The 69,316-nt window shown below is 58.3% G+C and overlaps 1 protein-coding gene across 2 annotated transcripts; it reads right to left on the reverse strand.

Annotated features, from left to right (window-relative positions):
- Positions 1–42,683: 42,683 nt before the first annotated feature.
- LOC142040877 (dynactin subunit 2-like) lies at positions 42,684–56,513 on the reverse strand. 2 transcript variants are annotated; one of them, XM_075049218.1, is made up of 14 exons: positions 56,430–56,513; positions 55,237–55,305; positions 52,294–52,390; positions 52,120–52,181; positions 49,478–49,576; positions 49,236–49,393; positions 48,977–49,124; positions 48,834–48,899; positions 48,716–48,754; positions 48,500–48,577; positions 48,285–48,356; positions 48,066–48,168; positions 47,600–47,773; positions 42,684–46,310 (listed from the first exon to the last, which is right to left on the reverse strand). In XM_075049218.1, exons 1-14 carry the CDS (start codon positions 56,463–56,465, stop codon positions 46,306–46,308), a joined length of 1,206 nt encoding a protein of 401 aa, XP_074905319.1. In that variant the 5' UTR covers positions 56,466–56,513; the 3' UTR covers positions 42,684–46,305. The 2 variants fall into 2 exon arrangements, with proteins under 2 accessions (XP_074905319.1, XP_074905318.1); XM_075049217.1 differs by lacking the exon at positions 42,684–46,310 and adding an exon at positions 47,860–47,951 and having other exon boundaries at positions 47,477–47,773.
- Positions 56,514–69,316: the final 12,803 nt, after the last annotated feature.

Raw genomic sequence — 69,316 nt, forward strand, 5'->3', positions numbered from 1 at the left:
CCTCCAGCTCTGCGGTGGGGCCGGTTCGCCCTCACGGCGCGCTCTGCCTCACAACGAACCCTGCCTGGCAACGAACCGCGGGCAGGGGAGGCGGCGGTCGGGCAGCAACGGGCTCGGAGCGCGGGCCGGAGGGCACGCGGTTCCCTGCTCTGATAGGCTGAGCGGGGCAGCTCGCCATATATGGCCCGAGGGCAAAGACCGGTCCCACCTGCAGGGAGGGAGAAGCGACTCCCCGAGCCGACCCCCAAGCCCGACGGCCCATCTCCAGGAGGTTCTGGAAGCGCGAACCGCGCGTGACGTCTGATTGGCTGGGGGGCCCGCCGGGGGCGGGGCGAGGGGATCATAAAAGGACACGAAGGGCAGGGCCGCGTTGCGCTCGCCCCGCGGAGTTGGCGCCTTAGGCTGACGGACTGACGGACTGACGGACTGACGGACTGACGGACTGACTGATGGCCTCGGCTGGCGGGACCCATCGGCTGAGCGGCTGGCGCCCTCGGCGGATTGGCCCAGCGCTGCAGCGAGGACAGGTGAAATGCCTGCTTTCTTTCTTGTCTCTTGGTGCCACTTTCTCTTTCCATGATCCCGCATGATCCCTCTACCTCATCCCCTTAGACATGAACCGTTGCCCAAGTCTGGGACTAGGAGTGGATCTAGCCGCCCCTAGGCTCCTCTGTGAGGAGGAGTTTGGAAAGCAAGGGGGTCCACTCTGAACCTCGTGACTCAACGGGAGGGCTCTCCTCACTGTCTTCCTGATGTGATCCCCAAATCGGCAAGGCTGGTATGTTTAATGACACGGTTAGCACATTTTATGTAGTCTGCTGACCTAGTTTCATGCCACTACTCTCTGTGACCACGCCAGTTCTCAGGAGGATACCAATTCTGGTAAGTGGGAATTCCTGTTGGCCAAACAAAAGTTGAATTTTGTGACTTACAGGAACCCTGGGGTCGTTTTGCCGTAATGCTGACCTGGGAATCGGCAAACTTGAGTTGTCATCTTGAGCAATTGGGAGATGGCAGTGGTTACCAGTTGTAGAGAATGTGGTCTTGTTTGCTTTTGCTGTGTTCTTTAGGCAGAAGTTGTTCTGCAGGGATTGTGTTCAGTTACTAATGGAGTAGAAGGGGTGTTGTCTGGTTATCGAAGTGTTTGGCAGTACATTTCCTTTAAAATCTATGCCCAATTCAGGGGTGAATATCCTGAGAGGCTTGCCATCTTGTGTAAAAGAAATTCTCTGTGTTCCACCCGTTTATAGTTTCTTCCATTGGTTTGCTAATTTTGCATCTGTTTCTGGAGCAACTGGGGATGGTCCAGGCCCAGTTTATTTCAAATAAAGAGAAGCTGTTTGGTTTTGTCACTTCAAATACTCATATGAATATATCCGATTAAAACACCGTAAGTGTGGTTGGTTTTTCTCTTACTCATGTGCAGTTTCCTTGATTTTTTGCTGATGATGTGAGCCTGATTGTTAGTGCAGTAAGTAGCTTGGTTGCCAGTAGAGATCATAAAGGCAACAAAACATCTTTTCTGTGCAGTTTTGAATATGGGGAAGTTGAAATACTTCTGAAGCTTGGCTTTGTCTGTAATGAAACTGGAACAGAGTTGTCAGACTGGTCAGTTGCCCTTAACTTGATGCACATTCTTCGAGCTCTGACTTCTGTAGCTCTGTTCAGTGTTGGTGAAATGGCTGGTGTGAATTCACCTGGCTGTAACTGTCTTCATGACACTGCCTGTAGGTCATGGAGCGTAAGTTCAAGGTCTTCTGTGGTCAGATGATGTCTGTCACCCATACACAACATGAGAGAGAAATTTGGGAAGCAATTGGGAAGAATGAGATAACTGGTGGATTAACCTTGTGTTTCTGATGCTTTGTTAGGGTCATGCTGGTTCTTCTGAAAGGTTCTTCTGAAAGGGTCTCAGCGTGGGTAGGCGTTTTGTCCACCATATTGCGACTTCCACCAAGTGTCTTTCAAGATGTCTTCCAGAAATCCCTGAAACTCATACAAGTGGTACAGGTAAACTTTGTTGTTGAGTAGAATTGCTGGGGGGACGGGAGACCAACACCAACATGAGACCACTCTAGTTTCAAAGTTAGAAGAAGACATTTTGAAGTTCAGCAAGCTCATTGTTGTTATGCAGATAGGGAACTGTTGACGACAGGTTTTTTCCAAGATTGGAGGGGTTCTGCTATTCTTCTGGCTGTTGGAGCCCTGGACTTAATAATCTTGGCATTAATCATATTGTCCTGGTTCAGCTGGGATAGAGTTAACTGTCTTCCTAGTAGCTGGTACAGTGCTGTGTTTTGAGTTCAGTATGCGAAGAATGCTGATAGCACTGATGTTTTCAGTTGTTGCTCAGTAGTGTTTAGACTATAGTCAAGGATTTTTCAGCTTCTCATGCCCAGCCAGGGCACCTGACCCAAACGGGCCAACAGTGTATTCCATACCATAGGACGTCCCATCCAGTTTAGGAACTGGGAAGTGGGGGCAGGGAATGGCCGCTCGGGGACTGGCTGGGTGTCGGTCGGTGGGTGGTGAGCAATTGCCCTGCGCATCATTTGTACATTCCAATCCTTTTATTACTACTGTTGTCATTTTATTAGTGTTATCATTATCATTATTAGTTTCTTCTTTTCTGTTCTATTAAACCATTCTTATCTCAACCCACGAGTTTTACTTCTTTTTCCCGATTTTCTCCCCCATCCCACTGGATGGGAGGGAGTGAGTGAGCGGCTCTGTGGTGCTTAGTTGCTGGCTGGGGTTAAACCACGACACATATATAGGAAGAAATAATTCGTATGTATGTATGTATAGGCAGGTGTTGGATCTGTTTCTGCATGGGACAGCTTCTCAAATTAGCCTGTCCTGCAGTGTAAGGTCCTTGGTCCAGGTGCAGTAGAATGTGCTGGCATGGGCTCTGCATCATGGTTATGCAGTGCCAAGGCTTCAGAAGGGCTTAGAGTCTGGAAAAGACTGTCACATCTTCTGAAGAAGACTCTCCTGCCCCCCCTCCCCCCCCCCCCCCCCCGCCCCACTAATGCAGTTTCCTTCCCCACAGAACCTGCTGTTGGTGGGGCTGAAGGACATCAGCCTCATGGTGAGTCAGGCAGGGGCTAGCGGCGTGCAGGGTTCCTTTCCCCCACCCTGTACCCATAGCACTTGGGGGGCAGCCCCTGGGTGCTGCTGTGTCCCCCCTCACTCTGCTTTCCGTCCCCAGGAGACTGTGCAGGTCCTGCAGGCCAAGGTGAACATCCTGGACGTGGCCGTGCTGGACCGAGTGGAAGAGCCCGGCTGCAGGTGAGGGGGGGTCGGAAGGAGGTAACTGTATGGTGGGTGTCAGGAGACCATGGGAGAGCCATGGGATGGCAGTGGCCAAGGCCATGAAATTGGGAGTGGGCAGTGCTGGATTTGGGGTCTCACCTCTGCTGCCCCCTCCCCAGAGTGTCCTGGGAAAAGTGCATGAAATTGCCAAGCACAAGGCAACTGTGCGAGATGCCGACACCCAGACCAAGGTAAGAGCTGGAGGGGAGGCCCCCCGCAAAGGCAAGCCTGGCATGGTGGGGGACATATGGAGCCCCCCCTCCAGACTGTGCTCACCCCCCCTTCTTGCCCTGGCCCATCCCCCAGATCCACCAGATCTATGAGGTGATGCAGCGCTGGGATGGCGTGGCCAGCACCTTGCCCCATGTTGCGCAGAGGCTGGTGACCGTCAGGGACCTGCATAAGCAAGGTGAGGGGCTGAGGGGATGTTGGGGACAGTGGCATGGTGCCACTAGGAGCATCTCGGGGGGGGGGGGGGGGGGGGGCAGGGGTTATGCTGCTCCCCCCCACCAGCACTGAGCTTTCTCCTCCCTCCCAGCCACACAGTTCGGTCAGGTCCTCATGCACTTGGACAGCACGCAGCAGGAGATAGCAGGTGCTCTCAAAGACAACACCGTGCTGCTGGCGGAGGTGGGTCCCACCAACACCCACTGGGGTGGAGTGGGATCCCATTCTTGACCCTGCCGCCACCCCTCCATTCCCACCTCGGGGCGGGGCGTGGTGGTATCTCTGTAGCCCCCTGATTAACCCTAACAAACAGCTCAGCTCAAAGTGTATCGGTGTCAGCATCTCCTCTAAGCTGTGGGGCATGAGCGCGTGCCAGCTTGCTGGGTTTTAAATGTGTCTTTTCATGGTGCATAACCCCCACACCCTCCCGCAGCCTCCTCGGTGCACCAAATCCAATTGCTCTGTCAGAAAGCTGTGACCCATGGGGAGAATGTCTCCTCGTTGCCAGCCATGGGGCAGGAGGTAGTGTGTCTGTGTGTGTGGGTGGGGGTGGCCTGGGGCAGGGGTGCATGGCTCCCCCCCACAGGCTGGTGGAGATGATTATTGCTGGGACTGGGGGATGGCAGTGGGGGGGAACCTTGTTTTTGGTGAGGGACAACCTGGTGCAAAACTAATCCTGAGCAGACCCGGGCTGCCACCTCCCGAATGCGATGCCGCTGCACACAGCTGCTCGAGGGGCCACAGCCGAAGCATGGGGATCACTGCCTGCCTGTCGCATGCCCCGACTCCGTCGTCCTGGTGTCCCTTCGCTTGCCACCAGCTGCTGCTCTCTGAGCCGGTGAGAGACCCCATTCCTCTTGGGAGCCTGCAAGCATGCTGTCTGCCTGGGCTAGAGCAGAGGGCTAGTCTTCATTCTTCCCCTTCCTGGGCTCTTGTGGCCCCCTGGGGCTGGATGCTGGATCCTGGATCCTGGTGGGCGCTGGACACTGGAGCCCATGTGGTGTGGCCGTCCGTGCGCATGTGCACACTCGTGGCGCATGCACGTCTGTCTGAGCGTCTGCTGGGACCACGTGCGCAGCCTGGCTCCTGCTCGGTCCTGCGGTGGGGAGCTGTGGCAGCCGGCTGGTGAAGGAACCAGCAAACCCGCCAGGGAGACATTGACAGGCGGTGCCTGCGGTCACTCCCACCGGTGGGCTAAGAGCCATGCTGAGCGTGATGCCCTGTTCCCCAGTGGAAGCGGCTGGGCCCCAGGTCAGCTCTTGGCGCTATCCCAGGGAGTCGTCGGCCATGTCACAGTGGACAGTGATGGCTGTGTCTCTGTGATGTCACCTTGGGCCTGTGACATTGGCACCCCGGTGGGTATAAAAGGGGCTGCTCCCAGAGGCGGGGGAGCACTTGGGGGACAACCTAGGTGCTGCTAGGCAGGAGTTTGGAGACGACTCGCCACGACCTGTCCCGTGGCCACTGTGCAGCGGAAGGCCCCGACGGGGGAGAGGACAGCGAGGGCGGAGCAGCTTCATGGACCCTACACGGGCGCCCGGCACAGCAGGGATGGGAGAGCTCCTTCTCTCCCCGTCAGTCCCTCGTGCCCCCAACACCTCCTGCTGCGGTGACCGTAGCAGGGGGAAGAGGGTGCCTGGGTGCTGCTCGTCTTCCTGGAATTGTGTCATGGCACGCTCTTTGGAAAAAAACATCCAGAAGCTCCAGCAGCTGGAGAGGCAGATGGCCCAGACAAAGGCAAGTTCACAGAACCATAGTCTGGCTGAGGTTGGAAGGGACCTGTGGAGATGATCTGGTCTCGTCCAGTGCCCCTGCTCAGGTGGGGTCACCCAGAGCCAGTTGCTCAGGCCCGTGTCCAGAGTTGGGCCTGGGGGTCCCCCTGTCTGCCTGCAGGGCTGGGAAGGAGAGGGGACGCGAGGGCAAAGGCAGTGCCCGAGCGGAGCCGGAGGGGAGTGCGCTTGGGGAGTGTCCCGGTGCCCTGACGGCTTCTCCTCCTCCTCCCCTCCTCTCTCACAGAAGCACTTGGAAATGGCAAAGAGGGACGCAGCTGCAAGCCTGGAAGTGCTGCAGAAAGTGCCCTTTCCCGCGCATGGCTCCCTGCGACGTCCCCCGCTGGCTTGGCAGAGGGAGCAGTGGTCGGAGGCGGTAAAAGCTCTCCAGGAGGAGGCCCAGATCAATGAGGTACTGGGGACAGGAGGCACGGGGGCTCAACATGTTTGTGGGGGAACCCCCCTCAGAGGAGGCATGGCATGGATTCTTAACCAGGCCCTTTGCTTCTCCAGCTGCTGAGGAACAAGCTCCAGCACCTGCTGGAGAGGCAGCAAGGCCTCCAGGAGCCAACAGCTTTGTGAGTGGCAACGGGGCCCTGACTGAAATCTGGGGCGGGGGTTTGGGGGGGTTGCTGAGCAGCACTGGGCAGGCCTCTGCTGCTCACAGACATCTTCCTGGCTCCTCCAGCCTGCTCTGGAGAGCCCTTTGAATTGTCTAAGCAGCTCAAAACAGCACTGAGCAACTCGGGACTCCTGGAAGCAGCTCTGCACAACTCTGAGCAGCTCCCAGGCTCTCCTCCGTGCCCTCCGGGCCTGGGGTGGGTCTGTGCGGTGCTGGGATGCCGGGGGTGCCTGGTGCCAGCCCCAGCAGAGGCTGGGCAGCACCCTGGCTCCCTGTTGGCCACCCAGGGCTTCACCATGCTGGCCAAGGTCTCTTCTCACAGCCCAAACCCCGTGGTGTCTGTAGCAGGGGGAAGACGGCGGCGCAGGCAGACGTGACAGGCAAGAGCCTGCTGCAGGAGGTGGTGGATGTGCGGCTGGTAGGACAGACAACCCCGCTGTGGGCCTTGGGGAGGGAAGGGTCTGCACTGTGCCCAGGGGACACGGGGGCCCTCACTGATCTCAGCAGGGACGAGGGAGGGGGTCTGAGCCCCCAGACCTCAGCTGCCTCACGCACCCCAACGCATGTCCCTGTGTGCCTTGGCTTGTAGGAGGAGCAGCTGGCATCGAGGAGGCATAAGATCGCTTCTTGGCTGAGGTGAGTTGCTCTGGGGACTCGGGGTGCCGGGGCTCTTCCCTACGCAGTGGGATGCCCGTGCCACTGGTCCAAGGGCACTGGGCAGGTTTGGACTTGTCAGGGATGAAGTAGTTCAGGATTTCTTTTCTTCCTTGCTTGGGCAGCACATAGTGGGGGATTTTGGGGGCCCACTGGGGAGAGGTACAGCAGAGCCTCAACCAGTCCCGAGCAGGGTCTGTTGTGCCCAGCGCGGAGCGAGGTCCCACGGTGGCATTCAAAGAGGGCGGCTGTCAAGAGCCGAGACAAATTTACTCCCTGCTCTGCCTGACCCCTCTCCTGTCCCGCAGGAGATTTTTGCTGTTCCTCGCCTTCCTGCAGATCATCGTCCTCCTCTTGGTCCTCCTGAAGAGGGACATACTCGATGGAGTCCTGCCCCCAAAGCTGACGGACGCCTTTGGGAGCTGCCCAGGGAGGTCCCAGTTCTCTTGAAATCAAGCTAGAAAGAGAATAAAGAAACCTGTGATTGTAGGACAAGCGCGTCACCTTGTCTATGTTACCTAAGAAAAACCACCACGTAAAGGTGGCTTTGAAGCCATGCGCAAGGGACCTTGACTGACAAGAAGGGGAGAGGCCTCACTGTTAGAAGGGGAGGCCGTTGTCGTCGGTGCCCTTAGGAGCCTCCTGGGCTGGTTATGTCCTGCTGTGTTGTCCCTCCAGCAGGTCTCTCCGAAATCCCCCATGAGGACCAGGGCCCACGAACATGAGGCTGCTCCTACTTGGCCGTTGAGGGCCTCACCCACTGCTTCTCCCCGGTCAGGCAGCCTGTAGCAGGCACCCACTGCAACGTCACCCTTCCCTGCCTGCTCTTTAGTCCTTACCCAGGAGCCCTCAGTCACCCTTACTCTGCTCTTCAGCCAGGCAGAGCTCCACGCTCTCCAGCTGCTCCCTCACCTAAAGGGCAACTGCCATCCTCCTTGTGCTGGCCTTTCCCTCCAGAAGAGCCCGTGTCCCTCCAGTGCTCACCCGAGTCCTGGCGGCCATCCCACCGCGCCTCCGCCATCCCCACAAGATGATGGCCCAGCAACTGCCCCCAGGGCTCAAACCCACCAGGGCCAGAGGTGGCCCCCACCCCAGGGAAGCCCCCGCGCTGGGGTGACAGGACTGGCGTGAGGGGATGCAGCCAGGGCTCCGTCCCCAGTGCCCACTCTGCATGCTGGGGGTCCCTCTGCCCCCCATCACCTCTGGTTTGAGGGGGCCGCAGCCCCATGGCTGGATCTACTCAGGATTAGTTTTGCACCAGGTTGTCCCTCACCAAAAACAAGGTTCCCCCCCGCTGCCATCCCCCAGTCCCAGCAATAATCATCTCCACCAGCCTGGGGGGGGGGGGCCATGCGCCCCTGCCCCAGGCCACCCCCACCCACTCGGGGTTGTCCCCGTCCCACACACATACACACACACTACCTCCCTCCCCTGGCTGCTCCCTGCCAGCTTCTCCAGCCGCTCGCAGGTTTCGCTGCCGAGGGGAAAGGCCCTGTCGGATGGTGGCCGGAGCGACCCGGGCTGCCACCTCCCAAATGCGATGCCGCTGCACACAGCTGCTCGAGGAGCCACAGCCGAAGCATGCGGGTCACTGCCTGCCTGCCGCGTGCCCCGACTCCGTCAGTGGGATCGAGCGCACCCTCAGCAAGTTTGCCGACAACGCCAAGCTGTGTGGTGCGGTCAACACGCTGGAGGGAAGGGATGCCGTCTAGAGCGACCTTGACAGGCTTGAGAGGTGGGCCCGTGTGAACCTCATGGCGCTCACGAGGCCAGGCGCAAGGTCCTGCACATGGCTCCGGGCAATCCCAAGCACATATTCAGGCTGGGCGACGAGTGGATTGAGAGCAGCCCTGCGGAGAAGGACCCGCTCAGAAAAGGGTGTTGGTTGACGAGAAGCCCAACGTGACCCGGCAATGTGCGTTTGCAGCCCAGAAAGCCAGCTGTATCCCGGGCTGCATCCGAAGCAGCATGACCAGCAGGTTGAGGGAGGTGATTCTCCCCCCGTACTCCGCTCTGGCGAGACCCCACCTGCAGTACTGTGTCCAGCTCTGGGCCCCCCCACCACCATAAGAAGGACATGGACTTGTTGGAGTGAGTCCAGAGGAGGGCCCCAAAGATGATCAGGGAGCTGGAGCACCTCTCCTATGAGGACAGGCTGAGAGAGTTGGGGTTCTTCAGCCTGGAGAAGAGAAGGCTCCGGGGAGACCTTCTAGCAGCCTTTCAATATATAAAGGGGGCTTATAAGAAAGAGAGAAAGACTTTTTACCAGGGCCTGTAGTGACAGGACAACAGGCAACAGTTTTAAACCGAAGGAGGGTAGGTTTAGACTGGACAAAGGAAGAATTTTTTTACAATGGGGGTGGTGAGACACTGGAACAGGTCGCCCAGAGAGGCCGTGGCTGCCCCATCCCTGGCAGTGTTCAAGGCCAGGCTGGATGGGGATCTGAGCAACCTGGTCTGGCGGAAGGTGTCCCTGCCCATGGAGATGGTCTTTAAGGTCCCTTCCAACCCAACCCATTCTAGGATTCTATGAATTCCAAATTCCTTCTTTGCCTAGGCCCAGGTTTTAACTGGCCTGTAAAGGAGCAATGCTGCATGGATTTTTGGGTGTGGCAAAAGCGCAGAAATGTCACTTGATAATTTCTTTAATGAAAAGAAACTGGGGAAAAGTGAGGACGCCTGGTAACTTTGCACTGTAGGTCAGAGTGACGTTTAAAATTCCAACCCCCTCACGAACTTGAAGATCAAAGCCGTCAATATCAGATTTTCGAAAAGGGCCAGCTGAAGTCGGTGTGACTAAGAAGTGGGTTCCAACCGATGCCCTGTAACTTTGGAATCTGCTTCGCTGTGGCTTCCAGACCGGTGGGGCAGACGGAGCTGGAGCTTTACTGTCCAGAGCGGCTGTCAGAGACTGAAGGGGTTAACGCCTCCAGCTCTGCGGTGGGGCCGGTTCGCCCTCACGGCGCGCTCTGCCTCACAACGAACCCTGCCTGGCAACGAACCGCGGGCAGGGGAGGCGGCGGTCGGGCAGCAACGGGCTCGGAGCGCGGGCCGGAGGGCACGCGGTTCCCTGCTCTGATAGGCTGAGCGGGGCAGCTCGCCATATATGGCCCGAGGGCAAAGACCGGTCCCACCTGCAGGGAGGGAGAAGCGACTCCCCGAGCCGACCCCCAAGCCCGACGGCCCATCTCCAGGAGGTTCTGGAAGCGCGAACCGCGCGTGACGTCTGATTGGCTGGGGGGCCCGCCGGGGGCGGGGCGAGGGGATCATAAAAGGACACGAAGGGCAGGGCCGCGTTGCGCTCGCCCCGCGGAGTTGGCGCCTTAGGCTGACGGACTGACGGACTGACGGACTGACGGACTGACGGACTGACGGACTGACGGACTGACGGACTGACGGACTGACGGACTGACGGACTGACGGACTGACTGATGGCCTCGGCTGGCGGGACCCATCGGCTGAGCGGCTGGCGCCCTCGGCGGATTGGCCCAGCGCTGCAGCGAGGACAGGTGAAATGCCTGCTTTCTTTCTTGTCTCTTGGTGCCACTTTCTCTTTCCATGATCCCGCATGATCCCTCTACCTCATCCCCTTAGACATGAACCGTTGCCCAAGTCTGGGACTAGGAGTGGATCTAGCCGCCCCTAGGCTCCTCTGTGAGGAGGAGTTTGGAAAGCAAGGGGGTCCACTCTGAACCTCGTGACTCAACGGGAGGGCTCTCCTCACTGTCTTCCTGATGTGATCCCCAAATCGGCAAGGCTGGTATGTTTAATGACACGGTTAGCACATTTTATGTAGTCTGCTGACCTAGTTTCATGCCACTACTCTCTGTGACCACGCCAGTTCTCAGGAGGATACCAATTCTGGTAAGTGGGAATTCCTGTTGGCCAAACAAAAGTTGAATTTTGTGACTTACAGGAACCCTGGGGTCGTTTTGCCGTAATGCTGACCTGGGAATCGGCAAACTTGAGTTGTCATCTTGAGCAATTGGGAGATGGCAGTGGTTACCAGTTGTAGAGAATGTGGTCTTGTTTGCTTTTGCTGTGTTCTTTAGGCAGAAGTTGTTCTGCAGGGATTGTGTTCAGTTACTAATGGAGTAGAAGGGGTGTTGTCTGGTTATCGAAGTGTTTGGCAGTACATTTCCTTTAAAATCTATGCCCAATTCAGGGGTGAATATCCTGAGAGGCTTGCCATCTTGTGTAAAAGAAATTCTCTGTGTTCCACCCGTTTATAGTTTCTTCCATTGGTTTGCTAATTTTGCATCTGTTTCTGGAGCAACTGGGGATGGTCCAGGCCCAGTTTATTTCAAATAAAGAGAAGCTGTTTGGTTTTGTCACTTCAAATACTCATATGAATATATCCGATTAAAACACCGTAAGTGTGGTTGGTTTTTCTCTTACTCATGTGCAGTTTCCTTGATTTTTTGCTGATGATGTGAGCCTGATTGTTAGTGCAGTAAGTAGCTTGGTTGCCAGTAGAGATCATAAAGGCAACAAAACATCTTTTCTGTGCAGTTTTGAATATGGGGAAGTTGAAATACTTCTGAAGCTTGGCTTTGTCTGTAATGAAACTGGAACAGAGTTGTCAGACTGGTCAGTTGCCCTTAACTTGATGCACATTCTTCGAGCTCTGACTTCTGTAGCTCTGTTCAGTGTTGGTGAAATGGCTGGTGTGAATTCACCTGGCTGTAACTGTCTTCATGACACTGCCTGTAGGTCATGGAGCGTAAGTTCAAGGTCTTCTGTGGTCAGATGATGTCTGTCACCCATACACAACATGAGAGAGAAATTTGGGAAGCAATTGGGAAGAATGAGATAACTGGTGGATTAACCTTGTGTTTCTGATGCTTTGTTAGGGTCATGCTGGTTCTTCTGAAAGGTTCTTCTGAAAGGGTCTCAGCGTGGGTAGGCGTTTTGTCCACCATATTGCGACTTCCACCAAGTGTCTTTCAAGATGTCTTCCAGAAATCCCTGAAACTCATACAAGTGGTACAGGTAAACTTTGTTGTTGAGTAGAATTGCTGGGGGGACGGGAGACCAACACCAACATGAGACCACTCTAGTTTCAAAGTTAGAAGAAGACATTTTGAAGTTCAGCAAGCTCATTGTTGTTATGCAGATAGGGAACTGTTGACGACAGGTTTTTTCCAAGATTGGAGGGGTTCTGCTATTCTTCTGGCTGTTGGAGCCCTGGACTTAATAATCTTGGCATTAATCATATTGTCCTGGTTCAGCTGGGATAGAGTTAACTGTCTTCCTAGTAGCTGGTACAGTGCTGTGTTTTGAGTTCAGTATGCGAAGAATGCTGATAGCACTGATGTTTTCAGTTGTTGCTCAGTAGTGTTTAGACTATAGTCAAGGATTTTTCAGCTTCTCATGCCCAGCCAGGGCACCTGACCCAAACGGGCCAACAGTGTATTCCATACCATAGGACGTCCCATCCAGTTTAGGAACTGGGAAGTGGGGGCAGGGAATGGCCGCTCGGGGACTGGCTGGGTGTCGGTCGGTGGGTGGTGAGCAATTGCCCTGCGCATCATTTGTACATTCCAATCCTTTTATTACTACTGTTGTCATTTTATTAGTGTTATCATTATCATTATTAGTTTCTTCTTTTCTGTTCTATTAAACCATTCTTATCTCAACCCACGAGTTTTACTTCTTTTTCCCGATTTTCTCCCCCATCCCACTGGATGGGAGGGAGTGAGTGAGCGGCTCTGTGGTGCTTAGTTGCTGGCTGGGGTTAAACCACGACACATATATAGGAAGAAATAATTCGTATGTATGTATGTATAGGCAGGTGTTGGATCTGTTTCTGCATGGGACAGCTTCTCAAATTAGCCTGTCCTGCAGTGTAAGGTCCTTGGTCCAGGTGCAGTAGAATGTGCTGGCATGGGCTCTGCATCATGGTTATGCAGTGCCAAGGCTTCAGAAGGGCTTAGAGTCTGGAAAAGACTGTCACATCTTCTGAAGAAGACTCTCCTGCCCCCCCTCCCCCCCCCCCCCGCCCCACTAATGCAGTTTCCTTCCCCACAGAACCTGCTGTTGGTGGGGCTGAAGGACATCAGCCTCATGGTGAGTCAGGCAGGGGCTAGCGGCGTGCAGGGTTCCTTTCCCCCACCCTGTACCCATAGCACTTGGGGGGCAGCCCCTGGGTGCTGCTGTGTCCCCCCTCACTCTGCTTTCCGTCCCCAGGAGACTGTGCAGGTCCTGCAGGCCAAGGTGAACATCCTGGACGTGGCCGTGCTGGACCGAGTGGAAGAGCCCGGCTGCAGGTGAGGGGGGGTCGGAAGGAGGTAACTGTATGGTGGGTGTCAGGAGACCATGGGAGAGCCATGGGATGGCAGTGGCCAAGGCCATGAAATTGGGAGTGGGCAGTGCTGGATTTGGGGTCTCACCTCTGCTGCCCCCTCCCCAGAGTGTCCTGGGAAAAGTGCATGAAATTGCCAAGCACAAGGCAACTGTGCGAGATGCCGACACCCAGACCAAGGTAAGAGCTGGAGGGGAGGCCCCCCGCAAAGGCAAGCCTGGCATGGTGGGGGACATATGGAGCCCCCCCTCCAGACTGTGCTCACCCCCCCTTCTTGCCCTGGCCCATCCCCCAGATCCACCAGATCTATGAGGTGATGCAGCGCTGGGATGGCGTGGCCAGCACCTTGCCCCATGTTGCGCAGAGGCTGGTGACCGTCAGGGACCTGCATAAGCAAGGTGAGGGGCTGAGGGGATGTTGGGGACAGTGGCATGGTGCCACTAGGAGCATCTCGGGGGGGGGGGGGGGGGGGGCAGGGGTTATGCTGCTCCCCCCCACCAGCACTGAGCTTTCTCCTCCCTCCCAGCCACACAGTTCGGTCAGGTCCTCATGCACTTGGACAGCACGCAGCAGGAGATAGCAGGTGCTCTCAAAGACAACACCGTGCTGCTGGCGGAGGTGGGTCCCACCAACACCCACTGGGGTGGAGTGGGATCCCATTCTTGACCCTGCCGCCACCCCTCCATTCCCACCTCGGGGCGGGGCGTGGTGGTATCTCTGTAGCCCCCTGATTAACCCTAACAAACAGCTCAGCTCAAAGTGTATCGGTGTCAGCATCTCCTCTAAGCTGTGGGGCATGAGCGCGTGCCAGCTTGCTGGGTTTTAAATGTGTCTTTTCATGGTGCATAACCCCCACACCCTCCCGCAGCCTCCTCGGTGCACCAAATCCAATTGCTCTGTCAGAAAGCTGTGACCCATGGGGAGAATGTCTCCTCGTTGCCAGCCATGGGGCAGGAGGTAGTGTGTCTGTGTGTGTGGGTGGGGGTGGCCTGGGGCAGGGGTGCATGGCTCCCCCCCACAGGCTGGTGGAGATGATTATTGCTGGGACTGGGGGATGGCAGTGGGGGGGAACCTTGTTTTTGGTGAGGGACAACCTGGTGCAAAACTAATCCTGAGCAGACCCGGGCTGCCACCTCCCGAATGCGATGCCGCTGCACACAGCTGCTCGAGGGGCCACAGCCGAAGCATGGGGATCACTGCCTGCCTGTCGCATGCCCCGACTCCGTCGTCCTGGTGTCCCTTCGCTTGCCACCAGCTGCTGCTCTCTGAGCCGGTGAGAGACCCCATTCCTCTTGGGAGCCTGCAAGCATGCTGTCTGCCTGGGCTAGAGCAGAGGGCTAGTCTTCATTCTTCCCCTTCCTGGGCTCTTGTGGCCCCCTGGGGCTGGATGCTGGATCCTGGATCCTGGTGGGCGCTGGACACTGGAGCCCATGTGGTGTGGCCGTCCGTGCGCATGTGCACACTCGTGGCGCATGCACGTCTGTCTGAGCGTCTGCTGGGACCACGTGCGCAGCCTGGCTCCTGCTCGGTCCTGCGGTGGGGAGCTGTGGCAGCCGGCTGGTGAAGGAACCAGCAAACCCGCCAGGGAGACATTGACAGGCGGTGCCTGCGGTCACTCCCACCGGTGGGCTAAGAGCCATGCTGAGCGTGATGCCCCGTTCCCCAGTGGAAGCGGCTGGGCCCCAGGTCAGCTCTTGGCGCTATCCCAGGGAGTCGTCGGCCATGTCACAGTGGACAGTGATGGCTGTGTCTCTGTGATGTCACCTTGGGCCTGTGACATTGGCACCCCGGTGGGTATAAAAGGGGCTGCTCCCAGAGGCGGGGGAGCACTTGGGGGACAACCTAGGTGCTGCTAGGCAGGAGTTTGGAGACGACTCGCCACGACCTGTCCCGTGGCCACTGTGCAGCGGAAGGCCCCGACGGGGGAGAGGACAGCGAGGGCGGAGCAGCTTCATGGACCCCACACGGGCGCCCGGCACAGCAGGGATGGGAGAGCTCCTTCTCTCCCCGTCAGTCCCTCGTGCCCCCAACACCTCCTGCTGCGGTGACCGTAGCAGGGGGAAGAGGGTGCCTGGGTGCTGCTCGTCTTCCTGGAATTGTGTCATGGCACGCTCTTTGGAAAAAAACATCCAGAAGCTCCAGCAGCTGGAGAGGCAGATGGCCCAGACAAAGGCAAGTTCACAGAACCATAGTCTGGCTGAGGTTGGAAGGGACCTGTGGAGATGATCTGGTCTCGTCCAGTGCCCCTGCTCAGGTGGGGTCACCCAGAGCCAGTTGCTCAGGCCCGTGTCCAGAGTTGGGCCTGGGGGTCCCCCTGTCTGCCTGCAGGGCTGGGAAGGAGAGGGGACGCGAGGGCAAAGGCAGTGCCCGAGCGGAGCCGGAGGGGAGTGCGCTTGGGGAGTGTCCCGGTGCCCTGACGGCTTCTCCTCCTCCTCCCCTCCTCTCTCACAGAAGCACTTGGAAATGGCAAAGAGGGACGCAGCTGCAAGCCTGGAAGTGCTGCAGAAAGTGCCCTTTCCCGCGCATGGCTCCCTGCGACGTCCCCCGCTGGCTTGGCAGAGGGAGCAGTGGTCGGAGGCGGTAAAAGCTCTCCAGGAGGAGGCCCAGATCAATGAGGTACTGGGGACAGGAGGCACGGGGGCTCAACATGTTTGTGGGGGAACCCCCCTCAGAGGAGGCATGGCATGGATTCTTAACCAGGCCCTTTGCTTCTCCAGCTGCTGAGGAACAAGCTCCAGCACCTGCTGGAGAGGCAGCAAGGCCTCCAGGAGCCAACAGCTTTGTGAGTGGCAACGGGGCCCTGACTGAAATCTGGGGCGGGGGTTTGGGGGGGTTGCTGAGCAGCACTGGGCAGGCCTCTGCTGCTCACAGACATCTTCCTGGCTCCTCCAGCCTGCTCTGGAGAGCCCTTTGAATTGTCTAAGCAGCTCAAAACAGCACTGAGCAACTCGGGACTCCTGGAAGCAGCTCTGCACAACTCTGAGCAGCTCCCAGGCTCTCCTCCGTGCCCTCCGGGCCCGGGGTGGGTCTGTGCGGTGCTGGGATGCCGGGGGTGCCTGGTGCCAGCCCCAGCAGAGGCTGGGCAGCACCCTGGCTCCCTGTTGGCCACCCAGGGCTTCACCATGCTGGCCAAGGTCTCTTCTCACAGCCCAAACCCCGTGGTGTCTGTAGCAGGGGGAAGACGGCGGCGCAGGCAGACGTGACAGGCAAGAGCCTGCTGCAGGAGGTGGTGGATGTGCGGCTGGTAGGACAGACAACCCCGCTGTGGGCCTTGGGGAGGGAAGGGTCTGCACTGTGCCCAGGGGACACGGGGGCCCTCACTGATCTCAGCAGGGACGAGGGAGGGGGTCTGAGCCCCCAGACCTCAGCTGCCTCACGCACCCCAACGCATGTCCCTGTGTGCCTTGGCTTGTAGGAGGAGCAGCTGGCATCGAGGAGGCATAAGATCGCTTCTTGGCTGAGGTGAGTTGCTCTGGGGACTCGGGGTGCCGGGGCTCTTCCCTACGCAGTGGGATGCCCGTGCCACTGGTCCAAGGGCACTGGGCAGGTTTGGACTTGTCAGGGATGAAGTAGTTCAGGATTTCTTTTCTTCCTTGCTTGGGCAGCACATAGTGGGGGATTTTGGGGGCCCACTGGGGAGAGGTACAGCAGAGCCTCAACCAGTCCCGAGCAGGGTCTGTTGTGCCCAGCGCGGAGCGAGGTCCCACGGTGGCATTCAAAGAGGGCGGCTGTCAAGAGCCGAGACAAATTTACTCCCTGCTCTGCCTGACCCCTCTCCTGTCCCGCAGGAGATTTTTGCTGTTCCTCGCCTTCCTGCAGATCATCGTCCTCCTCTTGGTCCTCCTGAAGAGGGACATACTCGATGGAGTCCTGCCCCCAAAGCTGACGGACGCCTTTGGGAGCTGCCCAGGGAGGTCCCAGTTCTCTTGAAATCAAGCTAGAAAGAGAATAAAGAAACCTGTGATTGTAGGACAAGCGCGTCACCTTGTCTATGTTACCTAAGAAAAACCACCACGTAAAGGTGGCTTTGAAGCCATGCGCAAGGGACCTTGACTGACAAGAAGGGGAGAGGCCTCACTGTTAGAAGGGGAGGCCGTTGTCGTCGGTGCCCTTAGGAGCCTCCTGGGCTGGTTATGTCCTGCTGTGTTGTCCCTCCAGCAGGTCTCTCCGAAATCCCCCATGAGGACCAGGGCCCACGAACATGAGGCTGCTCCTACTTGGCCGTTGAGGGCCTCACCCACTGCTTCTCCCCGGTCAGGCAGCCTGTAGCAGGCACCCACTGCAACGTCACCCTTCCCTGCCTGCTCTTTAGTCCTTACCCAGGAGCCCTCAGTCACCCTTACTCTGCTCTTCAGCCAGGCAGAGCTCCACGCTCTCCAGCTGCTCCCTCACCTAAAGGGCAACTGCCATCCTCCTTGTGCTGGCCTTTCCCTCCAGAAGAGCCCGTGTCCCTCCAGTGCTCACCCGAGTCCTGGCGGCCATCCCACCGCGCCTCCGCCATCCCCACAAGATGATGGCCCAGCAACTGCCCCCAGGGCTCAAACCCACCAGGGCCAGAGGTGGCCCCCACCCCAGGGAAGCCCCCGCGCTGGGGTGACAGGACTGGCGTGAGGGGATGCAGCCAGGGCTCCGTCCCCAGTGCCCACTCTGCATGCTGGGGGTCCCTCTGCCCCCCATCACCTCTGGTTTGAGGGGGCCGCAGCCCCATGGCTGGATCTACTCAGGATTAGTTTTGCACCAGGTTGTCCCTCACCAAAAACAAGGTTCCCCCCCGCTGCCATCCCCCAGTCCCAGCAATAATCATCTCCACCAGCCTGGGGGGGGGGGGCCATGCGCCCCTGCCCCAGGCCACCCCCACCCACTCGGGGTTGTCCCCGTCCCACACACATACACACACACTACCTCCCTCCCCTGGCTGCTCCCTGCCAGCTTCTCCAGCCGCTCGCAGGTTTCGCTGCCGAGGGGAAAGGCCCTGTCGGATGGTGGCCGGAGCGACCCGGGCTGCCACCTCCCAAATGCGATGCCGCTGCACACAGCTGCTCGAGGAGCCACAGCCGAAGCATGCGGGTCACTGCCTGCCTGCCGCGTGCCCCGACTCCGTCAGTGGGATCGAGCGCACCCTCAGCAAGTTTGCCGACAACGCCAAGCTGTGTGGTGCGGTCAACACGCTGGAGGGAAGGGATGCCGTCTAGAGCGACCTTGACAGGCTTGAGAGGTGGGCCCGTGTGAACCTCATGGCGCTCACGAGGCCAGGCGCAAGGTCCTGCACATGGCTCCGGGCAATCCCAAGCACATATTCAGGCTGGGCGACGAGTGGATTGAGAGCAGCCCTGCGGAGAAGGACCCGCTCAGAAAAGGGTGTTGGTTGACGAGAAGCCCAACGTGACCCGGCAATGTGCGTTTGCAGCCCAGAAAGCCAGCTGTATCCCGGGCTGCATCCGAAGCAGCATGACCAGCAGGTTGAGGGAGGTGATTCTCCCCCCGTACTCCGCTCTGGCGAGACCCCACCTGCAGTACTGTGTCCAGCTCTGGGCCCCCCCACCACCATAAGAAGGACATGGACTTGTTGGAGTGAGTCCAGAGGAGGGCCCCAAAGATGATCAGGGAGCTGGAGCACCTCTCCTATGAGGACAGGCTGAGAGAGTTGGGGTTCTTCAGCCTGGAGAAGAGAAGGCTCCGGGGAGACCTTCTAGCAGCCTTTCAATATATAAAGGGGGCTTATAAGAAAGAGAGAAAGACTTTTTACCAGGGCCTGTAGTGACAGGACAACAGGCAACAGTTTTAAACCGAAGGAGGGTAGGTTTAGACTGGACAAAGGAAGAATTTTTTTACAATGGGGGTGGTGAGACACTGGAACAGGTCGCCCAGAGAGGCCGTGGCTGCCCCATCCCTGGCAGTGTTCAAGGCCAGGCTGGATGGGGATCTGAGCAACCTGGTCTGGCGGAAGGTGTCCCTGCCCATGGAGATGGTCTTTAAGGTCCCTTCCAACCCAACCCATTCTAGGATTCTATGAATTCCAAATTCCTTCTTTGCCTAGGCCCAGGTTTTAACTGGCCTGTAAAGGAGCAATGCTGCATGGATTTTTGGGTGTGGCAAAAGCGCAGAAATGTCACTTGATAATTTCTTTAATGAAAAGAAACTGGGGAAAAGTGAGGACGCCTGGTAACTTTGCACTGTAGGTCAGAGTGACGTTTAAAATTCCAACCCCCTCACGAACTTGAAGATCAAAGCCGTCAATATCAGATTTTCGAAAAGGGCCAGCTGAAGTCGGTGTGACTAAGAAGTGGGTTCCAACCGATGCCCTGTAACTTTGGAATCTGCTTCGCTGTGGCTTCCAGACCGGTGGGGCAGACGGAGCTGGAGCTTTACTGTCCAGAGCGGCTGTCAGAGACTGAAGGGGTTAACGCCTCCAGCTCTGCGGTGGGGCCGGTTCGCCCTCACGGCGCGCTCTGCCTCACAACGAACCCTGCCTGGCAACGAACCGCGGGCAGGGGAGGCGGCGGTCGGGCAGCAACGGGCTCGGAGCGCGGGCCGGAGGGCACGCGGTTCCCTGCTCTGATAGGCTGAGCGGGGCAGCTCGCCATATATGGCCCGAGGGCAAAGACCGGTCCCACCTGCAGGGAGGGAGAAGCGACTCCCCGAGCCGACCCCCAAGCCCGACGGCCCATCTCCAGGAGGTTCTGGAAGCGCGAACCGCGCGTGACGTCTGATTGGCTGGGGGGCCCGCCGGGGGCGGGGCGAGGGGATCATAAAAGGACACGAAGGGCAGGGCCGCGTTGCGCTCGCCCCGCGGAGTTGGCGCCTTAGGCTGACGGACTGACGGACTGACGGACTGACGGACTGACGGACTGACGGACTGACGGACTGACTGATGGCCTCGGCTGGCGGGACCCATCGGCTGAGCGGCTGGCGCCCTCGGCGGATTGGCCCAGCGCTGCAGCGAGGACAGGTGAAATGCCTGCTTTCTTTCTTGTCTCTTGGTGCCACTTTCTCTTTCCATGATCCCGCATGATCCCTCTACCTCATCCCCTTAGACATGAACCGTTGCCCAAGTCTGGGACTAGGAGTGGATCTAGCCGCCCCTAGGCTCCTCTGTGAGGAGGAGTTTGGAAAGCAAGGGGGTCCACTCTGAACCTCGTGACTCAACGGGAGGGCTCTCCTCACTGTCTTCCTGATGTGATCCCCAAATCGGCAAGGCTGGTATGTTTAATGACACGGTTAGCACATTTTATGTAGTCTGCTGACCTAGTTTCATGCCACTACTCTCTGTGACCACGCCAGTTCTCAGGAGGATACCAATTCTGGTAAGTGGGAATTCCTGTTGGCCAAACAAAAGTTGAATTTTGTGACTTACAGGAACCCTGGGGTCGTTTTGCCGTAATGCTGACCTGGGAATCGGCAAACTTGAGTTGTCATCTTGAGCAATTGGGAGATGGCAGTGGTTACCAGTTGTAGAGAATGTGGTCTTGTTTGCTTTTGCTGTGTTCTTTAGGCAGAAGTTGTTCTGCAGGGATTGTGTTCAGTTACTAATGGAGTAGAAGGGGTGTTGTCTGGTTATCGAAGTGTTTGGCAGTACATTTCCTTTAAAATCTATGCCCAATTCAGGGGTGAATATCCTGAGAGGCTTGCCATCTTGTGTAAAAGAAATTCTCTGTGTTCCACCCGTTTATAGTTTCTTCCATTGGTTTGCTAATTTTGCATCTGTTTCTGGAGCAACTGGGGATGGTCCAGGCCCAGTTTATTTCAAATAAAGAGAAGCTGTTTGGTTTTGTCACTTCAAATACTCATATGAATATATCCGATTAAAACACCGTAAGTGTGGTTGGTTTTTCTCTTACTCATGTGCAGTTTCCTTGATTTTTTGCTGATGATGTGAGCCTGATTGTTAGTGCAGTAAGTAGCTTGGTTGCCAGTAGAGATCATAAAGGCAACAAAACATCTTTTCTGTGCAGTTTTGAATATGGGGAAGTTGAAATACTTCTGAAGCTTGGCTTTGTCTGTAATGAAACTGGAACAGAGTTGTCAGACTGGTCAGTTGCCCTTAACTTGATGCACATTCTTCGAGCTCTGACTTCTGTAGCTCTGTTCAGTGTTGGTGAAATGGCTGGTGTGAATTCACCTGGCTGTAACTGTCTTCATGACACTGCCTGTAGGTCATGGAGCGTAAGTTCAAGGTCTTCTGTGGTCAGATGATGTCTGTCACCCATACACAACATGAGAGAGAAATTTGGGAAGCAATTGGGAAGAATGAGATAACTGGTGGATTAACCTTGTGTTTCTGATGCTTTGTTAGGGTCATGCTGGTTCTTCTGAAAGGTTCTTCTGAAAGGGTCTCAGCGTGGGTAGGCGTTTTGTCCACCATATTGCGACTTCCACCAAGTGTCTTTCAAGATGTCTTCCAGAAATCCCTGAAACTCATACAAGTGGTACAGGTAAACTTTGTTGTTGAGTAGAATTGCTGGGGGGACGGGAGACCAACACCAACATGAGACCACTCTAGTTTCAAAGTTAGAAGAAGACATTTTGAAGTTCAGCAAGCTCATTGTTGTTATGCAGATAGGGAACTGTTGACGACAGGTTTTTTCCAAGATTGGAGGGGTTCTGCTATTCTTCTGGCTGTTGGAGCCCTGGACTTAATAATCTTGGCATTAATCATATTGTCCTGGTTCAGCTGGGATAGAGTTAACTGTCTTCCTAGTAGCTGGTACAGTGCTGTGTTTTGAGTTCAGTATGCGAAGAATGCTGATAGCACTGATGTTTTCAGTTGTTGCTCAGTAGTGTTTAGACTATAGTCAAGGATTTTTCAGCTTCTCATGCCCAGCCAGGGCACCTGACCCAAACGGGCCAACAGTGTATTCCATACCATAGGACGTCCCATCCAGTTTAGGAACTGGGAAGTGGGGGCAGGGAATGGCCGCTCGGGGACTGGCTGGGTGTCGGTCGGTGGGTGGTGAGCAATTGCCCTGCGCATCATTTGTACATTCCAATCCTTTTATTACTACTGTTGTCATTTTATTAGTGTTATCATTATCATTATTAGTTTCTTCTTTTCTGTTCTATTAAACCATTCTTATCTCAACCCACGAGTTTTACTTCTTTTTCCCGATTTTCTCCCCCATCCCACTGGATGGGAGGGAGTGAGTGAGCGGCTCTGTGGTGCTTAGTTGCTGGCTGGGGTTAAACCACGACACATATATAGGAAGAAATAATTCGTATGTATGTATGTATAGGCAGGTGTTGGATCTGTTTCTGCATGGGACAGCTTCTCAAATTAGCCTGTCCTGCAGTGTAAGGTCCTTGGTCCAGGTGCAGTAGAATGTGCTGGCATGGGCTCTGCATCATGGTTATGCAGTGCCAAGGCTTCAGAAGGGCTTAGAGTCTGGAAAAGACTGTCACATCTTCTGAAGAAGACTCTCCTGCCCCCCCTCCCCCCCCCCCCCGCCCCACTAATGCAGTTTCCTTCCCCACAGAACCTGCTGTTGGTGGGGCTGAAGGACATCAGCCTCATGGTGAGTCAGGCAGGGGCTAGCGGCGTGCAGGGTTCCTTTCCCCCACCCTGTACCCATAGCACTTGGGGGGCAGCCCCTGGGTGCTGCTGTGTCCCCCCTCACTCTGCTTTCCGTCCCCAGGAGACTGTGCAGGTCCTGCAGGCCAAGGTGAACATCCTGGACGTGGCCGTGCTGGACCGAGTGGAAGAGCCCGGCTGCAGGTGAGGGGGGGTCGGAAGGAGGTAACTGTATGGTGGGTGTCAGGAGACCATGGGAGAGCCATGGGATGGCAGTGGCCAAGGCCATGAAATTGGGAGTGGGCAGTGCTGGATTTGGGGTCTCACCTCTGCTGCCCCCTCCCCAGAGTGTCCTGGGAAAAGTGCATGAAATTGCCAAGCACAAGGCAACTGTGCGAGATGCCGACACCCAGACCAAGGTAAGAGCTGGAGGGGAGGCCCCCCGCAAAGGCAAGCCTGGCATGGTGGGGGACATATGGAGCCCCCCCTCCAGACTGTGCTCACCCCCCCTTCTTGCCCTGGCCCATCCCCCAGATCCACCAGATCTATGAGGTGATGCAGCGCTGGGATGGCGTGGCCAGCACCTTGCCCCATGTTGCGCAGAGGCTGGTGACCGTCAGGGACCTGCATAAGCAAGGTGAGGGGCTGAGGGGATGTTGGGGACAGTGGCATGGTGCCACTAGGAGCATCTCGGGGGGGGGGGGGGGGGGGGCAGGGGTTATGCTGCTCCCCCCCACCAGCACTGAGCTTTCTCCTCCCTCCCAGCCACACAGTTCGGTCAGGTCCTCATGCACTTGGACAGCACGCAGCAGGAGATAGCAGGTGCTCTCAAAGACAACACCGTGCTGCTGGCGGAGGTGGGTCCCACCAACACCCACTGGGGTGGAGTGGGATCCCATTCTTGACCCTGCCGCCACCCCTCCATTCCCACCTCGGGGCGGGGCGTGGTGGTATCTCTGTAGCCCCCTGATTAACCCTAACAAACAGCTCAGCTCAAAGTGTATCGGTGTCAGCATCTCCTCTAAGCTGTGGGGCATGAGCGCGTGCCAGCTTGCTGGGTTTTAAATGTGTCTTTTCATGGTGCATAACCCCCACACCCTCCCGCAGCCTCCTCGGTGCACCAAATCCAATTGCTCTGTCAGAAAGCTGTGACCCATGGGGAGAATGTCTCCTCGTTGCCAGCCATGGGGCAGGAGGTAGTGTGTCTGTGTGTGTGGGTGGGGGTGGCCTGGGGCAGGGGTGCATGGCTCCCCCCCACAGGCTGGTGGAGATGATTATTGCTGGGACTGGGGGATGGCAGTGGGGGGGAACCTTGTTTTTGGTGAGGGACAACCTGGTGCAAAACTAATCCTGAGCAGACCCGGGCTGCCACCTCCCGAATGCGATGCCGCTGCACACAGCTGCTCGAGGGGCCACAGCCGAAGCATGGGGATCACTGCCTGCCTGTCGCATGCCCCGACTCCGTCGTCCTGGTGTCCCTTCGCTTGCCACCAGCTGCTGCTCTCTGAGCCGGTGAGAGACCCCATTCCTCTTGGGAGCCTGCAAGCATGCTGTCTGCCTGGGCTAGAGCAGAGGGCTAGTCTTCATTCTTCCCCTTCCTGGGCTCTTGTGGCCCCCTGGGGCTGGATGCTGGATCCTGGATCCTGGTGGGCGCTGGACACTGGAGCCCATGTGGTGTGGCCGTCCGTGCGCATGTGCACACTCGTGGCGCATGCACGTCTGTCTGAGCGTCTGCTGGGACCACGTGCGCAGCCTGGCTCCTGCTCGGTCCTGCGGTGGGGAGCTGTGGCAGCCGGCTGGTGAAGGAACCAGCAAACCCGCCAGGGAGACATTGACAGGCGGTGCCTGCGGTCACTCCCACCGGTGGGCTAAGAGCCATGCTGAGCGTGATGCCCCGTTCCCCAGTGGAAGCGGCTGGGCCCCAGGTCAGCTCTTGGCGCTATCCCAGGGAGTCGTCGGCCATGTCACAGTGGACAGTGATGGCTGTGTCTCTGTGATGTCACCTTGGGCCTGTGACATTGGCACCCCGGTGGGTATAAAAGGGGCTGCTCCCAGAGGCGGGGGAGCACTTGGGGGACAACCTAGGTGCTGCTAGGCAGGAGTTTGGAGACGACTCGCCACGACCTGTCCCGTGGCCACTGTGCAGCGGAAGGCCCCGACGGGGGAGAGGACAGCGAGGGCGGAGCAGCTTCATGGACCCCACACGGGCGCCCGGCACAGCAGGGATGGGAGAGCTCCTTCTCTCCCCGTCAGTCCCTCGTGCCCCCAACACCTCCTGCTGCGGTGACCGTAGCAGGGGGAAGAGGGTGCCTGGGTGCTGCTCGTCTTCCTGGAATTGTGTCATGGCACGCTCTTTGGAAAAAAACATCCAGAAGCTCCAGCAGCTGGAGAGGCAGATGGCCCAGACAAAGGCAAGTTCACAGAACCATAGTCTGGCTGAGGTTGGAAGGGACCTGTGGAGATGATCTGGTCTCGTCCAGTGCCCCTGCTCAGGTGGGGTCACCCAGAGCCAGTTGCTCAGGCCCGTGTCCAGAGTTGGGCCTGGGGGTCCCCCTGTCTGCCTGCAGGGCTGGGAAGGAGAGGGGACGCGAGGGCAAAGGCAGTGCCCGAGCGGAGCCGGAGGGGAGTGCGCTTGGGGAGTGTCCCGGTGCCCTGACGGCTTCTCCTCCTCCTCCCCTCCTCTCTCACAGAAGCACTTGGAAATGGCAAAGAGGGACGCAGCTGCAAGCCTGGAAGTGCTGCAGAAAGTGCCCTTTCCCGCGCATGGCTCCCTGCGACGTCCCCCGCTGGCTTGGCAGAGGGAGCAGTGGTCGGAGGCGGTAAAAGCTCTCCAGGAGGAGGCCCAGATCAATGAGGTACTGGGGACAGGAGGCACGGGGGCTCAACATGTTTGTGGGGGAACCCCCCTCAGAGGAGGCATGGCATGGATTCTTAACCAGGCCCTTTGCTTCTCCAGCTGCTGAGGAACAAGCTCCAGCACCTGCTGGAGAGGCAGCAAGGCCTCCAGGAGCCAACAGCTTTGTGAGTGGCAACGGGGCCCTGACTGAAATCTGGGGCGGGGGTTTGGGGGGGTTGCTGAGCAGCACTGGGCAGGCCTCTGCTGCTCACAGACATCTTCCTGGCTCCTCCAGCCTGCTCTGGAGAGCCCTTTGAATTGTCTAAGCAGCTCAAAACAGCACTGAGCAACTCGGGACTCCTGGAAGCAGCTCTGCACAACTCTGAGCAGCTCCCAGGCTCTCCTCCGTGCCCTCCGGGCCTGGGGTGGGTCTGTGCGGTGCTGGGATGCCGGGGGTGCCTGGTGCCAGCCCCAGCAGAGGCTGGGCAGCACCCTGGCTCCCTGTTGGCCACCCAGGGCTTCACCATGCTGGCCAAGGTCTCTTCTCACAGCCCAAACCCCGTGGTGTCTGTAGCAGGGGGAAGACGGCGGCGCAGGCAGACGTGACAGGCAAGAGCCTGCTGCAGGAGGTGGTGGATGTGCGGCTGGTAGGACAGACAACCCCGCTGTGGGCCTTGGGGAGGGAAGGGTCTGCACTGTGCCCAGGGGACACGGGGGCCCTCACTGATCTCAGCAGGGACGAGGGAGGGGGTCTGAGCCCCCAGACCTCAGCTGCCTCACGCACCCCAACGCATGTCCCTGTGTGCCTTGGCTTGTAGGAGGAGCAGCTGGCATCGAGGAGGCATAAGATCGCTTCTTGGCTGAGGTGAGTTGCTCTGGGGACTCGGGGTGCCGGGGCTCTTCCCTACGCAGTGGGATGCCCGTGCCACTGGTCCAAGGGCACTGGGCAGGTTTGGACTTGTCAGGGATGAAGTAGTTCAGGATTTCTTTTCTTCCTTGCTTGGGCAGCACATAGTGGGGGATTTTGGGGGCCCACTGGGGAGAGGTACAGCAGAGCCTCAACCAGTCCCGAGCAGGGTCTGTTGTGCCCAGCGCGGAGCGAGGTCCCACGGTGGCATTCAAAGAGGGCGGCTGTCAAGAGCCGAGACAAATTTACTCCCTGCTCTGCCTGACCCCTCTCCTGTCCCGCAGGAGATTTTTGCTGTTCCTCGCCTTCCTGCAGATCATCGTCCTCCTCTTGGTCCTCCTGAAGAGGGACATACTCGATGGAGTCCTGCCCCCAAAGCTGACGGACGCCTTTGGGAGCTGCCCAGGGAGGTCCCAGTTCTCTTGAAATCAAGCTAGAAAGAGAATAAAGAAACCTGTGATTGTAGGACAAGCGCGTCACCTTGTCTATGTTACCTAAGAAAAACCACCACGTAAAGGTGGCTTTGAAGCCATGCGCAAGGGACCTTGACTGACAAGAAGGGGAGAGGCCTCACTGTTAGAAGGGGAGGCCGTTGTCGTCGGTGCCCTTAGGAGCCTCCTGGGCTGGTTATGTCCTGCTGTGTTGTCCCTCCAGCAGGTCTCTCCGAAATCCCCCATGAGGACCAGGGCCCACGAACATGAGGCTGCTCCTACTTGGCCGTTGAGGGCCTCACCCACTGCTTCTCCCCGGTCAGGCAGCCTGTAGCAGGCACCCACTGCAACGTCACCCTTCCCTGCCTGCTCTTTAGTCCTTACCCAGGAGCCCTCAGTCACCCTTACTCTGCTCTTCAGCCAGGCAGAGCTCCACGCTCTCCAGCTGCTCCCTCACCTAAAGGGCAACTGCCATCCTCCTTGTGCTGGCCTTTCCCTCCAGAAGAGCCCGTGTCCCTCCAGTGCTCACCCGAGTCCTGGCGGCCATCCCACCGCGCCTCCGCCATCCCCACAAGATGATGGCCCAGCAACTGCCCCCAGGGCTCAAACCCACCAGGGCCAGAGGTGGCCCCCACCCCAGGGAAGCCCCCGCGCTGGGGTGACAGGACTGGCGTGAGGGGATGCAGCCAGGGCTCCGTCCCCAGTGCCCACTCTGCATGCTGGGGGTCCCTCTGCCCCCCATCACCTCTGGTTTGAGGGGGCCGCAGCCCCATGGCTGGATCTACTCAGGATTAGTTTTGCACCAGGTTGTCCCTCACCAAAAACAAGGTTCCCCCCCGCTGCCATCCCCCAGTCCCAGCAATAATCATCTCCACCAGCCTGGGGGGGGGGGGCCATGCGCCCCTGCCCCAGGCCACCCCCACCCACTCGGGGTTGTCCCCGTCCCACACACATACACACACACTACCTCCCTCCCCTGGCTGCTCCCTGCCAGCTTCTCCAGCCGCTCGCAGGTTTCGCTGCCGAGGGGAAAGGCCCTGTCGGATGGTGGCCGGAGCGACCCGGGCTGCCACCTCCCAAATGCGATGCCGCTGCACACAGCTGCTCGAGGAGCCACAGCCGAAGCATGCGGGTCACTGCCTGCCTGCCGCGTGCCCCGACTCCGTCAGTGGGATCGAGCGCACCCTCAGCAAGTTTGCCGACAACGCCAAGCTGTGTGGTGCGGTCAACACGCTGGAGGGAAGGGATGCCGTCTAGAGCGACCTTGACAGGCTTGAGAGGTGGGCCCGTGTGAACCTCATGGCGCTCACGAGGCCAGGCGCAAGGTCCTGCACATGGCTCCGGGCAATCCCAAGCACATATTCAGGCTGGGCGACGAGTGGATTGAGAGCAGCCCTGCGGAGAAGGACCCGCTCAGAAAAGGGTGTTGGTTGACGAGAAGCCCAACGTGACCCGGCAATGTGCGTTTGCAGCCCAGAAAGCCAGCTGTATCCCGGGCTGCATCCGAAGCAGCATGACCAGCAGGTTGAGGGAGGTGATTCTCCCCCCGTACTCCGCTCTGGCGAGACCCCACCTGCAGTACTGTGTCCAGCTCTGGGCCCCCCCACCACCATAAGAAGGACATGGACTTGTTGGAGTGAGTCCAGAGGAGGGCCCCAAAGATGATCAGGGAGCTGGAGCACCTCTCCTATGAGGACAGGCTGAGAGAGTTGGGGTTCTTCAGCCTGGAGAAAAGAAGGCTCCGGGGAGACCTTCTAGCAGCCTTTCAATATATAAAGGGGGCTTATAAGAAAGAGAGAAAGACTTTTTACCAGGGCCTGTAGTGACAGGACAACAGGCAACAGTTTTAAACCGAAGGAGGGTAGGTTTAGACTGGACAAAGGAAGAATTTTTTTACAATGGGGGTGGTGAGACACTGGAACAGGTCGCCCAGAGAGGCCGTGGCTGCCCCATCCCTGGCAGTGTTCAAGGCCAGGCTGGATGGGGATCTGAGCAACCTGGTCTGGCGGAAGGTGTCCCTGCCCATGGAGATGGTCTTTAAGGTCCCTTCCAACCCAACCCATTCTAGGATTCTATGAATTCCAAATTCCTTCTTTGCCTAGGCCCAGGTTTTAACTGGCCTGTAAAGGAGCAATGCTGCATGGATTTTTGGGTGTGGCAAAAGCGCAGAAATGTCACTTGATAATTTCTTTAATGAAAAGAAACTGGGGAAAAGTGAGGACGCCTGGTAACTTTGCACTGTAGGTCAGAGTGACGTTTAAAATTCCAACCCCCTCACGAACTTGAAGATCAAAGCCGTCAATATCAGATTTTCGAAAAGGGCCAGCTGAAGTCGGTGTGACTAAGAAGTGGGTTCCAACCGATGCCCTGTAACTTTGGAATCTGCTTCGCTGTGGCTTCCAGACCGGTGGGGCAGACGGAGCTGGAGCTTTACTGTCCAGAGCGGCTGTCAGAGACTGAAGGGGTTAACGCCTCCAGCTCTGCGGTGGGGCCGGTTCGCCCTCACGGCGCGCTCTGCCTCACAACGAACCCTGCCTGGCAACGAACCGCGGGCAGGGGAGGCGGCGGTCGGGCAGCAACGGGCTCGGAGCGCGGGCCGGAGGGCACGCGGTTCCCTGCTCTGATAGGCTGAGCGGGGCAGCTCGCCATATATGGCCCGAGGGCAAAGACCGGTCCCACCTGCAGGGAGGGAGAAGCGACTCCCCGAGCCGACCCCCAAGCCCGACGGCCCATCTCCAGGAGGTTCTGGAAGCGCGAACCGCGCGTGACGTCTGATTGGCTGGGGGGCCCGCCGGGGGCGGGGCGAGGGGATCATAAAAGGACACGAAGGGCAGGGCCGCGTTGCGCTCGCCCCGCGGAGTTGGCGCCTTAGGCTGACTGACTGACGGACTGACGGACTGACGGACTGACGGACTGACTGACTGACTGACTGACTGACTGATGGCCTCGGCTGGCGGGACCCATCGGCTGAGCGGCTGGCGCCCTCGGCGGATTGGCCCAGCGCTGCAGCGAGGACAGGTGAAATGCCTGCTTTCTTTCTTGTCTCTTGGTGCCACTTTCTCTTTCCATGATCCCTCATGATCCCTCTACCTCATCCCCTTAGACATGAACCGTTGCCCAAGTCTGGGACTAGGAGTGGATCTAGCCGCCCCTAGGCTCCTCTGTGAGGAGGAGTTTGGAAAGCAAGGGGGTCCACTCTGAACCTCGTGACTCAACGGGAGGGCTCTCCTCACTGTCTTCCTGATGTGATCCCCAAATCGGCAAGGCTGGTATGTTTAATGACACGGTTAGCACATTTTATGTAGTCTGCTGACCTAGTTTCATGCCACTACTCTCTGTGACCACGCCAGTTCTCAGGAGGATACCAATTCTGGTAAGTGGGGATTCCTGTTGGCCAAACAAAAGTTGAATTTTGTGACTTACAGGAACCCTGGGGTCGTTTTGCCGTAATGCTGACCTGGGAATCGGCAAACTTGAGTTGTCATCTTGAGCAATTGGGAGATGGCAGTGGTTACCAGTTGTAGAGAATGTGGTCTTGTTTGCTTTTGCTGTGTTCTTTAGGCAGAAGTTGTTCTGCAGGGATTGTGTTCAGTTACTAATGGAGTAGAAGGGGTGTTGTCTGGTTATCGAAGTGTTTGGCAGTACATTTCCCTTAAAATCTATGCCCAATTCAGGGGTGAATATCCTGAGAGGCTTGCCATCTTGTGTAAAAGAAATTCTCTGTGTTCCACCCGTTTATAGTTTCTTCCATTGGTTTGCTAATTTTGCATCTGTTTCTGGAGCAACTGGGGATGGTCCAGGCCCAGTTTATTTCAAATAAAGAGAAGCTGTTTGGTTTTGTCACTTCAAATACTCATATGAATATATCCGATTAAAACACCGTAAGTGTGGTTGGTTTTTCTCTTACTCATGTGCAGTTTCCTTGATTTTTTGCTGATGATGTGAGCCTGATTGTTAGTGCAGTAAGTAGCTTGGTTGCCAGTAGAGATCATAAAGGCAACAAAACATCTTTTCTGTGCAGTTTTGAATATGGGGAAGTTGAAATACTTCTGAAGCTTGGCTTTGTCTGTAATGAAACTGGAACAGAGTTGTCAGACTGGTCAGTTGCCCTTAACTTGATGCACATGCTTCGAGCTCTGACTTCTGTAGCTCTGTTCAGTGTTGGTGAAATGGCTGGTGTGAATTCACCTGGCTGTAACTGTCTTCATGACACTGCCTGTAGGTCATGGAGCGTAAGTTCAAGGTCTTCTGTGGTCAGATGATGTCTGTCACCCATACACAACATGAGAGAGAAATTTGGGAAGCAATTGGGAAGAATGAGATAACTGGTGGATTAACCTTGTGTTTCTGATGCTTTGTTAGGGTCATGCTGGTTCTTCTGAAAGGTTCTTCTGAAAGGGTCTCAGCGTGGGTAGGCGTTTTGTCCACCATATTGCGACTTCCACCAAGTGTCTTTCAAGATGTCTTCCAGAAATCCCTGAAACTCATACAAGTGGTACAGGTAAACTTTGTTGTTGAGTAGAATTGCTGGGGGGACGGGAGACCAACACCAACATGAGACCACTCTAGTTTCAAAGTTAGAAGAAGACATTTTGAAGTTCAGCAAGCTCATTGTTGTTATGCAGATAGGGAACTGTTGACGACAGGTTTTTTCCAAGATTGGAGGGGTTCTGCTATTCTTCTGGCTGTTGGAGCCCTGGACTTAATAATCTTGGCATTAATCATATTGTCCTGGTTCAGCTGGGATAGAGTTAACTGTCTTCCTAGTAGCTGGTACAGTGCTGTGTTTTGAGTTCAGTATGCGAAGAATGCTGATAGCACTGATGTTTTCAGTTGTTGCTCAGTAGTGTTTAGACTATAGTCAAGGATTTTTCAGCTTCTCATGCCCAGCCAGGGCACCTGACCCAAACGGGCCAACAGTGTATTCCATACCATAGGACGTCCCATCCAGTTTAGGAACTGGGAAGTGGGGGCAGGGAATGGCCGCTCGGGGACTGGCTGGGTGTCGGTCGGTGGGTGGTGAGCAATTGCCCTGCGCATCATTTGTACATTCCAATCCTTTTATTACTACTGTTGTCATTTTATTAGTGTTATCATTATCATTATTAGTTTCTTCTTTTCTGTTCTATTAAACCATTCTTATCTCAACCCACGAGTTTTACTTCTTTTTCCCGATTTTCTCCCCCATCCCACTGGATGGGAGGGAGTGAGTGAGCGGCTCTGTGGTGCTTAGTTGCTGGCTGGGGTTAAACCACGACACATATATAGGAAGAAATAATTCGTATGTATGTATGTATAGGCAGGTGTTGGATCTGTTTCTGCATGGGACAGCTTCTCAAATTAGCCTGTCCTGCAGTGTAAGGTCCTTGGTCCAGGTGCAGTAGAATGTGCTGGCATGGGCTCTGCATCATGGTTATGCAGTGCCAAGGCTTCAGAAGGGCTTAGAGTCTGGAAAAGACTGTCACATCTTCTGAAGAAGACTCTCCTGCCCCCCCTCCCCCCCCCCCCGCCCCACTAATGCAGTTTCCTTCCCCACAGAACCTGCTGTTGGTGGGGCTGAAGGACATCAGCCTCATGGTGAGTCAGGCAGGGGCTAGCGGCGTGCAGGGTTCCTTTCCCCCACCCTGTACCCATAGCACTTGGGGGGCAGCCCCTGGGTGCTGCTGTGTCCCCCCTCACTCTGCTTTCCGTCCCCAGGAGACTGTGCAGGTCCTGCAGGCCAAGGTGAACATCCTGGACGTGGCCGTGCTGGACCGAGTGGAAGAGCCCGGCTGCAGGTGAGGGGGGGTCGGAAGGAGGTAACTGTATGGTGGGTGTCAGGAGACCATGGGAGAGCCATGGGATGGCAGTGGCCAAGGCCATGAAATTGGGAGTGGGCAGTGCTGGATTTGGGGTCTCACCTCTGCTGCCCCCTCCCCAGAGTGTCCTGGGAAAAGTGCATGAAATTGCCAAGCACAAGGCAACTGTGCGAGATGCCGACACCCAGACCAAGGTAAGAGCTGGAGGGGAGGCCCCCCGCAAAGGCAAGCCTGGCATGGTGGGGGACATATGGAGCCCCCCCTCCAGACTGTGCTCACCCCCCCTTCTTGCCCTGGCCCATCCCCCAGATCCACCAGATCTATGAGGTGATGCAGCGCTGGGATGGCGTGGCCAGCACCTTGCCCCATGTTGCGCAGAGGCTGGTGACCGTCAGGGACCTGCATAAGCAAGGTGAGGGGCTGAGGGGATGTTGGGGACAGTGGCATGGTGCCACTAGGAGCATCTCGGGGGGGGGGGGGGGGGGGGGCAGGGGTTATGCTGCTCCCCCCCACCAGCACTGAGCTTTCTCCTCCCTCCCAGCCACACAGTTCGGTCAGGTCCTCATGCACTTGGACAGCACGCAGCAGGAGATAGCAGGTGCTCTCAAAGACAACACCGTGCTGCTGGCGGAGGTGGGTCCCACCAACACCCACTGGGGTGGAGTGGGATCCCATTCTTGACCCTGCCGCCACCCCTCCATTCCCACCTCGGGGCGGGGCGTGGTGGTATCTCTGTAGCCCCCTGATTAACCCTAACAAACAGCTCAGCTCAAAGTGTATCGGTGTCAGCATCTCCTCTAAGCTGTGGGGCATGAGCGCGTGCCAGCTTGCTGGGTTTTAAATGTGTCTTTTCATGGTGCATAACCCCCACACCCTCCCGCAGCCTCCTCGGTGCACCAAATCCAATTGCTCTGTCAGAAAGCTGTGACCCATGGGGAGAATGTCTCCTCGTTGCCAGCCATGGGGCAGGAGGTAGTGTGTCTGTGTGTGTGGGTGGGGGTGGCCTGGGGCAGGGGTGCATGGCTCCCCCCCACAGGCTGGTGGAGATGATTATTGCTGGGACTGGGGGATGGCAGTGGGGGGGAACCTTGTTTTTGGTGAGGGACAACCTGGTGCAAAACTAATCCTGAGCAGACCCGGGCTGCCACCTCCCGAATGCGATGCCGCTGCACACAGCTGCTCGAGGGGCCACAGCCGAAGCATGGGGATCACTGCCTGCCTGTCGCATGCCCCGACTCCGTCGTCCTGGTGTCCCTTCGCTTGCCACCAGCTGCTGCTCTCTGAGCCGGTGAGAGACCCCATTCCTCTTGGGAGCCTGCAAGCATGCTGTCTGCCTGGGCTAGAGCAGAGGGCTAGTCTTCATTCTTCCCCTTCCTGGGCTCTTGTGGCCCCCTGGGGCTGGATGCTGGATCCTGGATCCTGGTGGGCGCTGGACACTGGAGCCCATGTGGTGTGGCCGTCCGTGCGCATGTGCACACTCGTGGCGCATGCACGTCTGTCTGAGCGTCTGCTGGGACCACGTGCGCAGCCTGGCTCCTGCTCGGTCCTGCGGTGGGGAGCTGTGGCAGCCGGCTGGTGAAGGAACCAGCAAACCCGCCAGGGAGACATTGACAGGCGGTGCCTGCGGTCACTCCCACCGGTGGGCTAAGAGCCATGCTGAGCGTGATGCCCTGTTCCCCAGTGGAAGCGGCTGGGCCCCAGGTCAGCTCTTGGCGCTATCCCAGGGAGTCGTCGGCCATGTCACAGTGGACAGTGATGGCTGTGTCTCTGTGATGTCACCTTGGGCCTGTGACATTGGCACCCCGGTGGGTATAAAAGGGGCTGCTCCCAGAGGCGGGGGAGCACTTGGGGGACAACCTAGGTGCTGCTAGGCAGGAGTTTGGAGACGACTCGCCACGACCTGTCCCGTGGCCACTGTGCAGCGGAAGGCCCCGACGGGGGAGAGGACAGCGAGGGCGGAGCAGCTTCATGGACCCCACACGGGCGCCCGGCACAGCAGGGATGGGAGAGCTCCTTCTCTCCCCGTCAGTCCCTCGTGCCCCCAACACCTCCTGCTGCGGTGACCGTAGCAGGGGGAAGAGGGTGCCTGGGTGCTGCTCGTCTTCCTGGAATTGTGTCATGGCACGCTCTTTGGAAAAAAACATCCAGAAGCTCCAGCAGCTGGAGAGGCAGATGGCCCAGACAAAGGCAAGTTCACAGAACCATAGTCTGGCTGAGGTTGGAAGGGACCTGTGGAGATGATCTGGTCTCGTCCAGTGCCCCTGCTCAGGTGGGGTCACCCAGAGCCAGTTGCTCAGGCCCGTGTCCAGAGTTGGGCCTGGGGGTCCCCCTGTCTGCCTGCAGGGCTGGGAAGGAGAGGGGACGCGAGGGCAAAGGCAGTGCCCGAGCGGAGCCGGAGGGGAGTGCGCTTGGGGAGTGTCCCGGTGCCCTGACGGCTTCTCCTCCTCCTCCCCTCCTCTCTCACAGAAGCACTTGGAAATGGCAAAGAGGGACGCAGCTGCAAGCCTGGAAGTGCTGCAGAAAGTGCCCTTTCCCGCGCATGGCTCCCTGCGACGTCCCCCGCTGGCTTGGCAGAGGGAGCAGTGGTCGGAGGCGGTAAAAGCTCTCCAGGAGGAGGCCCAGATCAATGAGGTACTGGGGACAGGAGGCACGGGGGCTCAACATGTTTGTGGGGGAACCCCCCTCAGAGGAGGCATGGCATGGATTCTTAACCAGGCCCTTTGCTTCTCCAGCTGCTGAGGAACAAGCTCCAGCACCTGCTGGAGAGGCAGCAAGGCCTCCAGGAGCCAACAGCTTTGTGAGTGGCAACGGGGCCCTGACTGAAATCTGGGGCGGGGGTTTGGGGGGGTTGCTGAGCAGCACTGGGCAGGCCTCTGCTGCTCACAGACATCTTCCTGGCTCCTCCAGCCTGCTCTGGAGAGCCCTTTGAATTGTCTAAGCAGCTCAAAACAGCACTGAGCAACTCGGGACTCCTGGAAGCAGCTCTGCACAACTCTGAGCAGCTCCCAGGCTCTCCTCCGTGCCCTCCGGGCCTGGGGTGGGTCTGTGCGGTGCTGGGATGCCGGGGGTGCCTGGTGCCAGCCCCAGCAGAGGCTGGGCAGCACCCTGGCTCCCTGTTGGCCACCCAGGGCTTCACCATGCTGGCCAAGGTCTCTTCTCACAGCCCAAACCCCGTGGTGTCTGTAGCAGGGGGAAGACGGCGGCGCAGGCAGACGTGACAGGCAAGAGCCTGCTGCAGGAGGTGGTGGATGTGCGGCTGGTAGGACAGACAACCCCGCTGTGGGCCTTGGGGAGGGAAGGGTCTGCACTGTGCCCAGGGGACACGGGGGCCCTCACTGATCTCAGCAGGGACGAGGGAGGGGGTCTGAGCCCCCAGACCTCAGCTGCCTCACGCACCCCAACGCATGTCCCTGTGTGCCTTGGCTTGTAGGAGGAGCAGCTGGCATCGAGGAGGCATAAGATCGCTTCTTGGCTGAGGTGAGTTGCTCTGGGGACTCGGGGTGCCGGGGCTCTTCCCTACGCAGTGGGATGCCCGTGCCACTGGTCCAAGGGCACTGGGCAGGTTTGGACTTGTCAGGGATGAAGTAGTTCAGGATTTCTTTTCTTCCTTGCTTGGGCAGCACATAGTGGGGGATTTTGGGGGCCCACTGGGGAGAGGTACAGCAGAGCCTCAACCAGTCCCGAGCAGGGTCTGTTGTGCCCAGCGCGGAGCGAGGTCCCACGGTGGCATTCAAAGAGGGCGGCTGTCAAGAGCCGAGACAAATTTACTCCCTGCTCTGCCTGACCCCTCTCCTGTCCCGCAGGAGATTTTTGCTGTTCCTCGCCTTCCTGCAGATCATCGTCCTCCTCTTGGTCCTCCTGAAGAGAGACATACTCGATGGAGTCCTGCCCCCAAAGCTGACGGACGCCTTTGGGAGCTGCCCAGGGAGGTCCCAGTTCTCTTGAAATCAAGCTAGAAAGAGAATAAAGAAACCTGTGATTGTAGGACAAGCGCGTCACCTTGTCTATGTTACCTAAGAAAAACCACCACGTAAAGGTGGCTTTGAAGCCATGCGCAAGGGACCTTGACTGACAAGAAGGGGAGAGGCCTCACTGTTAGAAGGGGAGGCCGTTGTCGTCGGTGCCCTTAGGAGCCTCCTGGGCTGGTTATGTCCTGCTGTGTTGTCCCTCCAGCAGGTCTCTCCGAAATCCCCCATGAGGACCAGGGCCCACGAACATGAGGCTGCTCCTACTTGGCCGTTGAGGGCCTCACCCACTGCTTCTCCCCGGTCAGGCAGCCTGTAGCAGGCACCCACTGCAACGTCACCCTTCCCTGCCTGCTCTTTAGTCCTTACCCAGGAGCCCTCAGTCACCCTTACTCTGCTCTTCAGCCAGGCAGAGCTCCACGCTCTCCAGCTGCTCCCTCACCTAAAGGGCAACTGCCATCCTCCTTGTGCTGGCCTTTCCCTCCAGAAGAGCCCGTGTCCCTCCAGTGCTCACCCGAGTCCTGGCGGCCATCCCACCGCGCCTCCGCCATCCCCACAAGATGATGGCCCAGCAACTGCCCCCAGGGCTCAAACCCACCAGGGCCAGAGGTGGCCCCCACCCCAGGGAAGCCCCCGCGCTGGGGTGACAGGACTGGCGTGAGGGGATGCAGCCAGGGCTCCGTCCCCAGTGCCCACTCTGCATGCTGGGGGTCCCTCTGCCCCCCATCACCTCTGGTTTGAGGGGGCCGCAGCCCCATGGCTGGATCTACTCAGGATTAGTTTTGCACCAGGTTGTCCCTCACCAAAAACAAGGTTCCCCCCCGCTGCCATCCCCCAGTCCCAGCAATAATCATCTCCACCAGCCTGGGGGGGGGGGGCCATGCGCCCCTGCCCCAGGCCACCCCCACCCACTCGGGGTTGTCCCCGTCCCACACACATACACACACACTACCTCCCTCCCCTGGCTGCTCCCTGCCAGCTTCTCCAGCCGCTCGCAGGTTTCGCTGCCGAGGGGAAAGGCCCTGTCGGATGGTGGCCGGAGCGACCCGGGCTGCCACCTCCCAAATGCGATGCCGCTGCACACAGCTGCTCGAGGAGCCACAGCCGAAGCATGCGGGTCACTGCCTGCCTGCCGCGTGCCCCGACTCCGTCAGTGGGATCGAGCGCACCCTCAGCAAGTTTGCCGACAACGCCAAGCTGTGTGGTGCGGTCAACACGCTGGAGGGAAGGGATGCCGTCTAGAGCGACCTTGACAGGCTTGAGAGGTGGGCCCGTGTGAACCTCATGGCGCTCACGAGGCCAGGCGCAAGGTCCTGCACATGGCTCCGGGCAATCCCAAGCACATATTCAGGCTGGGCGACGAGTGGATTGAGAGCAGCCCTGCGGAGAAGGACCCGCTCAGAAAAGGGTGTTGGTTGACGAGAAGCCCAACGTGACCCGGCAATGTGCGTTTGCAGCCCAGAAAGCCAGCTGTATCCCGGGCTGCATCCGAAGCAGCATGACCAGCAGGTTGAGGGAGGTGATTCTCCCCCCGTACTCCGCTCTGGCGAGACCCCACCTGCAGTACTGTGTCCAGCTCTGGGCCCCCCCACCACCATAAGAAGGACATGGACTTGTTGGAGTGAGTCCAGAGGAGGGCCCCAAAGATGATCAGGGAGCTGGAGCACCTCTCCTATGAGGACAGGCTGAGAGAGTTGGGGTTCTTCAGCCTGGAGAAAAGAAGGCTCCGGGGAGACCTTCTAGCAGCCTTTCAATATATAAAGGGGGCTTATAAGAAAGAGAGAAAGACTTTTTACCAGGGCCTGTAGTGACAGGACAACAGGCAACAGTTTTAAACCGAAGGAGGGTAGGTTTAGACTGGACAAAGGAAGAATTTTTTTACAATGGGGGTGGTGAGACACTGGAACAGGTCGCCCAGAGAGGCCGTGGCTGCCCCATCCCTGGCAGTGTTCAAGGCCAGGCTGGATGGGGATCTGAGCAACCTGGTCTGGCGGAAGGTGTCCCTGCCCATGGAGATGGTCTTTAAGGTCCCTTCCAACCCAACCCATTCTAGGATTCTATGAATTCCAAATTCCTTCTTTGCCTAGGCCCAGGTTTTAACTGGCCTGTAAAGGAGCAATGCTGCATGGATTTTTGGGTGTGGCAAAAGCGCAGAAATGTCACTTGATAATTTCTTTAATGAAAAGAAACTGGGGAAAAGTGAGGACGCCTGGTAACTTTGCACTGTAGGTCAGAGTGACGTTTAAAATTCCAACCCCCTCACGAACTTGAAGATCAAAGCCGTCAATATCAGATTTTCGAAAAGGGCCAGCTGAAGTCGGTGTGACTAAGAAGTGGGTTCCAACCGATGCCCTGTAACTTTGGAATCTGCTTCGCTGTGGCTTCCAGACCGGTGGGGCAGACGGAGCTGGAGCTTTACTGTCCAGAGCGGCTGTCAGAGACTGAAGGGGTTAACGCCTCCAGCTCTGCGGTGGGGCCGGTTCGCCCTCACGGCGCGCTCTGCCTCACAACGAACCCTGCCTGGCAACGAACCGCGGGCAGGGGAGGCGGCGGTCGGGCAGCAACGGGCTCGGAGCGCGGGCCGGAGGGCACGCGGTTCCCTGCTCTGATAGGCTGAGCGGGGCAGCTCGCCATATATGGCCCGAGGGCAAAGACCGGTCCCACCTGCAGGGAGGGAGAAGCGACTCCCCGAGCCGACCCCCAAGCCCGACGGCCCATCTCCAGGAGGTTCTGGAAGCGCGAACCGCGCGTGACGTCTGATTGGCTGGGGGGCCCGCCGGGGGCGGGGCGAGGGGATCATAAAAGGACACGAAGGGCAGGGCCGCGTTGCGCTCGCCCCGCGGAGTTGGCGCCTTAGGCTGACGGACTGACGGACTGACGGACTGACGGACTGACGGACTGACGGACTGACGGACTGACGGACTGACGGACTGACGGACTGACGGACTGACTGATGGCCTCGGCTGGCGGGACCCATCGGCTGAGCGGCTGGCGCCCTCGGCGGATTGGCCCAGCGCTGCAGCGAGGACAGGTGAAATGCCTGCTTTCTTTCTTGTCTCTTGGTGCCACTTTCTCTTTCCATGATCCCGCATGATCCCTCTACCTCATCCCCTTAGACATGAACCGTTGCCCAAGTCTGGGACTAGGAGTGGATCTAGCCGCCCCTAGGCTCCTCTGTGAGGAGGAGTTTGGAAAGCAAGGGGGTCCACTCTGAACCTCGTGACTCAACGGGAGGGCTCTCCTCACTGTCTTCCTGATGTGATCCCCAAATCGGCAAGGCTGGTATGTTTAATGACACGGTTAGCACATTTTATGTAGTCTGCTGACCTAGTTTCATGCCACTACTCTCTGTGACCACGCCAGTTCTCAGGAGGATACCAATTCTGGTAAGTGGGAATTCCTGTTGGCCAAACAAAAGTTGAATTTTGTGACTTACAGGAACCCTGGGGTCGTTTTGCCGTAATGCTGACCTGGGAATCGGCAAACTTGAGTTGTCATCTTGAGCAATTGGGAGATGGCAGTGGTTACCAGTTGTAGAGAATGTGGTCTTGTTTGCTTTTGCTGTGTTCTTTAGGCAGAAGTTGTTCTGCAGGGATTGTGTTCAGTTACTAATGGAGTAGAAGGGGTGTTGTCTGGTTATCGAAGTGTTTGGCAGTACATTTCCCTTAAAATCTATGCCCAATTCAGGGGTGAATATCCTGAGAGGCTTGCCATCTTGTGTAAAAGAAATTCTCTGTGTTCCACCCGTTTATAGTTTCTTCCATTGGTTTGCTAATTTTGCATCTGTTTCTGGAGCAACTGGGGATGGTCCAGGCCCAGTTTATTTCAAATAAAGAGAAGCTGTTTGGTTTTGTCACTTCAAATACTCATATGAATATATCCGATTAAAACACCGTAAGTGTGGTTGGTTTTTCTCTTACTCATGTGCAGTTTCCTTGATTTTTTGCTGATGATGTGAGCCTGATTGTTAGTGCAGTAAGTAGCTTGGTTGCCAGTAGAGATCATAAAGGCAACAAAACATCTTTTCTGTGCAGTTTTGAATATGGGGAAGTTGAAATACTTCTGAAGCTTGGCTTTGTCTGTAATGAAACTGGAACAGAGTTGTCAGACTGGTCAGTTGCCCTTAACTTGATGCACATGCTTCGAGCTCTGACTTCTGTAGCTCTGTTCAGTGTTGGTGAAATGGCTGGTGTGAATTCACCTGGCTGTAACTGTCTTCATGACACTGCCTGTAGGTCATGGAGCGTAAGTTCAAGGTCTTCTGTGGTCAGATGATGTCTGTCACCCATACACAACATGAGAGAGAAATTTGGGAAGCAATTGGGAAGAATGAGATAACTGGTGGATTAACCTTGTGTTTCTGATGCTTTGTTAGGGTCATGCTGGTTCTTCTGAAAGGTTCTTCTGAAAGGGTCTCAGCGTGGGTAGGCGTTTTGTCCACCATATTGCGACTTCCACCAAGTGTCTTTCAAGATGTCTTCCAGAAATCCCTGAAACTCATACAAGTGGTACAGGTAAACTTTGTTGTTGAGTAGAATTGCTGGGGGGACGGGAGACCAACACCAACATGAGACCACTCTAGTTTCAAAGTTAGAAGAAGACATTTTGAAGTTCAGCAAGCTCATTGTTGTTATGCAGATAGGGAACTGTTGACGACAGGTTTTTTCCAAGATTGGAGGGGTTCTGCTATTCTTCTGGCTGTTGGAGCCCTGGACTTAATAATCTTGGCATTAATCATATTGTCCTGGTTCAGCTGGGATAGAGTTAACTGTCTTCCTAGTAGCTGGTACAGTGCTGTGTTTTGAGTTCAGTATGCGAAGAATGCTGATAGCACTGATGTTTTCAGTTGTTGCTCAGTAGTGTTTAGACTATAGTCAAGGATTTTTCAGCTTCTCATGCCCAGCCAGGGCACCTGACCCAAACGGGCCAACAGTGTATTCCATACCATAGGACGTCCCATCCAGTTTAGGAACTGGGAAGTGGGGGCAGGGAATGGCCGCTCGGGGACTGGCTGGGTGTCGGTCGGTGGGTGGTGAGCAATTGCCCTGCGCATCATTTGTACATTCCAATCCTTTTATTACTACTGTTGTCATTTTATTAGTGTTATCATTATCATTATTAGTTTCTTCTTTTCTGTTCTATTAAACCATTCTTATCTCAACCCACGAGTTTTACTTCTTTTTCCCGATTTTCTCCCCCATCCCACTGGATGGGAGGGAGTGAGTGAGCGGCTCTGTGGTGCTTAGTTGCTGGCTGGGGTTAAACCACGACACATATATAGGAAGAAATAATTCGTATGTATGTATGTATAGGCAGGTGTTGGATCTGTTTCTGCATGGGACAGCTTCTCAAATTAGCCTGTCCTGCAGTGTAAGGTCCTTGGTCCAGGTGCAGTAGAATGTGCTGGCATGGGCTCTGCATCATGGTTATGCAGTGCCAAGGCTTCAGAAGGGCTTAGAGTCTGGAAAAGACTGTCACATCTTCTGAAGAAGACTCTCCTGCCCCCCCTCCCCCCCCCCCCGCCCCACTAATGCAGTTTCCTTCCCCACAGAACCTGCTGTTGGTGGGGCTGAAGGACATCAGCCTCATGGTGAGTCAGGCAGGGGCTAGCGGCGTGCAGGGTTCCTTTCCCCCACCCTGTACCCATAGCACTTGGGGGGCAGCCCCTGGGTGCTGCTGTGTCCCCCCTCACTCTGCTTTCCGTCCCCAGGAGACTGTGCAGGTCCTGCAGGCCAAGGTGAACATCCTGGACGTGGCCGTGCTGGACCGAGTGGAAGAGCCCGGCTGCAGGTGAGGGGGGGTCGGAAGGAGGTAACTGTATGGTGGGTGTCAGGAGACCATGGGAGAGCCATGGGATGGCAGTGGCCAAGGCCATGAAATTGGGAGTGGGCAGTGCTGGATTTGGGGTCTCACCTCTGCTGCCCCCTCCCCAGAGTGTCCTGGGAAAAGTGCATGAAATTGCCAAGCACAAGGCAACTGTGCGAGATGCCGACACCCAGACCAAGGTAAGAGCTGGAGGGGAGGCCCCCCGCAAAGGCAAGCCTGGCATGGTGGGGGACATATGGAGCCCCCCCTCCAGACTGTGCTCACCCCCCCTTCTTGCCCTGGCCCATCCCCCAGATCCACCAGATCTATGAGGTGATGCAGCGCTGGGATGGCGTGGCCAGCACCTTGCCCCATGTTGCGCAGAGGCTGGTGACCGTCAGGGACCTGCATAAGCAAGGTGAGGGGCTGAGGGGATGTTGGGGACAGTGGCATGGTGCCACTAGGAGCATCTCGGGGGGGGGGGGGGGCAGGGGTTATGCTGCTCCCCCCCACCAGCACTGAGCTTTCTCCTCCCTCCCAGCCACACAGTTCGGTCAGGTCCTCATGCACTTGGACAGCACGCAGCAGGAGATAGCAGGTGCTCTCAAAGACAACACCGTGCTGCTGGCGGAGGTGGGTCCCACCAACACCCACTGGGGTGGAGTGGGATCCCATTCTTGACCCTGCCGCCACCCCTCCATTCCCACCTCGGGGCGGGGCGTGGTGGTATCTCTGTAGCCCCCTGATTAACCCTAACAAACAGCTCAGCTCAAAGTGTATCGGTGTCAGCATCTCCTCTAAGCTGTGGGGCATGAGCGCGTGCCAGCTTGCTGGGTTTTAAATGTGTCTTTTCATGGTGCATAACCCCCACACCCTCCCGCAGCCTCCTCGGTGCACCAAATCCAATTGCTCTGTCAGAAAGCTGTGACCCATGGGGAGAATGTCTCCTCGTTGCCAGCCATGGGGCAGGAGGTAGTGTGTCTGTGTGTGTGGGTGGGGGTGGCCTGGGGCAGGGGTGCATGGCTCCCCCCCACAGGCTGGTGGAGATGATTATTGCTGGGACTGGGGGATGGCAGTGGGGGGGAACCTTGTTTTTGGTGAGGGACAACCTGGTGCAAAACTAATCCTGAGCAGACCCGGGCTGCCACCTCCCGAATGCGATGCCGCTGCACACAGCTGCTCGAGGGGCCACAGCCGAAGCATGGGGATCACTGCCTGCCTGTCGCATGCCCCGACTCCGTCGTCCTGGTGTCCCTTCGCTTGCCACCAGCTGCTGCTCTCTGAGCCGGTGAGAGACCCCATTCCTCTTGGGAGCCTGCAAGCATGCTGTCTGCCTGGGCTAGAGCAGAGGGCTAGTCTTCATTCTTCCCCTTCCTGGGCTCTTGTGGCCCCCTGGGGCTGGATGCTGGATCCTGGATCCTGGTGGGCGCTGGACACTGGAGCCCATGTGGTGTGGCCGTCCGTGCGCATGTGCACACTCGTGGCGCATGCACGTCTGTCTGAGCGTCTGCTGGGACCACGTGCGCAGCCTGGCTCCTGCTCGGTCCTGCGGTGGGGAGCTGTGGCAGCCGGCTGGTGAAGGAACCAGCAAACCCGCCAGGGAGACATTGACAGGCGGTGCCTGCGGTCACTCCCACCGGTGGGCTAAGAGCCATGCTGAGCGTGATGCCCCGTTCCCCAGTGGAAGCGGCTGGGCCCCAGGTCAGCTCTTGGCGCTATCCCAGGGAGTCGTCGGCCATGTCACAGTGGACAGTGATGGCTGTGTCTCTGTGATGTCACCTTGGGCCTGTGACATTGGCACCCCGGTGGGTATAAAAGGGGCTGCTCCCAGAGGCGGGGGAGCACTTGGGGGACAACCTAGGTGCTGCTAGGCAGGAGTTTGGAGACGACTCGCCACGACCTGTCCCGTGGCCACTGTGCAGCGGAAGGCCCCGACGGGGGAGAGGACAGCGAGGGCGGAGCAGCTTCATGGACCCCACACGGGCGCCCGGCACAGCAGGGATGGGAGAGCTCCTTCTCTCCCCGTCAGTCCCTCGTGCCCCCAACACCTCCTGCTGCGGTGACCGTAGCAGGGGGAAGAGGGTGCCTGGGTGCTGCTCGTCTTCCTGGAATTGTGTCATGGCACGCTCTTTGGAAAAAAACATCCAGAAGCTCCAGCAGCTGGAGAGGCAGATGGCCCAGACAAAGGCAAGTTCACAGAACCATAGTCTGGCTGAGGTTGGAAGGGACCTGTGGAGATGATCTGGTCTCGTCCAGTGCCCCTGCTCAGGTGGGGTCACCCAGAGCCAGTTGCTCAGGCCCGTGTCCAGAGTTGGGCCTGGGGGTCCCCCTGTCTGCCTGCAGGGCTGGGAAGGAGAGGGGACGCGAGGGCAAAGGCAGTGCCCGAGCGGAGCCGGAGGGGAGTGCGCTTGGGGAGTGTCCCGGTGCCCTGACGGCTTCTCCTCCTCCTCCCCTCCTCTCTCACAGAAGCACTTGGAAATGGCAAAGAGGGACGCAGCTGCAAGCCTGGAAGTGCTGCAGAAAGTGCCCTTTCCCGCGCATGGCTCCCTGCGACGTCCCCCGCTGGCTTGGCAGAGGGAGCAGTGGTCGGAGGCGGTAAAAGCTCTCCAGGAGGAGGCCCAGATCAATGAGGTACTGGGGACAGGAGGCACGGGGGCTCAACATGTTTGTGGGGGAACCCCCCTCAGAGGAGGCATGGCATGGATTCTTAACCAGGCCCTTTGCTTCTCCAGCTGCTGAGGAACAAGCTCCAGCACCTGCTGGAGAGGCAGCAAGGCCTCCAGGAGCCAACAGCTTTGTGAGTGGCAACGGGGCCCTGACTGAAATCTGGGGCGGGGGTTTGGGGGGGTTGCTGAGCAGCACTGGGCAGGCCTCTGCTGCTCACAGACATCTTCCTGGCTCCTCCAGCCTGCTCTGGAGAGCCCTTTGAATTGTCTAAGCAGCTCAAAACAGCACTGAGCAACTCGGGACTCCTGGAAGCAGCTCTGCACAACTCTGAGCAGCTCCCAGGCTCTCCTCCGTGCCCTCCGGGCCTGGGGTGGGTCTGTGCGGTGCTGGGATGCCGGGGGTGCCTGGTGCCAGCCCCAGCAGAGGCTGGGCAGCACCCTGGCTCCCTGTTGGCCACCCAGGGCTTCACCATGCTGGCCAAGGTCTCTTCTCACAGCCCAAACCCCGTGGTGTCTGTAGCAGGGGGAAGACGGCGGCGCAGGCAGACGTGACAGGCAAGAGCCTGCTGCAGGAGGTGGTGGATGTGCGGCTGGTAGGACAGACAACCCCGCTGTGGGCCTTGGGGAGGGAAGGGTCTGCACTGTGCCCAGGGGACACGGGGGCCCTCACTGATCTCAGCAGGGACGAGGGAGGGGGTCTGAGCCCCCAGACCTCAGCTGCCTCACGCACCCCAACGCATGTCCCTGTGTGCCTTGGCTTGTAGGAGGAGCAGCTGGCATCGAGGAGGCATAAGATCGCTTCTTGGCTGAGGTGAGTTGCTCTGGGGACTCGGGGTGCCGGGGCTCTTCCCTACGCAGTGGGATGCCCGTGCCACTGGTCCAAGGGCACTGGGCAGGTTTGGACTTGTCAGGGATGAAGTAGTTCAGGATTTCTTTTCTTCCTTGCTTGGGCAGCACATAGTGGGGGATTTTGGGGGCCCACTGGGGAGAGGTACAGCAGAGCCTCAACCAGTCCCGAGCAGGGTCTGTTGTGCCCAGCGCGGAGCGAGGTCCCACGGTGGCATTCAAAGAGGGCGGCTGTCAAGAGCCGAGACAAATTTACTCCCTGCTCTGCCTGACCCCTCTCCTGTCCCGCAGGAGATTTTTGCTGTTCCTCGCCTTCCTGCAGATCATCGTCCTCCTCTTGGTCCTCCTGAAGAGAGACATACTCGATGGAGTCCTGCCCCCAAAGCTGACGGACGCCTTTGGGAGCTGCCCAGGGAGGTCCCAGTTCTCTTGAAATCAAGCTAGAAAGAGAATAAAGAAACCTGTGATTGTAGGACAAGCGCGTCACCTTGTCTATGTTACCTAAGAAAAACCACCACGTAAAGGTGGCTTTGAAGCCATGCGCAAGGGACCTTGACTGACAAGAAGGGGAGAGGCCTCACTGTTAGAAGGGGAGGCCGTTGTCGTCGGTGCCCTTAGGAGCCTCCTGGGCTGGTTATGTCCTGCTGTGTTGTCCCTCCAGCAGGTCTCTCCGAAATCCCCCATGAGGACCAGGGCCCACGAACATGAGGCTGCTCCTACTTGGCCGTTGAGGGCCTCACCCACTGCTTCTCCCCGGTCAGGCAGCCTGTAGCAGGCACCCACTGCAACGTCACCCTTCCCTGCCTGCTCTTTAGTCCTTACCCAGGAGCCCTCAGTCACCCTTACTCTGCTCTTCAGCCAGGCAGAGCTCCACGCTCTCCAGCTGCTCCCTCACCTAAAGGGCAACTGCCATCCTCCTTGTGCTGGCCTTTCCCTCCAGAAGAGCCCGTGTCCCTCCAGTGCTCACCCGAGTCCTGGCGGCCATCCCACCGCGCCTCCGCCATCCCCACAAGATGATGGCCCAGCAACTGCCCCCAGGGCTCAAACCCACCAGGGCCAGAGGTGGCCCCCACCCCAGGGAAGCCCCCGCGCTGGGGTGACAGGACTGGCGTGAGGGGATGCAGCCAGGGCTCCATCCCCAGTGCCCACTCTGCATGCTGGGGGTCCCTCTGCCCCCCATCACCTCTGGTTTGAGGGGGCTGCAGCCCCATGGCTGGATCTACTCAGGATTAGTTTTGCACCAGGTTGTCCCTCACCAAAAACAAGGTTCCCCCCCGCTGCCATCCCCCAGTCCCAGCAATAATCATCTCCACCAGCCTGTGGGGGGGAGCCATGCGCCCCTGCCCCAGGCCACCCCCACCCACAGACACACTACCTCCTGCCCTATGGCTGGCAACGAGGAGACCTTCTCCCCATGGGTCACAACTTTCTGACAGAGCAATTGGATTTAGTGCACCGAGGAGGCTGCAGGCGGTGGGGGCTTATGCACCATGAAAAGACACATTTAAAACCCAGCAGCTGGGCCCTGCTCAGGCCCCACAGCCTGGAGGAAATGCTGACAAAGATACACTTCGAGCTGAGCTGTTTATTAGGGTAAATTGGGGGGCTACAGAGACACCACCACTACCCCCTGCCCCGAGGTGGGAATGGAGAGGTGGGGAGGACCCCTCCAGCCCCCATGCTGGGCAGGGGGGCAGAGCCAGAGTATAATACAAGCAGGGGCTGGTACCTGCTTGGGCAAGGAGAGATTCCCAGAGGGTCGCAGGGCCCTGGCGGCAGCAGGGATGCCCCGTGCCAGGGTGTCTCCAGGGTGCTGTCACTTCTGCAGCCGCTTGATGCGGGCATCTATGGCCACAAAGTTGTCCTCTATGACAGCCAGGTTTTCCTTCATTGTCTGCTGGGCCTGGGGGGGGCGAGCGAGGAAGTGGGTGAGCGGTGGGGGCAGGAAGGGGATCCCACTCCAGCCTAGTGGGTGTTGGTGGGACCCACCTCCGCCAGCAGCACGATGTTGGCCTTGAGAGCACCACCTATCTCCTGCTGCGTGGTGTCCAAGTGCATGAGGACCTGCCCAAACTGTGTGGCTGGGAGGGAGAAGAAAGCTCAGTGTGGGAGGTAGGGAGCAGAGCCACCACCCCTCCCAAGATGCTCCCAGTGACACCATGCCACTGTCCCCAACATCCCCTCCAGCCCCTCACCTTCCTCTTGCAGGTCCTTGACGGTCACCAGCCTCTGTACAACATCAGGCAAGGTGCTGGCCACAGGGTCCCAGTGCTGCATTGTCTCATAGATCTGGTGGATCTGGTGGATGGGCCAGGTCAAGAAGTTGGGGGTAAGCACAGTCTGGAAGGGGGGCTCCGAATATCCCCCGCTGTGCTGGGCTGGCCTTTGGGGCTTGCCTCCCCTCCAGCTCCTACCTTGCTCTGGGTGTCAGCATCTCGCACGGTTGCTTTGTGCTCGGCAATTTCATTCATCTTCCCCAGGACACTCTGGGAAAGGGGAAGCAGATGCAAGATCCCAAATCCAGCACTGCCCTCCCCCAATTTCATGACCTTGGCCACTGTTGTCCTGTGGCTCTCCCATGGAGCCCTGACACCCACCGTGCAGTTCCCTCCTTCTGCCCCCGCCTCACCTGCAGCCGGGCCCCCACTTGGTCCAGCACAGCCACATCCAGGATGTTCACCTTGGCTTGCAGGACCTGCACAGTCTCCTGGGGACGGAAAGCAGGGTGAGGGGGGGACACGGCAGCACCCTGGGGCTGCCCCCCAAGTGCTATGGGTAGAGGGTGGGGGAAAGGGACCCTGCCTGCCCCCAGCCCCTGCCTGACCCCAGCCCCTGCCTGACTCACCACGAGGCTGGTGCCCTTCAGCCCCACCAACAGCGGGTTCTGTGGGGAAGGAAACTGCATTAGTGGGGCAGGAGGGGGGGGCAGGAGAGTGGCAGGGCAGGCACCCCTGGCCCCTCACCTGGCTGTCGGGCTCGCACCGCACCATTGCCTCCAGCTGCGCCAGCCGCTTTTCCAGCTCTGTGATCTGGGGGGAGGTGAGGGGGTGAGATGGCAGGACACCCCATTTTGGGGTCAGGTGCAGCGTCCTCCCCTCATGCTCACCTTGGCAGTCTGGGCAAAGTGGTCCTGCTCCGGTTGCCAGTACAGCTCAAGGGTGACAGCGTCTCCGGTGGGCATCGGGGCTTTGTCAGGGGTCTTCCCTGCTGCCACCTTGCTGCACCTCACCACCTCCAGCTGCTGCAGCAGGTGCCTGGGCAGGAGGCAAAGGTGGGCACGGGGCCCCAGCACCACCCCATGGGGATGCTGCCATCCTCCCTTAACTCCCCTAGCTGCGGTCCCAAGGTCCTGGGACCCCACTCACTTGGCCAGGGCACTTTCGGGATCTGCAAAGTCTATGGCTGCAGCAGGGCCCAGCAGCTTCTCCAGGTGGCTGGAGACCAGCTGCTGCTTCAGGCCCTCGACCTGCCTGGCCAAGGCCACGGGCATCAGCTCCTCCTTCGCCACCTCCTTCACTGTGCTCTGTTGGGAAGGGAGGAAAGGTGGCTGTGTCACCCCCCCCGGGACAGCCTCCCCACCGGTCCCCAGGGGAGGGGTGATGCTCACCTGGATCTGCTCCACCTCCCTAACCAGCTCCTGCACCTCGTGCTGCAGCCGCTGGTACTGCTGCTGGGGCGTCTCTTTGGCACCAAGACCCTTGCCAAGCTGCAGAGAGAGGAACAGGGGCGTCAGGCGGGGGCTCACGGCCTGCCCATGCACCAGGCACCCAGGGCAGGAGGTGGTGGGTAGGATGCTGGTACCCAACTCCCCTCAGTGCCCATACCTGTGCAGAAAGGCAAGAAAAGGGATTGACCGGGGAGGACAAGCGGGTGAGGCCCTTGACAGACAGGTAGGAGCAGCCTCGTGTTCAGAGGAACCTAGTCCTCATGAGGGACTTCAGAGAGACCTGCTGGACGGACAACACAGCAGGACATGAGCAGCCCAGGAGGCTCCTAAGGGCACTGACGACAACGGCCTCCTCCAATGAGAGGGGCTCCGCTGGTGCTCATCTTCAGCAACAAGGAGGGGCTTGTTGGGGATGTGGACGTCAAAGGTCGCCTGGGCAGCAGTGACCACAAGGATGCTGAGAGCAGGAAGGAGGGGGCTTACAGCCCTGGGCTTCAGGAGAGCAGACTCTGGCCTCTTCAAAGGTCTGCTTGGAAGAGTCCCCTGGGATCAGGCAATGGAGGGAAGAGGGTCCTAACAAAGCTGGTTGATATTCAGGGATCATCTCCTCCAAGCTCCAGAGCGCTCCGTCCCAACAGGTGGGCTGTCGGGCAAAAAAGCCAGGAGGCTGGCTGGGTGAACAGGAGCTCCTGCCAAACCCAGACACAGAAAGGAAGAAGGTAGAAGCTGGAGCAGGGACAGGGAACCTGGGAGGAGGAGAGATGTTGCCCGAGAAGCCAGGGACAAGGTTACAAAAGCCAAAGCCCAGCTGGAACTCAGCCTGGCCAGGGACACTGGACATGGGACAAGCTGAGGCACTGTAGGCCACCTTTGCTGTGTCCCGACCAGCCATCAGGAATCCCCAGTGACAGTGGCTGGGGAAAGGCTGGCACAAGGCAGATGTACCCTTGGTGGAAGAGGATCAGCTCAGGGAACGCTTAAGGAAATGGGACAGAAAGAAGTGCGTGGACACAGGTGGGATGCACCTGCAAGGGCTGAGGGAACTGGCTGATGGCATTGCAAGGCCACTCTCAATAATCTTTCATGGGTTACAGTGACTGGGAGAATTGCCAGAGGACAGGCAGGAAGCAAATGTCAACCCCACCTTCAAGCAGGGCAAGAAGGAGGACCCAGGGAACCACAGGCCAGTCAGCCTCACCTTCTTCCCTGGGAAGGCAATGGAGCAGCTACTCCTGGAAACCCTTTCCAGGGACATGAATGACAGAAAAATCATGAAAAGCAAGCAGCATGGCTTCACCAAGGGGAAGTCATGCTCCACCAACTCGATCAACTTCTCCAATGAAGTGATCAGCCCGGTAGACAAGGAAAGAGCAGTGGGTATTGTCTACCAGGACCTCAGGAAAGCCTTCGACACCATCTCCCATAAGATCCTCCAAGAGAAGGTGTTGCAGTCTGGGCTGGATGAGCAGGCAGTGAGGTGGATTGAAACTGCCCCAACAGCAAAGCCCATCGGGTGATGATCATCAGCCCAAACTCCTAGTTGGAGGCCAGTACAACCAGTGTGCCCCAGGGTTCAATGCTGGGTCTGATCCTCTTTAACATCTTCATTAATGATTGGGATGATGGGGCAGGGTGAACCCTCACTAGGTTTGCAGATGACGCCACACTGGGAGGAGTGGCTGAGATGCCAGAGGGTCGCGTTGCCGGTCAGAGGGACCTGGGACAGGCTGGAGAGATGGGCCAACAGGAACCTCATGGAGCTCAACAAGCAGAAGTCCTGCTCCTGGGGAAGAACAGCCCCCGGCATCAATCTATGCTGGGGGCCACCCAGCTGGAAAGCAGCTCTCTGGAAAAGGCTCCAGGGGTCCTGGTGGACACCAAGCTAAACATGATCCAGCAAGGAAGGCTAACGGTGTCCTGGGCAGCGTTAGGAGTGTTCTGGTCGAGGGAGGTGAGCCTTCCCCTCTCCTCAGCACTGCTGAGGCCACACCTGGACTGCTGTGTCCAGTGCTGGGCTCCCCAGTACAGAAGAGAGAGAGATGGACATACTGGAGAGAGTCTAACAAAGGGCCACAAAGATGCTGACAGGGCTGGAGCATCTCTCCTATGAGGAAAGGCTGAGAGAGCTGGGACTGTTCAGCCTGGACAAGAGAAGGCTCTCAGGGATCTTATCAATACCTGAATGGAGGGTGCCAAGAGGACAGAGCCCAGCTCTTTTCAGTGGTGCCCAGTGACAGGACCAGAGGCCATGGGCACAAACTGAAGCGCAGGAGGTTCCCCCCGATCATGAGGAAGCACTTTTTTTACTGTGAGTGCGACCAAGCACTGGCACAGGTTGCCCAGAGAGACGGTGGAGTCTCCATCCTTGATATTCGGAAGCTACCTGCACATGGTCTTGGGCAACTGGCTCTAAGTGGCCCTGCCTGAGCATGAGGGTTGGACCAGATGGTCCAACTTCCCACCACCACCCTTCTGTAATGCTGTGTGATCTGTGGCCCTGGGCAGGGACATCACTGTGGGGCGAGTGGGGACGAGGGGCTGTGCACTGTGGTGGCTCACATCCCCTTGTGCTCTGGACTCACAATTTCATACTCCCCAGACTTGTAGCCTGTTGTCCTGGGCTTGCTGATGCAATCGGAGAAATCTGGAAGAGGGAGGAGCAGGGTGTCACCCCAAAATACCTGGGGTGGCTGTGCCCTCCCTGGGGTCAGCTCAGGATCCCCACAGCCCACCCTTCCCTGAACCCCCTGGCTCACCCACTCCCTCGGTGCTCAGGCGCTTGTCCCGGAACTTCTCGTATGCGGCGTTGGGATTAATGATGATGTGCTCCACACTGGTGCTGGTGAGCTCCTCCTGCACACAACGCTCAGCGTTAGGGATGAGGCAGTTGCGAGGGTTTGTTGGCAAAGCCGCCTCCCTGCAGCACCAGGGGTGGGCCGGCGCTGGGGAGAGGATGGAAAGTAACAGAGGGGGCAAAGGTGGCCCCGTCCTCCCCAGGACAGGGGCACAGCCCCCAGGGACTGACATGCAGCAATGGAAGCCAGCAAAGGATCCCCCAACCTGCTGCCCTGGGCCACAGCAGCCCCTCTCCAGCCCTTGTGCCCCATCATGGCCTGAAGCGCTTTCGGGGAGCCCTAGTGTGCTGCAGATGGACAAGAAGGGGTGAAAGCAGCGGGAGCAGCACTAGCAGCATTAGGGGGGGCTGTCTGGCTGAGGGGAGGCAGGAGCGAGCACCCGCGAGCAGAGCACAGGGTTACGTTGGCCGACAGACAGGCTCTTACCAGCTCCTTGCGTTTCCCAGAGGTGAGAAAGCCAGAGCAAGGTTAGGAGAGGGGCAAGAGAGAGACAAAAATCACGTTAGAAGGTTTGTCCCACGCACAGCCCGCCACCTCCCACATCCCTCTGCCAAGGCTGCTGCTGGGCTGGCCCCACGTGAGGGCTCAGCAGCCACATGGGACACAGGACCGCCAGCGTGGAAATGAGGGCAGTCGCGGAGGCAGTGGCTGCAAGAGCAGGGGCAGCGGTGGGCTGGACCACTTGGCTGGGTGCCCCAGGGCAGCCAGGGCTGGGGACAGCCAGGGACACACCAGTCGCAGCCACCATGAGAGGTGCTCAAGGTACCCAGAGAAAGTGTGGGAGCAGGGGGCAGCCACAGTCCAGGGACAACACAGCTGAGTCCCCATTCTGATAACCTCCCTCCAGCTCCAGCTCCAGCTCTTCTTTTCCCCTGGAGGGGGATGTGGGCAGAGCCCAGGGCAGGATGGGCCCCCACGGAGCAGCCCAACGCCTGGAGGGTGCCTGGGTCTCCCAGGGTAGGAGGGAGGCATTGGCTGCAGTCCAGGGGGGCAAAACCCCAATGCTGGTCCCTGGAGGGGCACGAGCTGTCCCCTGCTTAGCAGCCAGACCCATGCTCTGCTGGCAGCAAGGAAGGGAGCTCAGCGCAGCCCCACTCGCCTCTGCTGGCAGCAAGGAAGGGAGCTCAGCGCAGCCCCACTCGCCTGCCCATGTCCTGCCCAGGCCTCCAGTGTACTGTGAAGCCTGGCAGGACGGGCTGCAGTGCGATGGCAGCCACTGGCCCTGGGGAGCACCCCTCTGTGCAGGCAGCATCACTGGGGGGGGGGCACAAGGCCGCCGGGGCAGGAGCATGTTGTGGCTGAGACCCATCGTGGGGGGCCAGGGGGTCCCTGAGGGTCCCGAAGGACAAGGAGGGCAGCACGTGCAGTCAGGCAGAGCAGATGCAAAGAGGGCAAGGGAGAGCAGGGGGGGCAGCAGCCGTAGCACGTCGCACCCTGGGACCCACAGCCACTGCCAGCTGCCTACCCTCTGCCCCACGGCAGGGTGACCCACAGCCACGACCAGGCAACACAGCAACAGGCAGCGGCTACGGGACCCTGTGCACATCTACTGCATGCAAAGATCAATCCCAAACAGCATGCCAAATTAGAAGCAGTGAGCAGGCTTACTTGTGCAAACTAGTGTCCAGGCAAGGTGGGGAGCAGGGAGGGGAAGAGTGGTGGGAAAACTCAGGTCAGTTCAGTGCGCGAGAGCCAAGAAACACAATGAACCTGCACAAGGGGTTCCCAGGACAGGAGATGACAGCAACTAAAACCCTGGTAACCCTTGCTTCCTGCCTGCAGCAAGGCCACATGGAAGGAAAACCACAGGGACTCACCGGTGTGACACCTCTCTATTCTCGGGCACCATTTTGGGGTGACCTAGGCCTGACGAGGGCACCTTTGGGTGGAGACAACCCATTTCAGTCCATCTTGCTGCCCTGGATCTTGCAAGGGATGTTTTTGTCCCCCTCAGAACTGGGGGCCGGGTCCCCAGCATGCCCCTGCTCCACGTGCAGTACACAGTGCCATGCCTGCCCACATGTGGTGGGGCTGCGCCGGCCCCATTTCCCCCACAGATGCTGGCTGCACCACCGGGAGAAGCCAGGTCTCAACTCCATGCCACCGAGGCCCAGCTCCACCTCCCCAGCTTGGGCCCACCAGGAGCACATGCTGGTGAAGCAGCGCCCGAGGGGGACCAACCAGCCATTTAAACCATGAACCATGAGCACCTGTTGGCTTTCAGCCTCGCCAGCAGAGCCAGGGGTCACCACGCAGCCCCAGGTGCACCCCTCATGCTGTGCTGGCCTCGAGGACAGGCGCCCTATATCACCCCACATTAAAGCCACCACACACCAGCCCCACAGAGAACAGCCATGGCCTGGGCACGATGGGCTCCGGCGCAGGTCTGGTCTGTGGGACCCTTGCCACTGTTCAGAACTGTTTTATGGGGGTGAACCCCCCTCAACAGGTCCCACTCATCCTCCGTGCGCTGCCCAGTGGGCACAGCCTGAGCTAAGTAAACGGGGACAGGCGGCTGGCCAGCCCTGCTTACTTCTGCTGCCCTCAGCCACATTACACAGGACGCAGATGCTGGGGATGGGGACACGCACCCTGCATGAGGTGGGGGCTGAGCCCTGCCCTCGCTTCTTGGCCCCCCAAAGCACTGGCAGGCTGAGAGATGGGGGCGGTGTGTCACTGGGACACATCACGGTGGGGGGGATGTGGCACTGCAAGGACGTGTGCAGGGACAGGAACCATTTCCCTGCCACGGTGCTGTTCTTGCTGCACCCGACAGCTGCAGGATGGGGGCATGGGCATGCTTGCTCGCCCTCACCCTGCGGCACGGCCCCAGCAAGGCCTTACCGCCTCAAAGTTGGCCTGGTCATCCTCGGACACGTCGCTGGTCTCGTAGACGTCAGGTTCATTCCTGGCCTGGGGCACAAATGGGCTCCAGTGAAACCCCAGCTCTCCTCAGCTATTTATTATCTGCTTATGATCAAATACCCCACAACTGCCCCAAACAGCTTCAGATACCACCTCAGCCCACAGACACACATGGCAGCTGCCTGCCCCCACACCCCCCACCTCCCCAGAGACTCCACATCCTATCTGGACATGCCTCATGTACCCAGACATCCCACTTACTGCCCCCATCCCCCTGACACCTCCAAATGCCAGTCGCCCAGTCTCCCCAAATGCCCCATTTACTGACCCAGAGACACCCAATCCCCTCAGACCCCCCCAAACCCCTCCAATCACTTCATTCCCCCCCAATCCCCACAGTTGCCCCAGACCCCCCCCAGTTCTTACAACCCCCTCGATCCCCTCAGACCCCCTGGCTCCCTCACTACCCCAAGACACCCCCAACTCCCTCAGCTCCCCTTGATCCCCTCACACTCTTGCAGTCCCCTCAGACTCCCTCCAATCTCCTCAGACCTCCCATAACCCATAAGACAAGCCCCCCAATCCCCTCATTCTCCCCCTTGCTCCCTGACCCCCTCAGACCACACATCCTCCCCCCGATCTCCTCAGACACCCTGACCCCCTCAAACCACTCCTAACCCACCAGACCTCCCCCAAATACCCCTGAACCCCTCATTCTGCCCCAGGCCCCCTGATCCTCTTAGGCCCCTTCAGCCCCCTCGAACCCCCCAGAACCCCCAATTCTCCCTCTAGTCCCCTGCTCCCCTCAGACCACCCAGGCCCAACCCCCAAATTCCTCAGACTCCCTAATCCTCTCAGACACTCCCAACCCCCTCAGACACCCGTGACCCCCCAATCCCCTAATCCTCCTCCAGGTCCCCTAATCCCCTCAGACCCCCCCGATCCCTTTGGACCACCTCAGTACCCCTGTGACTCCCCCTCCGATCCCCTCAGATCCCCAGCCTCGCCCCCTCGGTCTCCTCAGACCCCCTGATCCCCTCAGACAGCTGCCCCCGCAGATCCCCTCATTCTTCCCCAGGTCCCCAAATCCCCTCAGAATCCCTGTTCCCCTCAGACCCACAGGTTCCCCCCCGATCACCCCTCAAACCCTCCCGGTCCGTCCCTGCACTCACGATGCCGGGCAGGTCGGAATACTTGGGGTCGGCCATGGCCGGGGATCGATAAAGGGGGAGTCGGTAATGGGGGAGATCGGTAACGGGGGGGGGGGGGGGGGGGCGGGGGGGGGGGCGGTGCTGGGATCCAGGAAGCGCCGAGCAGGGTCGCGGCCGCTCTCGCGATAGCAGCGCGGGGGGGGGGGGCGGTACCTGTGCGGGGGGCGGGGTACAGGGGGCATCCCCCGGACCCGCCGCCCACCTACCCACCCACCTGCAGGGCCGCCAGATCGGCGGCTAACCCGCCTCCCTCGGCCTGGAGCCGGTCGCGGTCGCGGTCGCGGCCGAGGTGCTACAGCCGCTCCTGCGGCCTCCCCCCGCCTTGCACCCCCGGTTCGGCCCGGGACGGTTCGCAGCGCCCGGTTCTGCCGCTCCAGCGCCCGCACCCGCTCCAGGAAAGCGGCGAAACCGTCGTTCAGCGCCGCCAGTTCCTCCCGCTCCGCGCTCCGAACCGCTGGAAAATCCTAGGCTTGGGAATCGAGGCTCGGGAAAGTAGGCATGCTGTTGCGTGCATTGATTCTCAGCCCCTGTCTATTTTCCAGAGTTGGGAAATGTGTGCTGCTCTGTGTGAGGATTCCCAAGTTTTGCCAGTACTCCCAGGCTGAAGATGCTGCTGGGTGTGGGGATTCCTGAGCCTTGCTGTTACCCTGGGGATGGGCAACCTGCCATGTGCCAGGGTCCCTGAGCCCTGCCACTGCACAGGGCATAGCTACACTGCTGTGTGTGAGGGTACTGGAGTGTCACTGGTGTCCCAGGGTTGGTCATGCAGCTGTGTATGAGGGTACCGGAGTGTCACTGGTGTCCCAGGGTTGGTCATGCAGCTGTGTGTGAGGGTACCGGAGTGTCACTGGTGTCCCAGGGTTGGTCATGCAGCTGTGTGTGAGGGTACCGGAGTGTCACTGGTGTCCCCGGGTTGGTCATGCAGCTGTGTCTGAGTGTGAGGGTGGCTGAGCCTTGCCAGTTCCACAGAGCAGGTCATGGAGCCCACAGGGCAAGCGTTCGTGAACCTCACCAGTAGCCTTGGGAAGAAAAGCCTGCTACGTACAAGGCTTCCTAAGCTCTGCTGGTAGGCCGGCGCTGGACACGCTGCTGTGTACATGGATGCCTGAGCCTTACTGGTAGCTCAGAGCTCTGCAAGCTGCTCGGCACAGGAGTCTGCAGGCTCCACTGATGCGCTGGCACTGGGTCAGCTGCTGTGTGCAAGCATCCTCAAATCCCTCTAGTGCACCACTAACAGCAATGTTGCTGCATGCAAAGGTCTCTGAGCCCCACAAATGCACCCGCTGGACCTGCTGTTGGGAGAAGGATCCCCAAGTCTCTCCAGAGCATCAGGGCTGGGTACATGTTTGTGTGCAAGGGCCTTAAGCCCTGATGGTACATGGAGCTGGGCACACTGCTCTGTGTGAGGATTCCCGAGCCTAGCTGGTACCCCAGGACTGGACACGCTGCTGTGTGCTTTGGTGCCTGAGCCCCACCTGGGCTCACTTCAGTTGGGTCAACAGTCTCAGGGTCACTATGAATCAGTCCTCATTTGCTGCTGGGTCACATTTGATGTGTCCAGGGAGACATAGCTGAGGGACTCAGCTCAGGTCCCTCAGGGACCTGCATGAGCAAGGTGAGGGGCTGGAGGGAATGTTGGGGACAGTGGCATGGTGTCACTGGGAGCATCTTGGGAGGGGTGGTGGCTCTGCTCCCTACCTCCCACACTGAGCTTTCTTATCCCTCCCAGCCACGCAGTTTGGGCAGGTCCTCATGCACTTGGACAGCACGCAGCAGGAGATAGCAGGTGCTCTCAAGGCCAACACCGTGCTGCTGGCGGAGGTGGGTCCCACCAACACCCACTAGGCTGGAGTGGGATCCCCTTCCTGCCCCCACCGCTCACCTGCTTCCTCGCTCGCCCCCCCCAGGCCCAGCAGACAATGAAGGAAAACCTGGCTGTCATAGAGGACAACTTTGTGGCCATAGATGCCCGCGTCGAGTGGCTGCAGAAGTGACAGCACCCTGGAGACACCCTGGCACCGGGCATCCCTGCTGCCGCCAGGGCCCTGCGACCCTCTGGGAATCTCTCCCTGCCCAAGCAGGTACCAGCCCCTGCTTGTATTATACTCTGGCTCTGCCCCCCTGCCCAGCATGGGGGCTGGAGGGGTCCTCCCCACCTCTCCATTCCCACCTCGGGGTGGGTGGTGGTGGTGTCTCTGTAGCCCCCTGATTTACCCTAATAAACAGCTCAGCTTGAAGTGTATCTTTGTCAGCATTTCCTCCAGGCTGTGGGGCCTGAGCAGGGCCCAGCTGCTGGGTTTTAAATGTGTCTTTTAATGGTGCATAGGACCCCACTGCCTGCAGCCTCCTCGGTGCACTAAATCCAATTGCTCTGTCAGAAAGCTGTGACCCATGGGGAGAATGTCTCCTTGTTGACAGCTGCGGGGCAGGAGGTAGTGTGTGTATGTATGTGTGTGGGATAGGGACGATCCCGAGTGGGTCTCAATCCACTCGTCGCCCAGCCTGAATATGTGCTTGGGATTGCCCCGAGCCATGTGCAGGACCTTGTGCTTGGCCTCGTGAGCGCCATGAGGTTCACACGGGCCCACCTCTCAAGCCTGTCAAGGTCGCTCTAGACGGCATCCCTTCCCTCCAGCGTGTTGACCGCACCACACAGCTTGGCGTTGTCGGCAAACTTGCTGAGGGTGCGCTCGATCCCACTGACGGAGTCGGGGCACGCGGCAGGCAGGCAGTGACCCGCATGCTTCGGCTGTGGCTCCTCGAGCAGCTGTGTGCAGCGGCATCGCATTTGGGAGGTGGCAGCCCGGGTCGCTCCGGCCACCATCCGACAGGGCCTTTCCCCTCGGCAGCGAAACCTGCGAGCGGCTGGAGAAGCTGGCAGGGAGCAGCCAGGGGAGGGAGGTAGTGTGTGTGTATGTGTGTGGGACGGGGACAACCCCGAGTGGGTGGGGGTGGCCTGGGGCAGGGGCGCATGGCCCCCCCCCCCCAGGCTGGTGGAGATGATTATTGCTGGGACTGGGGGATGGCAGCGGGGGGGAACCTTGTTTTTGGTGAGGGACAACCTGGTGCAAAACTAATCCTGAGTAGATCCAGCCATGGGGCTGCGGCCCCCTCAAACCAGAGGTGATGGGGGGCAGAGGGACCCCCAGCATGCAGAGTGGGCACTGGGGACGGAGCCCTGGCTGCATCCCCTCACGCCAGTCCTGTCACCCCAGCGCGGGGGCTTCCCTGGGGTGGGGGCCACCTCTGGCCCTGGTGGGTTTGAGCCCTGGGGGCAGTTGCTGGGCCATCATCTTGTGGGGATGGCGGAGGCGCGGTGGGATGGCCGCCAGGACTCGGGTGAGCACTGGAGGGACACGGGCTCTTCTGGAGGGAAAGGCCAGCACAAGGAGGATGGCAGTTGCCCTTTAGGTGAGGGAGCAGCTGGAGAGCGTGGAGCTCTGCCTGGCTGAAGAGCAGAGTAAGGGTGACTGAGGGCTCCTGGGTAAGGACTAAAGAGCAGGCAGGGAAGGGTGACGTTGCAGTGGGTGCCTGCTACAGGCTGCCTGACCGGGGAGAAGCAGTGGGTGAGGCCCTCAACGGCCAAGTAGGAGCAGCCTCATGTTCGTGGGCCCTGGTCCTCATGGGGGATTTCGGAGAGACCTGCTGGAGGGACAACACAGCAGGACATAACCAGCCCAGGAGGCTCCTAAGGGCACCGACGACAACGGCCTCCCCTTCTAACAGTGAGGCCTCTCCCCTTCTTGTCAGTCAAGGTCCCTTGCGCATGGCTTCAAAGCCACCTTTACGTGGTGGTTTTTCTTAGGTAACATAGACAAGGTGACGCGCTTGTCCTACAATCACAGGTTTCTTTATTCTCTTTCTAGCTTGATTTCAAGAGAACTGGGACCTCCCTGGGCAGCTCCCAAAGGCGTCCGTCAGCTTTGGGGGCAGGACTCCATCGAGTATGTCTCTCTTCAGGAGGACCAAGAGGAGGACGATGATCTGCAGGAAGGCGAGGAACAGCAAAAATCTCCTGCGGGACAGGAGAGGGGTCAGGCAGAGCAGGGAGTAAATTTGTCTCGGCTCTTGACAGCCGCCCTCTTTGAATGCCACCGTGGGACCTCGCTCCGCGCTGGGCACAACAGACCCTGCTCGGGACTGGTTGAGGCTCTGCTGTACCTCTCCCCAGTGGGCCCCCAAAATCCCCCACTATGTGCTGCCCAAGCAAGGAAGAAAAGAAATCCTGAACTACTTCATCCCTGACAAGTCCAAACCTGCCCAGTGCCCTTGGACCAGTGGCACGGGCATCCCACTGCGTAGGGAAGAGCCCCGGCACCCCGAGTCCCCAGAGCAACTCACCTCAGCCAAGAAGCGATCTTATGCCTCCTCGATGCCAGCTGCTCCTCCTACAAGCCAAGGCACACAGGGACATGCGTTGGGGTGCGTGAGGCAGCTGAGGTCTGGGGGCTCAGACCCCCTCCCTCGTCCCTGCTGAGATCAGTGAGGGCCCCCGTGTCCCCTGGGCACAGTGCAGACCCTTCCCTCCCCAAGGCCCACAGCGGGGTTGTCTGTCCTACCAGCCGCACATCCACCACCTCCTGCAGCAGGCTCTTGCCTGTCACGTCTGCCTGCGCCGCCGTCTTCCCCCTGCTACAGACACCACGGGGTTTGGGCTGTGAGAAGAGACCTTGGCCAGCATGGTGAAGCCCTGGGTGGCCAACAGGGAGCCAGGGTGCTGCCCAGCCTCTGCTGGGGCTGGCACCAGGCACCCCCGGCATCCCAGCACCGCACAGACCCACCCCAGGCCCGGAGGGCACGGAGGAGAGCCTGGGAGCTGCTCAGAGTTGTGCAGAGCTGCTTCCAGGAGTCCCGAGTTGCTCAGTGCTGTTTTGAGCTGCTTAGACAATTCAAAGGGCTCTCCAGAGCAGGCTGGAGGAGCCAGGAAGATGTCTGTGAGCAGCAGAGGCCTGCCCAGTGCTGCTCAGCAACCCCCCCAAACCCCCGCCCCAGATTTCAGTCAGGGCCCCGTTGCCACTCACAAAGCTGTTGGCTCCTGGAGGCCTTGCTGCCTCTCCAGCAGGTGCTGGAGCTTGTTCCTCAGCAGCTGGAGAAGCAAAGGGCCTGGTTAAGAATCCATGCCATGCCTCCTCTGAGGGGGGTTCCCCCACAAACATGTTGAGCCCCCGTGCCTCCTGTCCCCAGTACCTCATTGATCTGGGCCTCCTCCTGGAGAGCTTTTACCGCCTCCGACCACTGCTCCCTCTGCCAAGCCAGCGGGGGACGTCGCAGGGAGCCATGCGCGGGAAAGGGCACTTTCTGCAGCACTTCCAGGCTTGCAGCTGCGTCCCTCTTTGCCATTTCCAAGTGCTTCTGTGAGAGAGGAGGGGAGGAGGAGGAGAAGCCGTCAGGGCACCGGGACACTCCCCAAGCGCACTCCCCTCCGGCTCCGCTCGGGCACTGCCTTTGCCCTCGCGTCCCCTCTCCTTCCCAGCCCTGCAGGCAGACAGGGGGACCCCCAGGCCCAACTCTGGACACGGGCCTGAGCAACTGGCTCTGGGTGACCCCACCTGAGCAGGGGCACTGGACGAGACCAGATCATCTCCACAGGTCCCTTCCAACCTCAGCCAGACTATGGTTCTGTGAACTTGCCTTTGTCTGGGCCATCTGCCTCTCCAGCTGCTGGAGCTTCTGGATGTTTTTTTCCAAAGAGCGTGCCATGACACAATTCCAGGAAGACGAGCAGCACCCAGGCACCCTCTTCCCCCTGCTACGGTCACCGCAGCAGGAGGTGTTGGGGGCACGAGGGACTGACGGGGAGAGAAGGAGCTCTCCCATCCCTGCTGTGCCGGGCGCCCGTGTGGGGTCCATGAAGCTGCTCCGCCCTCGCTGTCCTCTCCCCCGTCGGGGCCTTCCGCTGCACAGTGGCCACGGGACAGGTCGTGGCGAGTCGTCTCCAAACTCCTGCCTAGCAGCACCTAGGTTGTCCCCCAAGTGCTCCCCCGCCTCTGGGAGCAGCCCCTTTTATACCCACCGGGGTGCCAATGTCACAGGCCCAAGGTGACATCACAGAGACACAGCCATCACTGTCCACTGTGACATGGCCGACGACTCCCTGGGATAGCGCCAAGAGCTGACCTGGGGCCCAGCCGCTTCCACTGGGGAACGGGGCATCACGCTCAGCATGGCTCTTAGCCCACCGGTGGGAGTGACCGCAGGCACCGCCTGTCAATGTCTCCCTGGCGGGTTTGCTGGTTCCGTCACCAGCCGGCTGCCACAGCTCCCCACCGCAGGACCGAGCAGGAGCCAGGCTGCGCACGTGGTCCCAGCAGACGCTCAGACAGACGTGCATGCACCACGAGTGTGCACATGCGCACGGACGGCCACACCACATGGGCTCCAGTGTCCAGCGCCCACCAGGATCCAGGATCCAGCATCCAGCCCCAGGGGGCCACAAGAGCCCAGGAAGGGGAAGAATGAAGACTAGCCCTCTGCTCTAGCCCAGGCAGACAGCATGCTTGCAGGCTCCCAAGAGGAATGGGGTCTCTCACCGGCTCAGAGAGCAGCAGCTGGTGGCAAGCGAAGGGACACCAGGACGACGGAGTCGGGGCATGCGACAGGCAGGCAGTGATCCCCATGCTTCGGCTGTGGCCCCTCGAGCAGCTGTGTGCAGCGGCATCGCATTCGGGAGGTGGCAGCCCGGGTCTGCTCAGGATTAGTTTTGCACCAGGTTGTCCCTCACCAAAAACAAGGTTCCCCCCCACTGCCATCCCCCAGTCCCAGCAATAATCATCTCCACCAGCCTGTGGGGGGGAGCCATGCACCCCTGCCCCAGGCCACCCCCACCCACACACACAGACACACTACCTCCTGCCCCATGGCTGGCAACGAGGAGACATTCTCCCCATGGGTCACAGCTTTCTGACAGAGCAATTGGATTTGGTGCACCGAGGAGGCTGCGGGAGGGTGTGGGGGTTATGCACCATGAAAAGACACATTTAAAACCCAGCAAGCTGGCACGCGCTCATGCCCCACAGCTTAGAGGAGATGCTGACACCGATACACTTTGAGCTGAGCTGTTTGTTAGGGTTAATCAGGGGGCTACAGAGATACCACCACGCCCCGCCCCGAGGTGGGAATGGAGGGGTGGCGGCAGGGTCAAGAATGGGATCCCACTCCACCCCAGTGGGTGTTGGTGGGACCCACCTCCGCCAGCAGCACGGTGTTGTCTTTGAGAGCACCTGCTATCTCCTGCTGCGTGCTGTCCAAGTGCATGAGGACCTGACCGAACTGTGTGGCTGGGAGGGAGGAGAAAGCTCAGTGCTGGTGGGGGGGAGCAGCATAACCCCTGCCCCCCCCCCCCCCCGAGATGCTCCTAGTGGCACCATGCCACTGTCCCCAACATCCCCTCAGCCCCTCACCTTGCTTATGCAGGTCCCTGACGGTCACCAGCCTCTGCGCAACATGGGGCAAGGTGCTGGCCACGCCATCCCAGCGCTGCATCACCTCATAGATCTGGTGGATCTGGGGGATGGGCCAGGGCAAGAAGGGGGGGTGAGCACAGTCTGGAGGGGGGGCTCCATATGTCCCCCACCATGCCAGGCTTGCCTTTGCGGGGGGCCTCCCCTCCAGCTCTTACCTTGGTCTGGGTGTCGGCATCTCGCACAGTTGCCTTGTGCTTGGCAATTTCATGCACTTTTCCCAGGACACTCTGGGGAGGGGGCAGCAGAGGTGAGACCCCAAATCCAGCACTGCCCACTCCCAATTTCATGGCCTTGGCCACTGCCATCCCATGGCTCTCCCATGGTCTCCTGACACCCACCATACAGTTACCTCCTTCCGACCCCCCCTCACCTGCAGCCGGGCTCTTCCACTCGGTCCAGCACGGCCACGTCCAGGATGTTCACCTTGGCCTGCAGGACCTGCACAGTCTCCTGGGGACGGAAAGCAGAGTGAGGGGGGACACAGCAGCACCCAGGGGCTGCCCCCCAAGTGCTATGGGTACAGGGTGGGGGAAAGGAACCCTGCACGCCGCTAGCCCCTGCCTGACTCACCATGAGGCTGATGTCCTTCAGCCCCACCAACAGCAGGTTCTGTGGGGAAGGAAACTGCATTAGTGGGGCGGCGGGGGGGGGGGAGGGGGGGCAGGAGAGTCTTCTTCAGAAGATGTGACAGTCTTTTCCAGACTCTAAGCCCTTCTGAAGCCTTGGCACTGCATAACCATGATGCAGAGCCCATGCCAGCACATTCTACTGCACCTGGACCAAGGACCTTACACTGCAGGACAGGCTAATTTGAGAAGCTGTCCCATGCAGAAACAGATCCAACACCTGCCTATACATACATACATACGAATTATTTCTTCCTATATATGTGTCGTGGTTTAACCCCAGCCAGCAACTAAGCACCACAGAGCCGCTCACTCACTCCCTCCCATCCAGTGGGATGGGGGAGAAAATCGGGAAAAAGAAGTAAAACTCGTGGGTTGAGATAAGAATGGTTTAATAGAACAGAAAAGAAGAAACTAATAATGATAATGATAACACTAATAAAATGACAACAGTAGTAATAAAAGGATTGGAATGTACAAATGATGCGCAGGGCAATTGCTCACCACCCACCGACCGACACCCAGCCAGTCCCCGAGCGGCCATTCCCTGCCCCCACTTCCCAGTTCCTAAACTGGATGGGACGTCCTATGGTATGGAATACACTGTTGGCCCGTTTGGGTCAGGTGCCCTGGCTGGGCATGAGAAGCTGAAAAATCCTTGACTATAGTCTAAACACTACTGAGCAACAACTGAAAACATCAGTGCTATCAGCATTCTTCGCATACTGAACTCAAAACACAGCACTGTACCAGCTACTAGGAAGACAGTTAACTCTATCCCAGCTGAACCAGGACAATATGATTAATGCCAAGATTATTAAGTCCAGGGCTCCAACAGCCAGAAGAATAGCAGAACCCCTCCAATCTTGGAAAAAACCTGTCGTCAACAGTTCCCTATCTGCATAACAACAATGAGCTTGCTGAACTTCAAAATGTCTTCTTCTAACTTTGAAACTAGAGTGGTCTCATGTTGGTGTTGGTCTCCCGTCCCCCCAGCAATTCTACTCAACAACAAAGTTTACCTGTACCACTTGTATGAGTTTCAGGGATTTCTGGAAGACATCTTGAAAGACACTTGGTGGAAGTCGCAATATGGTGGACAAAACGCCTACCCACGCTGAGACCCTTTCAGAAGAACCTTTCAGAAGAACCAGCATGACCCTAACAAAGCATCAGAAACACAAGGTTAATCCACCAGTTATCTCATTCTTCCCAATTGCTTCCCAAATTTCTCTCTCATGTTGTGTATGGGTGACAGACATCATCTGACCACAGAAGACCTTGAACTTACGCTCCATGACCTACAGGCAGTGTCATGAAGACAGTTACAGCCAGGTGAATTCACACCAGCCATTTCACCAACACTGAACAGAGCTACAGAAGTCAGAGCTCGAAGCATGTGCATCAAGTTAAGGGCAACTGACCAGTCTGACAACTCTGTTCCAGTTTCATTACAGACAAAGCCAAGCTTCAGAAGTATTTCAACTTCCCCATATTCAAAACTGCACAGAAAAGATGTTTTGTTGCCTTTATGATCTCTACTGGCAACCAAGCTACTTACTGCACTAACAATCAGGCTCACATCATCAGCAAAAAATCAAGGAAACTGCACATGAGTAAGAGAAAAACCAACCACACTTACGGTGTTTTAATCGGATATATTCATATGAGTATTTGAAGTGACAAAACCAAACAGCTTCTCTTTATTTGAAATAAACTGGGCCTGGACCATCCCCAGTTGCTCCAGAAACAGATGCAAAATTAGCAAACCAATGGAAGAAACTATAAACGGGTGGAACACAGAGAATTTCTTTTACACAAGATGGCAAGCCTCTCAGGATATTCACCCCTGAATTGGGCATAGATTTTAAGGGAAATGTACTGCCAAACACTTCGATAACCAGACAACACCCCTTCTACTCCATTAGTAACTGAACACAATCCCTGCAGAACAACTTCTGCCTAAAGAACACAGCAAAAGCAAACAAGACCACATTCTCTACAACTGGTAACCACTGCCATCTCCCAATTGCTCAAGATGACAACTCAAGTTTGCCGATTCCCAGGTCAGCATTACGGCAAAACGACCCCAGGGTTCCTGTAAGTCACAAAATTCAACTTTTGTTTGGCCAACAGGAATTCCCACTTACCAGAATTGGTATCCTCCTGAGAACTGGCGTGGTCACAGAGAGTAGTGGCATGAAACTAGGTCAGCAGACTACATAAAATGTGCTAACCGTGTCATTAAACATACCAGCCTTGCCGATTTGGGGATCACATCAGGAAGACAGTGAGGAGAGCCCTCCCGTTGAGTCACGAGGTTCAGAGTGGACCCCCTTGCTTTCCAAACTCCTCCTCACAGAGGAGCCTAGGGGCGGCTAGATCCACTCCTAGTCCCAGACTTGGGCAACGGTTCATGTCTAAGGGGATGAGGTAGAGGGATCATGAGGGATCATGGAAAGAGAAAGTGGCACCAAGAGACAAGAAAGAAAGCAGGCATTTCACCTGTCCTCGCTGCAGCGCTGGGCCAATCCGCCGAGGGCGCCAGCCGCTCAGCCGATGGGTCCCGCCAGCCGAGGCCATCAGTCAGTCAGTCAGTCAGTCAGTCCGTCAGTCCGTCAGTCAGTCAGTCCGTCAGTCAGTCAGTCAGCCTAAGGCGCCAACTCCGCGGGGCGAGCGCAACGCGGCCCTGCCCTTCGTGTCCTTTTATGATCCCCTCGCCCCGCCCCCGGCGGGCCCCCCAGCCAATCAGACGTCACGCGCGGTTCGCGCTTCCAGAACCTCCTGGAGATGGGCCGTCGGGCTTGGGGGTCGGCTCGGGGAGTCGCTTCTCCCTCCCTGCAGGTGGGACCGGTCTTTGCCCTCGGGCCATATATGGCGAGCTGCCCCGCTCAGCCTATCAGAGCAGGGAACCGCGTGCCCTCCGGCCCGCGCTCCGAGCCCGTTGCTGCCCGACCGCCGCCTCCCCTGCCCGCGGTTCGTTGCCAGGCAGGGTTCGTTGTGAGGCAGAGCGCGCCGTGAGGGCGAACCGGCCCCACCGCAGAGCTGGAGGCGTTAACCCCTTCAGTCTCTGACAGCCGCTCTGGACAGTAAAGCTCCAGCTCCGTCTGCCCCACCGGTCTGGAAGCCACAGCGAAGCAGATTCCAAAGTTACAGGGCATCGGTTGGAACCCACTTCTTAGTCACACCGACTTCAGCTGGCCCTTTTCGAAAATCTGATATTGACGGCTTTGATCTTCAAGTTCGTGAGGGGGTTGGAATTTTAAACGTCACTCTGACCTACAGTGCAAAGTTACCAGGCGTCCTCACTTTTCCCCAGTTTCTTTTCATTAAAGAAATTATCAAGTGACATTTCTGCGCTTTTGCCACACCCAAAAATCCATGCAGCATTGCTCCTTTACAGGCCAGTTAAAACCTGGGCCTAGGCAAAGAAGGAATTTGGAATTCATAGAATCCTAGAATGGGTTGGGTTGGAAGGGACCTTAAAGACCATCTCCATGGGCAGGGACACCTTCCGCCAGACCAGGTTGCTCAGATCCCCATCCAGCCTGGCCTTGAACACTGCCAGGGATGGGGCAGCCACGGCCTCTCTGGGCGACCTGTTCCAGTGTCTCACCACCCCCATTGTAAAAAAATTCTTCCTTTGTCCAGTCTAAACCTACCCTCCTTCGGTTTAAAACTGTTGCCTGTTGTCCTGTCACTACAGGCCCTGGTAAAAAGTCTTTCTCTCTTTCTTATAAGCCCCCTTTATATATTGAAAGGCTGCTAGAAGGTCTCCCCGGAGCCTTCTTTTCTCCAGGCTGAAGAACCCCAACTCTCTCAGCCTGTCCTCATAGGAGAGGTGCTCCAGCTCCCTGATCATCTTTGGGGCCCTCCTCTGGACTCACTCCAACAAGTCCATGTCCTTCTTATGGTGGTGGGGGGGCCCAGAGCTGGACACAGTACTGCAGGTGGGGTCTCGCCAGAGCGGAGTACGGGGGGAGAATCACCTCCCTCAACCTGCTGGTCATGCTGCTTCGGATGCAGCCCGGGATACAGCTGGCTTTCTGGGCTGCAAACGCACATTGCCGGGTCACGTTGGGCTTCTCGTCAACCAACACCCTTTTCTGAGCGGGTCCTTCTCCGCAGGGCTGCTCTCAATCCACTCGTCGCCCAGCCTGAATATGTGCTTGGGATTGCCCGGAGCCATGTGCAGGACCTTGCGCCTGGCCTCGTGAGCGCCATGAGGTTCACACGGGCCCACCTCTCAAGCCTGTCAAGGTCGCTCTAGACGGCATCCCTTCCCTCCAGCGTGTTGACCGCACCACACAGCTTGGCGTTGTCGGCAAACTTGCTGAGGGTGCGCTCGATCCCACTGACGGAGTCGGGGCACGCGGCAGGCAGGCAGTGACCCGCATGCTTCGGCTGTGGCTCCTCGAGCAGCTGTGTGCAGCGGCATCGCATTTGGGAGGTGGCAGCCCGGGTCGCTCCGGCCACCATCCGACAGGGCCTTTCCCCTCGGCAGCGAAACCTGCGAGCGGCTGGAGAAGCTGGCAGGGAGCAGCCAGGGGAGGGAGGTAGTGTGTGTGTATGTGTGTGGGACGGGGACAACCCCGAGTGGGTGGGGGTGGCCTGGGGCAGGGGCGCATGGCCCCCCCCCCCCAGGCTGGTGGAGATGATTATTGCTGGGACTGGGGGATGGCAGCGGGGGGGAACCTTGTTTTTGGTGAGGGACAACCTGGTGCAAAACTAATCCTGAGTAGATCCAGCCATGGGGCTG

This window comes from Buteo buteo, chromosome 17 (assembly GCF_964188355.1).
Source record: "Buteo buteo chromosome 17, bButBut1.hap1.1, whole genome shotgun sequence".
Taxonomy (NCBI): domain Eukaryota; kingdom Metazoa; phylum Chordata; class Aves; order Accipitriformes; family Accipitridae; genus Buteo; species Buteo buteo.

What these genes read in the sequence shown, in the direction of transcription:
- LOC142040877 (XM_075049218.1), bottom strand. Translation starts at nt 56,465, where the DNA reads ATGGCCGACCCCAAGTATTCCGACCTGCCCGGCATC. An exon ending in ATTCCGACCTGCCCGGCATC is followed by an intron (nt 55,306 to 56,429) that starts GTGAGTGCAGGG and finishes TTTGTGCCCCAG; the next exon opens with GCCAGGAATGAACCTGACGT. An exon ending in GGGAGGTGGAGCAGATCCAG is followed by an intron (nt 49,394 to 49,477) that starts GTGAGCATCACC and finishes CCTTCCCAACAG; the next exon opens with AGCACAGTGAAGGAGGTGGC.